Source organism: Silene latifolia, chromosome 8 (assembly GCF_048544455.1).
Source record: "Silene latifolia isolate original U9 population chromosome 8, ASM4854445v1, whole genome shotgun sequence".
Taxonomy (NCBI): domain Eukaryota; kingdom Viridiplantae; phylum Streptophyta; class Magnoliopsida; order Caryophyllales; family Caryophyllaceae; genus Silene; species Silene latifolia.
Window position 1 is genome coordinate 8863537 of NC_133533.1, and position 70995 is coordinate 8934531.

Sequence of the window (70995 nt, forward strand, 5' to 3'; positions counted from 1 at the left end):
ATTCGATTCACTAATCGCCGACGCATAATGCGGCGGAAAATGATTCCGTTGAAAACATAACGGACAGATCCAGATCTTCGCCGTATAATCAACCCTACAATACGGATTCAACGCCGCAACGCAAGTCTTACACCGTAACGGAGCATACGGTAAGGTAATCAGGTCCGGATGCGGTCGGATCGGAGAAATTGATGCCGCAATCGGGATCACGCATTTCGATGCTTCTACCTTCGATTTCGGCCAATTGTTCCAGGTCATTCGAACTCCGTCGATTCCTTCGGCGGACATATCTGCTTGTGTCGCCATTGAAATTGATTTTTTTTTTATGAATACAGATAATTAATTTATTAATTAGGTTTTGATTTGATTTTTTTGGGTATTTTTTTCTTTTTTTGGGTTTTTTTGGTGGGACCCCCGGGAGAAGATGGGAAGAAGAGGGTCGCAAGGTAGAAGAAGAAGAAAAGGAGAAAGAGGAGATGGTGAAGAAGGATGAGTTGGTTATATATATGATGAGGTGGATGTGTGGTGGGACCATGTGTGAGTCATTAACCATTGTAGCTTTTGTACATGTGTGATTAGGTGTAGTTGAGTTGTGTTATGTTTTTTTACCCTTTTTTTTTTTTTTTTTTTTTTTTTTTTGAATAGGAGTAGGATTGTAATATAGGCCGTTTGGTATACGACAGATTAATAATACTAGTAGAACTAAATATAGAAATCATATTTGATTAGCAGAATGATTTAGGCTCTGTTTGGCAAATAGTATAAGCAGATTTATGATAGCGAATACGGTTAGCAGATTCTAATAGCAGTTGACTATCAAATAAATTAGCAGAATTAGAAAATGGTGTTTGTAATTAGCAGATTTTAGGATAATTAGAATGATTTATGAATAAATTGAATATGCTAATAGCAGCATATTGAAAAATATTAGATTCCGACCAATATGTTATCAAAATACGTCGTATACCTACACACATGAAATAGTAGATTGTTTAGTCAAACTACTAATTACGCCGGAATCTACTAATTTCGCTCAATATGTTGTTTACCAAACAGGGCTAAATTCAGCAGATTGTAAATAACAGAAGCACCGTTAGGCAGATTAAAAATGACAGATTTTATTGCATGTTTGACTAGTATATTACAATTAGCAGATTTAGTAAAAGTGTTTGGTAATTAGCGGGTTTAGGTTAACATATTGTTATATACATGTGTAAATTATAAACCGATTCATTTTTTACAAACTACTAAAGTGAATATGCTGGTGGGAGCAGCATATTAGAAAACAGTAGATTGGAGCTCAATCTACTGATTTAATATGTCATTTACCAAACACGTAATTTAGTAGACTGTTGAGTCAAACATGTTAAAAGTCTTCAATATGCTGAAATTTCATCAATCTACTGTTTACCAAACACCCCCTTTAGTTTGACTAGCGAATTTAGTTAGTAGAATTGTTTAATATAGAGGTGTTTTGTAATTGACATATTTAGATTAGCGAATTGTTTAACTCCTTTATAAACTGACAATTAAGGACATGAAGAAATTATGTCTTAAATATATGAAAAGTAGGGTTAGTAACTTTTAAAGGGTAAAGTAGACAAAACAAATTTCTTCTAATTTGATAACCCCAATATGTTGTGCTGGAAAGAGTATCATATTGCAAAATAGTATATTGGCCTCAATATACTACGTATTTAAATATGTTATTAACCAAATACTCTAAATAGCATATTCGTAAATCAAACATGTTAAACCTCTCTAATATGCTAAAATTTAGCCAATATATATATCATTAACTAAACAAAGCCATAAACATGATAAAATAGGGACGGTATAACAATATAACATCACTTCGAAATTACTAATGTCACTCATGAATGTGAGATGATGAAAAGTAACATGCCCTTAAACTTAGTTTGTATTATTGTGGCATTAACAAACAGTTTAGTGACATTTACATTTCCCATAAAATAGGTAGTCGGATTTGGAGGTTAGTTCAAGTATATTGTATGTTTATTTATAGTTTAGTTAGGATCGGCTTAGATCAGGTTATATTGGATTTTGAGTATATTGTTCCGGGTCCTGGCTTTAAATCTTAAGAATTTGCTTCATAGAGTCATGCTCTACTTTGAGCTTATTCTTTAAAAAGAAATTTGTTTCTATTTTGTGCTGCTATAATTCATGGTATAATGCCATAATGGCGAGACTCACTATCCCACTTGCAAATAATAATCTCTCCAGCAAATCTCCTTGTAACGTATATATCCGTTACAAATTTGTGACGAGTTAAATACTACTCACATGAATAGATAAGACAAAAGAAAATGCTACTCCCTAAACAAATTGCTTTTGTCTCATCTCCCCATATAGGTTGTATTTAGCCTGTCACAAGCTTACGACAGATATCCCATAACAAATGAGAATTTGCGTAATCTCTTATCTTCTTTATTCCTAGTGTCAAAAGTTAATAGGGGCAACTTCTAAGGTCTTCAGTGACTACATTACTCTATTAGTTATTTTGACTAACAAAGCATGTTTTGAGGAATTTCACGCACTTATTTTTATATATATATATATATATAATATAAAGTGTGATTTTAAGTTAGCTATTTCAAGTAATTTTAGGTTAATTCATATTTATGAACGAGTCATTTTCGGGTTTTTTTTGGCCTAGTTATTGGTGAACAAAACTCGAGACAAGTTTAGGTCGGGTTAGGTTAACTTAGGTTTTAGGTTACATTTACGTTATGTAATTCATGTCAAATTTTGGCAGATCTCGAGTTAGCCATTTTGAACTAGTCATCTCGCATAGGGTTTGTTTGTCATGTCTAATTAGATCAAGACCTGTTTAGTAAATGGGAGATTGATAGTTTTTGGCACATTCAGAGAATCTAACATGTTTTACTCACACTTGTTGAAGTGTTAGGTAAAAGACCTTGAAATAATAGTTATAAGTTCAGTAACATTTTAACAATATGTGCTTTTACCACATTATATAATAAAATTATGAGATTAGGAAAAATACAATTTTATTTAATAAAAACTAATATACCATATCTTTTATAACTTGTTGCTAGGAACAAAAATATTTGTTGATTACTAATCACTTGTAGCAAATTCGCTAATTGAAGTATCCTAACCAAATCTGTCATAAAACTTGTCAACTCTAATATGATTCTGCTGATAATAGTCTCCTAAGCATCAAATATACAAGAAGATGGAATACCATCATCTTTGTTCCGATGTTCCAAAGTATATTTAATAGAAAATTTGGGGAAAAAAATTATATAGGATTGTCTAACATATGAAATACGCAATGTATGCCTGAGTTTTAATTTAGGGAAACTCACATATCACAATTATCCCTCAGGGTACTCTTTTTCATATCGTCACATAATACTTAACATCTTAATTGACGCTGCTTAGTATTATAGGCATGGTTACTATGTAACTAGGAAGTTGGAGGGTACATATGGGTCTTCCCTGAAAAGTAGTGGTACAAGCTAAGTGAGATTAGCCTTTACGTGAAGGGTATAAGTGAGAATTTTCCTTTAATTTTTACATGAGTTTTATTTTTGACTTTTTATTCAATGTTAATATGATAATATTAAAAATTGTTTCAGATTTTTTGATGCATTAAAATAAGATACATACTCTATTTTATGGAGTTTGAATATCTTTTAATTTAACATTAATGGGAGAAAATGGACAAAAATTGATAATAATGTCATGGGGAAAAACTTTACTCAGTAGGTTCAAATATTTGTTATCAATTTTAACTTTGTTTTGCACCTAATCTATAAAATTTTACAAACCAACATTTTACCATGTTACATTTGAGATGAAACTAGTTAATAACTTAATATTAAAAATTTGTGACACAAATTTAAAAATTTTGATACGATAATAATTTGTCAATGCTTTAGGAGTATCATATATAAAACTTCAAATCATTGCTTTGTTTCTCTCTATAATTTTTTCTCTCTAAAAATCCCAAAAAACACCCATCTTTCTGTCTTGTTCCACCATTAACTGCCTACCCCCTACATCCCCCTATATTTATACCGCCTCTCCATAGATGTGGTCATGCTTTGGCCCGTCTCTGGAGGTCGGACCTTCATCCCTTGCTTAAACTCCTAACATTTTGATTTCCGATGTTTTTCTTCAGGTGGGTGTCTTTCTCCGTCGTCGTCACCAATCAGATTATAATTTCGCCTTCTTCCCTTGTCCGATCTGTCGAAGTTTGTTTTTGTCTGTTTGTTTGACCTTCTCTATTGCCAGTGTCGTCCCTCTTTTCGGTTCACGATGGTCTTGTATGTCTTGGTGGTCTTGCATGTCCTCTCAGCCGTCTCCTTGTCCTGTCTCCGCCCTTTTGGATTTTATCCCAGGGGTGATCCCCCTATTCCCCTCCACTTCTGGGTCGATTTTCTTTTTTGTGTCGATGAGCATAGCTCATCCGTCTGTTTCTTTATTGTCCTATGTGATCGTGATTTGGGTCAGATATAGTGATCCTCCCACTCCCCCACCTATCGGCCCCACTTCATTTACCAATAGTGTATGTCAGTGTCGCCTCTTTGTTTGTTGTTCGTTCTGTTTGGCGGTAGTCATGGGAGGAGCCGGTTGGTGTTTTGAGTGGCTTTGTAGTGTGTTTTCCACCTTTCGGGTTTTGCATGTCCATGTGTCGGGTTTTTTTGTTTCGTCTGGGGCCTTGGGGTTTTACGGGTGTGTGTTGTCTTGTGCTTCGTGTATCGGCTTGGGACTGTGGTGCGAAATTATGGTCTGTTCTTGTTGATTTGAGGGAGACTCTTTCATCTGTTGATTGACTAGGGTTTATCCTATTATTGGTCTTTCTCAGTTTTATGTTTGGTGTGTTGGTCTGCCTTGGTGGTTTAAATATGGGGCAAGTTGTAGTGTCGGGTAGGTTGGTTGTGGTGGTCAGTTTTCTTTTTGTCATAATATTGGTTATAAGTGTCATGTTTGTTTTTGTCTTTTTAATTTGCTTTTCCTCAATAAAGATCTCCTTGAGTAAGCGTCTCCTTCAAAGGTTTAGGGTGTCCCGTCCCTTTGTCATTTGGAGTTTGCTTCCGTCTTGGAATCATGATACGGATCCTCTCAATCAAGTGTGGGTTGGTTCCGTCAGATGTTGATGCCTTTTGGAGTATGTGGAGTGGGGTTTGGCTGCGAGGTTGTCCTTGTTCTCATCTATCTACATGCCGGTTTTCGTGGTTTGTTGGTTTTACAATTCAAGGGTTCAATCTTTAAGGTGTAGAAGAGTTATCTCCACCGATGGCAGACTTTGTCGTCTTGCTTTTCACCTTATCTTTCTACATTCTTTTCGCAAGAGCGTAAGTATAACTTGTTATTGTCACCCGACGGTTTGTATGTATCAGCGGTTTCTGGAAGTCAAATGTGATGGTAAAGCTGGTTCAATCGCTCGTAATCAATATTCCGTTCTACCCCATACTATCTTAGTTTTATTAGTTTGTATTAATAATGCTGTTTTAGCTTTAGACAATGAATATATTATGGGCTTCAAGAGCCGGAACATCATGTAATACATCTTTTCCTTACTTTTAAAAAAAAAATGTATAAAACTTCGTTAAATAAATATTCTCTGCTAAAAAAACATCATGTAAGACTATGCTAAAAAAAACACCAAAAGAAAAATTTGATGATGCAAGAACCGCATAAATAGGCACAAATCAAGAAACAATACATACCGAGAGATAGGATATAGGTAACATCTTTTTCATCTCTCTTTGGAACTACCAAAAAAATATATTTTTATTTTTTTTTATGTTCCCTTAATTGGATTTAACTTTTTTCTTCTTACATTATTTTTCATATTATTAACCCAGAAAAATGACCGGAGAACGGGTGTGTTCATCTCCTGATCTTTTACCATTGTCATTTAAAAATCATGAGGATGTAAGCTTAGAAGGTATGTCATTGAACTATTATTATTTGTTACAAAATTTTAGATTTAATAGTCATTTTACAAACTTCATTAATCTCAAAATCTTTTGATTGAAACAATTTATTTGTTATAAGATTATTTTTTTCCTTTTCGCGTCATAAATAAAATGCACACGTTGTCCTTGAGGTTTGCCTTTTTGCACGAAATACCCAAAATTCTGATTCGCAAAACTTTAAAAGGTCATAACTCGTATTTATGAGATTAGATTGTGACGATTTTTTTTTAATAAATAAATCATCTTTTCAAAAACTAAGATGTGAAAAAAATAATCGGGTTTGGAACTCGTGACCAAGATATATATGATCACTCAGAGTTTGTTCGATAAAAAAACTTTGACATACAAAAATTCCTAACCACGGGATCCACATACGACATTTTTTTTTCCAAATCGTACTTCTCGAAGAGACGATCGATTTGAAAAAAAAATCGTCACATTCTGATCTCGTAAACACGAGTTATAACCTCTTACAATTTTCCGGATAAAAAAATTGAGTTATTTCGTGCAAAATGGTAAACCTCAAAGGCACCTTGGGCATTTTCCGATTTATAAAAAAAAGAACATAAAATATTATGTTATATGGATTATTTGCTTTTTGACATAGCCCGTCTGAAATAAGAATTCACGTATTATGTTATATATATTTGCTATTTCCTGCCTGAAATAAGAATTTGCGTAGGTATTGCAACTAATGTAAAATTGCTACTAAAGTTGGTACAAGATCATCAAAACATATCCGTGAAAGGGGCATTTGATGACCGAAAAACACAACGGTTTGCCGGAATGATGACAATTTTAGATGATGTCAAAACAAGGTTGCAAAAATCACAAGCCTCTGGTAACAAGAAAAAGCCAGAACTCCGACGTTGCAATACTGATCTAAGAATTCATAATCCTCCGAGAGACGTAAAAAAGGATGACGGACTAATCCTAGATGACAAAGAACGGTTAAAGAGGGATTTGAATACGAGTTTATTATCACAAAAGCGGTTAGGCGCAATGTGCGCAAGCTTAGGACGGGAAAAAGAGATAATTGTAAGAGAACTAACAAGAAAAGTTCAAGAAGTGAACGAAATGGAGCAACTTATTAACGATTTAAAAGCGCAGAATGAGAGATTATCGACTAAGTTACAAGCGTGTGCGACTCATAAAACCGAGAATAATAATACGAGTGAAAGTGTCGAAGAATTGAATGTTATGGTGTTACGAGAGAGGAATAAGGAGTTATGTGACCAACTTCTTAAGTGTTTGGAAGGATATCGGTTGATGAAGAGGAGACTTAAAGAAACACAAGAAGAGACGGAAGAAATGAAAGCGACAATGGAAGAACTAGGAGATGAAATTCAAATTGGTATTGAAAAGATTAGCAATTGTGTTGGCGGAGAAGGGAAGATTGAAGAAAATATCGTTTCAATATATCACGTTTTTAAGAAAGTCGAAGAACGGGTTTCAAAGTATAGGAAGGAAGGTAGACAATAAACATCAAAGAAAGGATTTCTTCCATCTTAGCTAAGGAACAAAATATACCAGAAATGTACTATAGATATAACATCTAGATGAGAATATGCAGCTTTTATGTACAAGATATGTAAACTATTGTGAATTTTGTACGGTAGTTTGATTATGCATTTGTGAATCCTTTCAGATTTTGAGTATGTTTCGGCTCCAAGGGATTAGCCTTGATCCTCAGACCTAGACCCGTACTCGGCCGGGCTCTCCTGGTCAGACCCGGGCCAGGCCAGGGGGAGTGAGGATATGGCCGGGCTGGCGGGCCCAACCTATTTTTTTATTTTTTCTGAAATAGACGGGCCAGGGCGGAAAATGGAACCCGGACTGGCCAGGGGCGGGTCGTGTGGAGTGTCGGGCCCGAGGTCGGGCCGTGCTGTTGGCCAGCTCTACTAAGGCCTACATCCCCTGCAACCAAACTAACTTCCGCCACCTGAGGTAGAATGGCGGAATAAGGTTTTCATTTAAAAGAAGAATACTTTGTTCATAGAACCGTAAAATTTACATAACATCGTCAGCAAATGAATGAACTCATTAGGGCATTATCTTTGACAAATGTACTGTACTGTACTATCAGTCTATGATGGATATATTCTTAATTTTGAAAAGGGAAGTATGATGACTATTTGAATAAAAAACCTTTTATTTTTCTAAAAACGGTTAAAAAGACGAGAAATAAGAATCAAAGAATGAGAATGTGCTTAGACTATGTAACAGTTCTTCAGCTAGAAAGAGTGCAGGGCTTAAAAAACCACAAGACATCCAATGTCCTTCCTTCTTTAGCGCCGATGATGGATGCATTCTTGGCATGACTCTTTTCAGCGGACGAAGGTGTGTTGTTCTGCCCAAGCTCTTCAAAGATCTCCCTTTCCTGCTAAAAACAATAAAGTTCAACTTTCGTACGAGGAAAATCCACTAATATTGCTTATCACCGCAGAATTCACAATCAGTGATGAATGCCAAGATTCTACGAGTGGTCACGATCCCAAATCAAATATGGCAGACAAATATGTGCTAAATTAAATCTACTAATCACTGACTAACATTATGCATGCTGTGCTTTTCTGATGATTCTGTTCATTGGAAAGCGGTAACTACAACAGTTCATTTTCATGGTAGTCAGGACCGTTAAATTACGATATGATGCAACTGTTTCAAGTGCAGCTTATTCGGAAAATTGGAAATGCTACAAGATATTGAATCATACCATGAGTCTGGACTTGGGGCCTTTAGAAGGCGTTGTCTTGACTGGATCACGAGTGGCTGAGAAACCTTGAGGTGTAGGAGGGTTTGTTCGTATAGACAATACTTTCTCCTCTTCCTTGCGCTTAATATTGCTCAAATTGAGAGAAATGGGGATATTTTCAGCCTCATCAGCTCGCCTAAACAGCAGTTAAACTCTCGTGAGACCCAATAACCAATGGTAATGGACACGTAAATGTAAAGTAACCAAAATTCCGCAAGTCTGAGAAGGAAGTTTAATGCAAAGCGTAGGACTTATACTTGATCTTGTTCCTCCTTGGCTTGTCCATGGCAGTACTCCTCTCTACATCTTTTGCTACATCTTTGCGGACCTCAAGCAAAGGTAGCCTCTCCTTAGCTGGCTCGCGCTGCTTCTCCAAATGAGCACCCAATACATTTATAGCAGGTTCCTCCTCTTGATGCTTGTCTTCCACTGATTTCTCTTCGTCATCTTTAGTGCGACTAGCCAGTCTCTTCAGTTCGTTACAAAACTCGGTGATCTTGCCAAAAAGCTCTTTGCTTCCTCCAAACAAATCCTTAGCAGATTGGGTGGTCTTGAGAGTAGGCTTTTTCGTATCATTGGTAAGCGAAATGCCAACATAATCTTCCTCTTCATCACCGCTACTCTTTTGGGCACTTGACTTGATCGCCGCCTTGTTTAAATAGTGGATTTGTCGATTCGGAGTGGAAAAGTTAGGGTCTTGATTTTCAGTATCCTCATTGCTAGTTGAAGATTGAATTAATCCTCCTCGCTTCTTCAAATTAGTGTCCCTGTAGAGCTTCAAATTAATCCTCCTCGCTTCTTCAATTAAATATGATAAAAATATTAAGGCAGTAATTTGTAAATGATACGGAGTAGGATGTAAGGTGCATACCCGCGAGTCCAATCAGCAAATCTGATCAGCTTAGAAACACTGGCTGATCTAAATAACTGCATTCCACACAACACCATTTTCCATCAATTAATCATGTACGGAGTGAAGTATTTTATTCGATTTGAATAAAGACGAGATAAGAAGAAACCGACCTTGGAAGAAGGGGGCGTGGAATTGATGAAGTCCTCAGCTGTTTTAGGATGCTTGCAATCTGATTAATGTATTAAATATGGAGGGGATAAGAAATTAACTCGGAGAAAAAAGTACTAACAAGCAAAAGGAGAACAGAAGGGAAGGTGGGTACCCGGACGACAGAACCAGGCGACATCGTCTGGAAGGCGAGAAGGAGAAAGAGGGGCCAAAAGATCGACCCACTGAGGCGCATTGATGTTTTCGTAAACTTGATCTTCCACGAATACAGACTCTAATCGTTCCCATTCAATTTTAGCCGGCTCCATGGGATCCAAGTACTGAACAGAAAATCTATGGAAGACTTATGTCCGTCTTGGAGATTTTAGAGGCCCGGACTGGAACTCTAAAAGTAGGCAATACTCCCTTCTGTACAATTTTATAAGCAAAACATTCAGGCTACTATAAATTTAACAATCTTTCTTTTGCAAACTATTTGTACACGTAAAGGGTATACGAAATGGATCCATTTCACATCAAAGGTGTAGAAATTACAGCATCAATACGCAACACTGCAACAGGTTTCTGAATAACTGTGCGAATGAAACAAGACCGCTTAGACAAGTAAAATGCTAAAAATGTACTCCCTCCGTCCCGGTCAATTGTTGTCCTTTGATTTTGGCACAAAGACCAAGGAAAGGGAAATGGGTCAATTATAAGATGACAAGTTGATCAAATTTAGTGTGATGGATCAAATTGCTCATCAAATGCAATTCTAAAATAAAACCGTCTCATAGCAGAATCGCTAGAGAAATTGGATTGTTCATAGACTTCCTACAATTTGACCACAATCTCAAAACCCTACCCACTTCAAACAATTACTCCCTTTGTCCCAATTTGTTTACCTTTGATTAAAATACTAAAAAAATGATCGCGACCGAGGGAGTAATATATTTAAAACCCTAAATTTTCCCCCCAATTCCATGGTAAGCATCAACCCAATTAATCTTTCCCTATCCTACACCCACGAATTCTTCTATAAAACCGTCTTACATAAACATTAAATGGATCATGATCTAATTAGCGAAAACCCGGGCTATAATTTTACAAGAAACCAAGACCCATTTACTTCTATGCATTTCAATAGCTCTTACTTTAATCCGTCACAGAGAATAAAAAAGGTAAACAAATGATTGGGACGGAGGGAATATTAGTGATCAAGTTAACTCACAAAGCAATTACATTACAGAATTAACCAATCAATCACAAAAATACAATAAACCCAAATAAAGTTGAAGTTCAGTAATCAAGTATAACTGAAAAAAGACAAGAAATTGCTGCATTAATCCAAAAACTAAGAATAACCCAGTACAATTACAATAAAAACAATAATAAAAATCAGAAATTTACCTGAATTTCTTGAAGATTAACAGAACAAATTAGTGGGAGAGGCTAAAAAAAGAAAGTGTGAGTTCACAAAATAAAATTGGAAATTAATATCTTATAAATCTAATATTCTTGGATTTTTTTTTGTGATTTTGGAATTAAATTGAGAGAAAAAAAAACGAAGAAATGATGAAATTGGAGAACAAAGAGAAGAATGTGAAAGAAGAGTAGACCGTTAAAAAGCTATAGTGTGGCAACTCGCTCCCTCATTAAATTCCCTTTTTTCGACCGTTGCATTTCTTGTTTTCTTTTCCTTTTTCTTTTTCTCTTCTATAAAGCATCTCTATGTAGACTATATATATATATATATATATATATATATATATATATATATATATATATATATATATATATATATATATATATATATATATTTTTTTAAATAATAATAAAGAGAAAAAAAACTAAGTTGACTTTGAAGAAAAAAAAAATGTGTAAGAGGTCTTTTTTAGTGTCATACGAACTTATTACGAAGTATATTGTAAATGACTTAAGGATATGAGTGAAACTCAAGGAGATTGACGAGCATGTGATTTAGATCGAGTGAAATAGAGATTTAGATGAGTCTGATCAAACTAATCTTGAGTTTGAGTTAAGAGTGACTAATATTAAGTACTAGACTATTAGTCTAACTCAAATTCAATCAATAAGGTTTGGGTTGAAAGCCATTTGGCTGATCGTTTCGGAGCTCGAGTTCTCTTAAAATCGTCGAACTCTGAGTCTAGATTGACTCGCACTATTATGTGAAGCAGTGAAGGACTTTGGTGGTTGATTTTATTGTCTGTCGATTGCATGATTATAACCTTCTTTTCGAGCTCCTTAGCAAATGTAAACAACTAGACGGGATATTCAACAAATTGTTGATTATGGTCTAAAATAATTCTTTAATTTAATGAGTGTATTTCTACAGTGAATAATCATTTTATATAATATGACCAATTTTATAAGTAGATCGTTTTATTTCCTTTGACCAAGGGTCGTTAAATAAATTTGAAAACTCAATTCTAAAAGATAATTTAAGACCCTATATAATACTCCGTCCGTACCAATTCAAATGTAACACTTGCCTAAAGTGTCCGTACCAATCCAAAGGTAACATACTATAAATGGACTGTAAATTGATAATAATATCCTTATTTTCTCCTTATATTTACATAAATACCAACTTGTGCCCACACACTAACCCAATAATACAAGCTTGCTTCCCTCTTTTGCCCCCACTTTTACCCTCTTTTCTTAATTTTCCCAATTTTTATCATGTTACCTTTAGATTACTACGAAAGGAGTAGAAAAACTTACTTTATGTAATAAATTGTACTCAAACATAACATAGAGCACTTAGCAAACCAGAATAAATGATTGACTAAGGCCCGATTCTAATAACTACTATTGAATGCCTTTTAAACTTGAGTCCATGCTTAATAGACTTCGAGTCTATTATTCTTAGGTGGCTTACTTGGTATACATGATTTGCAGGCTATTACGTACACACGAAAGTTTATTCAGTGCACACTAAAAGTAGCGGCTGCGAGTTCCCATGTCAAAAAAAAGTTTATTTTGACATAGTTTATTTTAAATTGCAAAATACACTCATTAATTAATTTACTTGGGATTAGGAGACTAGATCACATGAGAAGAAGGCAAAATTGTCACATCTGCATGCCAAAATGTTGCCACGTAGGATAGTTAACTGAAGCAAGTAAACTACTAGTACGGTGTAAATAGTAAATGCTGCAATTTCAACCTCACATTATTTTTACACTCTTCCTCAACAGTAACTAATGCACAGAGAATAACTCAGAATTGCTGTAGAAAGTAGAAACTTCACTTCATCAAGCTAAATAATCAAGGTAATTAACACATCAATTTCCCAACTCATTAATTTCCTGTTTAACTAACATATTTTTTTCTCAATCATTTGTTTACGTTTTTATTTGTTATGAGGCGTATTTTAGTTAAAGGTAAACAAATGATGGAGACAAAGAAAATACTCATAATTGATTAGTACTAATTGATTTAAACATGCATGTACACAGTAACAATGGAGAAGGGAAAGATTTTAGACAAATGTGCTTCTTTCATCAAGCTTCTTGCTCCTGATTTCTCCAACCAACTGGTATTTCTCCAATATATCTTATTTCTTTTCTTTGTATCACTCCCTCCGCTCCGTCCCGATCATTTGTTTACTTTTTTTTTTAATTTCTCTGTAAACAAATGATCTGGACGGATGGAATACTTGTGTTGCTGCATATTACTCCCCCTGTCCCGGTCAATTGTTGTCCTTTGGTTTGGCACAAAGAAAGGAAAGGGAGGGAGCCAATTACTAAAGGACAAGTGGAATAAATTAAGTGTGAATGATCAAATTACTCGTAAAATTTATTCTTAAAATAGTAAGGACAACAATTGAATGGGACCCTAATATGGAAAAGGACAACAAATGACCGGATAAATGACCGAGACAGAGGGAGTATGCATTAGTTGACATTGGGGGATGGGATTTGTTAAATTTTATTTCGGCCTCAAATGAGGCGTAAGACCAGTCACGTGACCTATTGTCATGATACCTCCGTCTTAACCACTAGGCTAAAACCTATTCGGTTATCACTATTAATCCCTCTGTCAAGTTCCCTCATATATTTATGAGAGATACCGATAATATGGTGAAATTGACTGAACGGAGGAAGTACTTATCACTATTATTCAATGGCATAACCCCCTTGGCGGTTGAGATTTTCGAAGATTTTAGTTAAATTTTTAAAATAAAATTCGAGTGTGCCTTATAATATTACCCATCCGCCGTCCCTAAATTTTTTCGCCCCCCTAAGCTTGAATCCTGGCTCCGCCACTGGGCGTAACTAGGATTTGAAGTTCACGGTTGAAATATTTCAGTTGGTTGAACTAGTAACAAGCTAAGTAGAAAAAACTAGAAAAAAGAATCGAAAAATCTAAATAAAAGTTCCTAATTTTTTTTCGGTATTTGGTGATTCTTACCCGCTAATAATGCCAGGCGGCTAGTTCCGCCACTGATGTTGTTGAGAATTAAAATGCAATTGATCATGAAGAGTATTGAAGACTAGGAATAGCTAATAAATTTGTTGTTCGGATCTTATAGCAAATACCGGCAGACTTTATCAGTACGTTTAACGGGAATGTACCACATCGATTCATCATCGAGAGTACGACTACTAAGAAATGCTGGAGGGTGGAAGTCGAAGAAGATGAGGACGGGATGTTCTATTTCCGGGATGGTTGGTCTGCTTTTGCTGAAGCAAATTGTTTGCAAGTTGGAAACTTTCTTCTGTTTGAATATGCAGAACAATCGATTTTTGAAGTAAAGATATACGATAAAAATGGGTGCAAGCAAAACATGTTTGTCAACCGGAAAGAAAGTCAACCTAGTACTCCCACTCCCACGGTTGTTATCGACGTCCAAGATGAAGAGATAAATATCGTTAATTGCGAATCCGATGAAGGCGAGCCTAAAATGTCCAGAAAAACACGACAAGATAGAACAAGGAGATTAACTATGCGAAAGCGTAAGTGAAAATGCAGTTGTAATTATGATTATGTTCCTGTCTTTTGTAATGTTAAGATTTGATTCGGAATTATTTGGTATCAATTTACAGATAACAACGGTAATCATACAAAACAGATGCATAGTAAATTATCCAAGGTTGGCGACAACAACACGTCGTTCTCAGTTCGGATGGCTAAGCAATACCAATTCTATCAGCAGGTAATTTTTTTTACAAGATGGTAATTTGCTTCGAGGTAAACTCTTGTTTAAGGCTGCCTTATTCAAGCATATTAACGAACGGATTTTTCCGATAACTGTGTTTTAAATTATATTAGGCACGATCTCATTGTAAATGGATCCGTTTATCATGTAAAATGGCTTACATGAAACTTATGTTACTCAGACTCGTCTACTCGTATCCGACAAAATACGTATTGGAGTATCTGATATCGCTATTTTGTGCGAAATTTTCAATATTTTGGTCTAAAATGAAGTATCAGAGTGTCGTATCGTATCCGACGAAATACGTATCGGATACGGAATACGGCAACTAAGTGAATATCGGAGTAACATAGCATGAAACCAATGATTACTCTTTCAATAAACAATATGATCTTACAAACATGGTTGTCATTTTTTTTTGGTAAACAAATGACGGAGACAAGTAGAGTATATTTTATTTTATTTTACGGTTTTATTTTATGGTTTCGCAAGACTAAGTGACAATACTTGACATGCAGACATTTCCGAAGGCAGTTGCCATAGAGAAAAAGCTCGCGAGCAAAGAGGAAGTCGTGCTTCAAGATACTGAAGGCAGATGTTGGCCAGTTAAACTTTCACATAAAAAGAGTGGTCAATATACACTCCTTGTTGGAAAATGGAAGCATTTTCTTGATGGAAATAACATTGTTATCGGTGATATATTAAATTTCGAATTTTTATCCGAGAATCTAGTTCAAGTTCATGTAACAAGGCGTTCACAACGTGCGGATCATTACAAAAAAACAAAATGTCGTAGCAAAGACACCAAATTGTTGGATACGGAGCGTAAGCACTCTATGCTACTTTAATTCTACATTTCTTACAGTTCTTATACCGGGTATACCATACCCTTGTCCGACAGACCGGCACTACACTCAACGATGTGGGTGTTTGATCTGTACCCGACCCTTATCACTATTACAACTTTCTTAGACGAGCCCAAAAGAGAAGGCTACATAACTACTCCTATTTATGTTCTGAAGATGCGTCCCCACACGCATATTATTTTAGGATAGTCTCATGTCTACGAGATAAGTCATGCCACATAGATATTCATATTTGAGTCTCTCCTAAATATGATATCTATGTGGCATGACTTATCTCGTAGACATGAGACTCAAATATGAAAATCAAACATAGATATGTAATTCTCCGATAACTTTCTTTGATTTCCATATTTGAGTCTAAGTAACTAAGATGACACCTATAGAAAGCTATTGGAGAATTACTTGCCATCACATCTCGAAAAAAGTTGGTACACAAAAATTAGCTTTAAACAGATGTATGGCTCTATATGTGCAGGTGAATGTGTCATGCCGCAAGATAATGTATTTAACGACGATGCTGCCAATGATCAGACAATTGAGGGGTCAATTGCTACAAAAGAAGGTGAATGTGAACTCGGGCAACGTAAATCGTTCGCATTTCCATGGAGCAAGAGCAAAGCTATAACTTACCAGCTGGTAAACAAAACTAATACTTTGTTTTATACTCCGTCCATTCTATATATATTTGTCCGCATTTCATTTTGGTTCATACTGAAATAGTTGGCTCCTTTCTACAATTCGTAAAATAAAAAATATTTTTTGTTTAACTTTTCAGTATATTCCTAAAGCAATTGCGAAGGCGCAACAGTTGAAGAGCAAAGACAGCGTAGCGCTTCGCGATACTAATGGTAAGTATTGGCCTCTTGAAGTGAAAACATGGCGGAATGGTCAGGCGGGTTTAAAAAAAGGCTGGGTTGAATTTCGGAAAGCGCTGGAAATTGAAGATGGAGACACATTGGAATTTGAGTTTGTGACCAATCGTCGAATGCAAGTTAATATCCATAAACATGAGCGGCCACATGAAACTAATGCCGAAGAACCCATTACCGACACGGAAGTGATGAATATCGAAGAGCCCACCAGTGACGTGGAAGTTATGGACATCAAAGGGCCTGCCGCTGACCTCATGGACTCGACTGCTGAAATGGAAGTGATGGACATCAAAGGGTTCGCCAATGATCTATTAGCCTCAAACCGTGATCATTCCTTTCTCCAAACTCCTCCCGGGTTCAAACCCTTGGAACACCACCTCCTTTGAACAATCAGCTAGGCTGTGACCCGTCTTCCGTGATAAAAGGACTAATTTTTTTTTTCTTTTGCTGGGTGTTGGCTTTTGTGTCGTGTAACTTAAGCTAGGTCGAGTCTCTTGGTTAACCTTTGGGGAACCTGGACTTTTCTAGCTCTCTTTTGCGTCTAAAAAAGACTTTGGACTTTCATCGCTAAAAAAGCGTATATTCAGTTAAATATGAAGGTTGATAAGCCGCTTGCATAGTTGCATGACGTGCATCAGTGCTCAACAATTTGATCCATGGGAGACCCTTTTTGCATACTAGAAACCTAAAAAATGTAGATGGTACATCTATCAAATGTATTCCGTATGAGTGTAATCGATTTATATGTAAACTAAGTGATATTATGGCAATAGTCAGCTATGGGAAGGGAGATGCTTTTGCAAACTTGGAAGTTTTATTCGCGCTTGGGACAAATTAGCTAGCTATTGTATTTCCTATTGTGGCGTATCTTTTGTCGTGTATTAATCATTTCTTTCTCTTTATATTATGCATATGTTTTATGTATAAATTGATCAACAATCTAAGTAAAAATAGACTCGTCATTAGAGAGCAATAACCATACACCAACAACAGCAATATCAGAGTCTTAATTCCAAAATGATTTGGGGTCGGTTGACATGAATTATCCTTTAGTTCTTTTGTATCTCCGTTCTTCAGGAAGCATAAAAGCACTCACTTTCGGCTAATCTACAAGGCACAGGAATAACATGTTTCTCTTTTATGATTCTGAGCTTCAAAGGTGAACCTCTACTTTGATCTTTATTGATCGTATTACCACTGTTTCAAAAGCAATGCGAGTGCAGTCGTAAGCTGGTGACTGAGATTTCACAATTGTCGCTGTTTCCGGTTCAAGATTATCCCAGTATTTGGTAATTTGATTTGAACATTAGCCACATCCTGCTTTCCTCGCAAACAATATAAGGCAGCAAACGCAGCATATGATAAAGTTTCGAGTAACATAATTTCTTTCGGGACAACTTTTTCCCAAAATAAATAAATTAAAGTGCGGACTTATCTCACATACAAATTGGCAGAATACAGGGGACAAAATACCGAATGGTTCTACATACAAGTAAAAACACGCCGAAAAAAAAAAGACTACTCATCCCACATACAATTGGGAGGAATGCCTAAGAATTACGAATAACAATGGTTGAAATTTTAACGAGTAAATACACAAAAAGGAAAAAAATCTGAGAGGAACATGGATTCTTCGAAGACATACATATGGATATAGCATCATTCTTTCATTAGCTTCAGCTCGACTGCTGAACTTGTATAATTTAGACGCTAGCTCCATCAAGTTTTGGTAATTGTATGTCCTGCAAATCTGGGTTGGAGGGGAACAGTTGACACTGGGCATATTGTGCCATCAGTTGATCAACAAGTACCAGGGCGACCATGGCTTCGACCATAGGTACAGCTGCATCAACAGTTTCACAATCATCGGTCAGTATATGTGATAGTAACATCCTAGCAAATATACAGGGGCGAAAAAGCAACATTTCGTTCCTTTGTTGGTGTTGTGCAAGTTATTACCATGAGTGATGTAAGACTCGATATGTTACGTACAGGTGAACAATAAAAAAACGTGCTTTCGAATTTCCAAATTCTATGATAAGATATGAGCCTTTAGTGTGATATCGTACTTATGCAACCCTACTCTGTTGACAGATTATTGTCAACAGTATCTTCAAGGCTCTGCCTATGACATGCTAAGGGTTGGATGAAGCCGGTTTTGCCGTTGTATTTTTAGTGAAAACGCTCCCGTCACTTGCAGTAGACCCTTCACTTGACGGAATACCGGTCATGTAAAGGAATTCAAGGCCAGTTAAATGATGCCCATGGAAAAAAACAACGGTGTATTGGTTGAATAAACCAATTTATCAAAGTACTGGCGGAATTGCAGTGTATATTATCTATAATGTCACTTGAAAAAGCAACTAAGATCATAAGAGATGAATTTAATGCATTTGGTGCGGATTTGAGAAGCATGCCAGACACTTCTAAATTAAGGATTAACAAATGGAAGTTTGACATCAGTTAAGAGTAAGTTTGGAGTGATGCACAAATGAAAAGTTTGCTCGAGGTAACTCTTAATAATTCCGAATCTGTTAAATCTTTTCTAATTTCACCATAGTAATAATCCATTTAGCTTGTTTAACCCATTTCCTATTTGGCTACAATATTAAAAAGCATGGTAGTATGACAATTTTTGTACTTTATCCCTGTAAATTACCACTAATATAATTCTTTATAGCAAGAAGAAATGGAAATATACCTCGTGGAACAACGCAGGGATCATGTCTCCCTCGGGCAATTAACTCTGTCTCCTGTTTACCTCTCGTAACAGTATTCTGCTTCTTCTGCAATGGCAAGTGACGAAGAATAAGAAAGCCTTGCTGTTAGTTTTTTCTTTTAAATTCAATAGCCCACATGCAAATGTGTCACACTGTCACTATTGGGAAGATGATTACTCATAGTCTCCTAAATTGAAATGCGGTGCAAGAGGACACTGTTCATCCTTAAGCTTAAAACACCTCACAACCACACTAAAAATATAATCTCAGAAAACACACAATTGGTTGTGGCTATGGTCTTTCATGAACAACACAACTCGGGAGTAGTGCAAGTAAAACAACTTTCATAGTCAAGGCTAGAGCCTAGAGCATTATTGAGAGAACTTACAGTAATAGTAGAAGTTGGCTTGAATCCTATTCTCATGTTGATGATTTCCCCATTAGATATGCCGCCCTATTGTAGAAAAAAGAGCTCATCAAACCCACATGCAATTTGTTACACAGTAATTATCCATTAGCAGGCAACAATGATCACATTCCGATTAGAAAAAAGGCCTTACCTGTATGCCACCAGAGCGATTAGTTTTTGTTCTAATCGTCCCTTGTTCAGTCATGTAAAACTCATCGTTGTGTTCGCTACCAGTCATGAAGGTACCTGAATATTAGCGATTTCAGCTATGATACAAGTAACAAAGGCTTCACTGTAGGAAATGAAACTTTATGGCCTGGATGAAGAAACAGTTCTAATGAACATATATAATAAAAAAATACCTGAAAATCCGCTACCAAACTCAAAACCCTTAGTTGCAGGCAGTGATAAAACAGCTTTAGCCAATTCGGCCTCAAGTTTGTCAAAAACTGGTGAACCAAGTCCCTGATACGACAAATAAAATGTTTGAGACAAAACAAGAAATTTGGACGGAAACACGGTAATAAAAACAAACTAAAATGGAAGTGGTGCCAGGGGAAATGTTTTGAAAATGACTTGTGCTCTTTAATATCAGAGTATCTTTTGAGCATATCGGTCAAGAAAGGGAATAAGATCTTACACGTGGAGCATTTCTGACTATACAAGTGACAACACCGCCAACAGAATCCCCTTTAACTCGTACTGCATCAATAGCGTCAATCATTTTCTCCGCATATTCAGGATCAGGGCATCTAACGATATTACTCTCTATCTGACAAGATAATAAACAAAGTGAAAACCTGCGGGCATACTATAAAAATACTGGTATATTGCATGTCTATATTAACTGTCATCACACTCATGCAAGGCTCAAAAGAAAACAACAAAATGAGATAAGCTTGAGGACATAAATAAGAACTAGCCAGGCATTAGTCTGTCAGCTTGGTGGCCAACAACCAGTCATTGCCAGAGTTAAGAGGCACTGAAATGTATCCTTATAATACTAAAATAAGAACTGCAGAATCTGGAATCAGTTTCTCAAAAGAGATGTCATCTGTGTTGTCACAGTTCAAACTAAAAATTGATATATATTAGACTATTAGTACAGAGTTTTGTTTGACACAGCTGAAAAGTGACCAAAGGAAAACTAGCTAATAAAAAAAAGGCAGTGACTGGGTATTGTACAATTTGTATTAGAGATGACATGAGAATAGTAAAAATCTTATGCCAGTAGCTAAAAAGCTTGCGGTGATGTTAGTATCCTAATGACCAAAGCCCCGACTTTAACAGCTATAAATAACTGAAATTTGAACAGCTAGATCAATGAGTTCATAATAATTATATTATAAATATTATTCGTAATATTTAGGAAATCGCTAGTATCACTGAAGATATTAAAATAGATGCTCCAAGAGTAGCCGAAAAAAATCACAACTTAGTGGCCACCGAAAGACGGGATTAAACACTACTTTGCAAAATCTTTCGAGGTGGTTCGAAAGACAATGGCTTCCACTATCCTCCCGCACCCACGACGTTGAAATAGGTAGCCCTTACTCTAGGACATCAATAGTTTTCTATCACCATAAGTAGGGGAATGGTCTAGTTTTCTTTAATGATTAATAAAACCAACAAAAATCAAGCCTTTGACCCGAATTTTTTTGGGTCAGCTAACAAGAACCACAGCTCAGAACTGTTAGATATTGGATCAAAATAAGAGTTGCTCAGATAATACTGAAGTACTGGTTTTCTATCCATATGGAACCGTGTTAAATACCCACTCAATTTTCCAGGTGGCAAGAATTAATGAATCCATCTAGGAATGCCAGTGAAACAAATGACTTGTGAAAAGAGAAATGTTGAGGACTTGAGGTAACTCATAGCAGCAGAACATTACCGAACAGCCACACTATATTTCATCGTGAAACAAAATAGCCTATATGAGCATGTTCCTCATAACAGAGCATGGAAAGTAAGAATACCTGTTCAAGAGTCAATGTTTCGTAATCTACCAAATCCTCTGGTAAGATAACCTTGTGTACTTGGGATACGAAGGCAAACACCTGCAAAGCACATAGTATTCAATAAATGTTATAGTGAGCCTGCAATAAGAGGAACAATCTTCTCTACTTCATGATACCTGAAATGCCACCTCATCAAATTTTTAACTAATAAATAGAAGAGTTTCCAATTCATTTGGAAGCCAGTGTTGGGATCCACTTTTAACAATTCACCGCATTCGCCTAAAATGAAACAAAAAACCCTACCCCACACAGTACCATGAGTGAATAAAATCTAAAGAACTTTCCTGACTTTCATTCAGCCCTTATACATCAGAGTACAGCTAAAACTGTACATATTCAATGCAGAATCCCTTCCCCGTCTCTATCGAAGCTTAGTGATAAAATCTTCATAACTAAAAAACCTATCAAGTTAATATTTTTTGAACAGTTAAACTACCATGGAAACATTGTAAACTTAAGATTTTGATAAAATCAAAGACAACATCAAACGTGCACAGCTGGAGCTAAAGGGCCGAAATATATGAACGCGTCTATAAATTGGACATGGTTGTGTACCATTTTTTTAAATAACAAGGAGAAGGAAATTTTAGCAAATGAAAGATTGTCAAAAACTGACCTCAGTACCAGCATACTTCTTCAGAATTTTCTTAGCTATAGCTCCAGCAGCAACTCTTCCAATAGTTTCTCTAGCAGAGGATCTTCCACCACCCTGCATTTTAATTGACATAATGATTGATAAAGCTATAACATAGAGTACTATATTGCCTATGAGCCTTTCCATGATCACATAGATCTAAGAAATTCATTCGGTTACCTGAATTGATCTAACACCATACTTGAAATCATAGGTCGCATCAGCATGAGATGGCCTATAAGCTATAGACATCTCATTATAATCCTGATAAATAAGCAACGCCAGTAAGATATATGGCAGATTGGATATTTTTATATAACTAGAACAGAGGTAGATATGAAGTGATGTATGCAAGTCAAGTAACACAGAAACTAAGGCATATTGTCATGGTAAAACAAGATATCCAAATTTCATTTTTTGACGCACTTGTTTGAAATTTCCTATACAAATCAAGCAACATAGTATTACCCCATTACCTCAAAGTCTTAATGGCGTCGAACGTACATGTCTTTATCCCTTTTAACGAAACCACAGAAACGTATTGTTTACAGATACATGATGAAAATTTCATCTAGGATTGCATCTATGATTGTTACTTACAACATAGGGAGCGTGAAAAGCTTAGTGAAACATTTTACTTTATTCAATCAGATTCCAAAGCCAAAAATAGTGAATCTTTGACTCTATATGGTCTTCCATATATGTAGCAAACCAAAATAGCTATTGTCATTCCAATAGAAATAATACTTACATAAGAAGAAAAAGTAGAGCACTTTTGGTAATATTGAAGTTTAGATCAATTAAACCAATGTCCTTCTAACTATTAATTGTCAGACCTTCAATAAATATAGTGAATCTTTGACTCTATATGGTCTTCCAAACACGTAGCAAGTTAAAGTAGCTCTTGCCATTCCAATAGAAATAATACTCACACAAGAAGAAACAGTACTGCATTTTTGGTAATATTGCAGTTTAGATCAATAAAACCAATGATTCTTCTAAGTTCTAACTATTTATAGTTAATCCATTAATAAAAGGAAAGAAAGTGAACTCAACAAAGGAGAAAAAAATTTCTCGATAAATATCTACATATCAAACTTTTGGTACTTATTACTTATTATAAATCGTAAATCAAACATATCACCAGTACATGTCATCCTCAAAAGCAATACCTAGTGAAACAGACAACTAAAATTGATGCAACAAAGATTTACATTTTTAAAACATGCAGAACCACAAATACTTACATTTCCTCTCTGATCCGTATTTGGTACATTCACTGCAATAGGTGATCCCGTAGTCACTCCTACAAATATTACATCAGTTAGGACATTCTCAAGTCACTGGAAGTAATAGCTTACAAGTTCACTCGCTGAACCAGGAGGTTTTAGAAAGAAAACTCATCCCACCTTCAGCAATGCCCGAAATTATCTTGCAAGTGTCGGTCTCTTTCCGAGGAGTGGTGATCCGACTTTGGCCAGGCCTCCTGGTATAATATCACAGATAGAATAAGTCTTTGAAGCTTGAGGGTGCTAGTCTGCTAGATAATGATAGAAGGTATGACAGAAGATTTAAGAGGTCAAGCAATAAAGGTGACAAGGTGAGTGCAAATTATTTCTGTCTCACTTAAAAATTAAGGTATCGTGGATTTCCCATACTCTTCATTCAAATAGTACGTCTGATTTATGAGAGTGCATGTGACTTGACTTTAATTCAAGCTAAACATGTTAAACAAGTGGAAAATGTTGCGTTTTGTCACATTTGGAGTGTGGAACATGTAAAATCTACTTTATTCTTCTAGTGCATTCCGCCAATATTTACCCAGGTACTTTTTTTCCCCGTTTCAGTAATCAGGGTTCAAGAAGGATTGATTCGTTCAATGTCAATTACCTTCGATCAAGATCAACTTGCAGATCTTCCTCGCTGAGGGGAAGTCGAGGTGGACAGCCATCAACCACGCAACCGACACCACCACCATGTGATTCTCCGTATGTTGTCACACGGAAATAATTTCCAAAAGAACTTCCTGCTGCTTGGATCTCTATAAATCACAATGTCACAATGAAATGCTGACAGTTAGTGGAATTTAAACAAGTAAAATACCAAGTATAAATAATACATGGAACAACAATTCTTTATCACCTCTTCTACATTTAAAAAAAAAATAGAAACATAATAAAATGCATCTTGTTGTTTATCAATTCTAGTCTAGCAAATGCACCTAAAAGGCTAGACCGAAGATGTTCAACTAAAAGAAAACTCAATTGTGAATTGATGATAACACTACCAGTCCAAGGAAGTGTATATAGAGGCATTCTACAACATATAGTAATGGAATACAATAGCAACAAAGTTTAAGTCCAGAAGTATTTGGGGGTTGACTAATATGAGCTATCACAAGTAATTGACTAACCGGTGATACAGGAAGGTAAAAGAAGTACTGAAATATAATGAAACGAGAACAGAGGAGGACCAAGAGGAAACGGAAAATATGAGAGGGGTTGGAAAACAAAGCAAAAGAAAGTCAAAGATCCATCCTTTCTTAGAGCACCCACATCCATGATTTGCTTTAGGCTTATAGATCCAAATCTTCAATCCAAAGTCCCACACCAGTGTAAGACTGTAAGTAGAAGTCATTTGCTATTGCAAAACTGATGCCATCGGAGAGCCGATGGAGGGTGATGCCTTCATGCATGTGCATATTAACACAGGGGTGAGGAGTTTTGGAAACAGAGATAGAAAGTAGAAAGATATAGGCATGGATGAGCGAAGATGAAGCCGGAATTACAGCACCCAAACCTAAACCTCGTAAACAAAGATGATTCAAATGTTTGACAGCTTTTCAAAACATGGCTTCAATAAACCACCAACACTCCAAGATGAAACAGAAACTAATGTACTATTAACAAATTCAAGACAAGCTCGCATCTGTCTCAATCATATAATGCATCTAAAGTTTAGGTTCCCTTCGTGGCCATCCCAAGTTAGGGTGCAAAAACATCACTGTTGCTTTGTTCATTCAATCAAGCAATGTTTCTACTTTAAGTCGGAATTTAGACCAATAAAAATCAATTTTTTTTTCCTGAACACCCCCTAGAAGATTCCAAAAAACCAAAGTCATGACTTGATAGACACCAAGGCGCTAAATCTTCTCATTTGATTCCGAGCCCTCTAAATCTTACTTTGCAATAAGAATTGGGAGATGAATGCTTAAAAATGTGGTTACTCAAGTAAAACCTCATTAACAAAACCTGACAGTAAGTACTAAAATGATCACATGATTTGGATCACCTTCATAACACTCACAACTACAAAATCCCTCAACAGCTGCCATCCATAGGCACTAACAGTCACAAAGTTTCAATCATGAAATATCTCTAGCCAAGCAACTACTAAAGTGGAAAATTAGATAATTTATTCCACTTGGACTTGACGTACAATTGTCAACGACCACGGCATCCATTTGATCACTGTTTAATAATCTTATCAACCCTACAACAACACAAATTACCTCAGTGCCTCAACACAAATTACCTCAGTGCCTCCCGCAGTAGCAACACAGGGAGAGGTTGTTTCTAATGACCTAAATGAAAATTACATCCTGAACTGCATACATGGAATAACCACTACTTCACCCTCAATTGCCAATTTGATCACTACTCCCTCCGTCCCGGTCATTTGTTGTCCTTTGGTTTTGGCACAAAGACCAAGGAAAGAGGAGGAGGCCAATTACTAAATGACAAGTGGAATAAATTGAGTGTGAATGATCAAATTGTTCATCAAGTTCATTCTTAAAATAGAAAGGACAACAATTCACTGAGACACCCAAAATGGAAAAGGACAACAAATGACCGAGACAGAGGGAGTATTTAATAATCAGATCAACCCTACAACACCAACAACAACAACAACATTATTTGGTGTCACAAGAGCTCCCGCGTTAGCAACACATAGAGAGGCCGTTCCTAATGTCCTAAAACGAAAATTGCGTCCAGGACTGCATTCATCCAACAACAACAATAACAACGACGACAACGACAACAACATTATCCCGAAAATTACATCCAGGACTGCATTCATCGAATGACCGCTACTTCACACTAAATTGCCAAGTTGATCACTATTTAATAATCGGATCAACAACAACAACAACAACCGGTTAGCAACAAAGTTCCATCCAGAGCTACATCGAATAACTGCTACTCTAACCGCAACTAATTTTAACGAATCATATTATTCTATCCAATCATAATTTCATAATTCAAAAAACGAAAACAATCAGCTGAGTCAAAGCGAGAAATTATACCGAATTTCCGATTCGTTCGAGGAAACGATAACTGCGACGGCGAAGAAGGAACCAAGCGGAAGCTAGAAATGGCGGATCCAAAGGAAGAACAAGTATCAGAAGTGGCGGAACCGAGAAAAGACTTACTGTATAGAGATGAAGCCATTGATTTATACCTAATTTTGATCAAATTGATTGAAATGAATGAATGAAGATGAAGAAGGTTGATATGTAAGTAGGATTTTCGTGGTCGTTGTGGAATTGGGTTGGTAGCCACCAGGGAGTAGGTGAGTACTTGCTTTTAGGGGGAGTTGTACACTTTCCGGTCCGGACCGAAAAATTAGTCCGAAACCAGAATTAAACTGATCCAAGCTTGTTTAGGATTCCGGTTTCTGGTCCATTTTGGTTCGGACGCGATTTTTTTGAACCGGACCGGAATGGACCGAATAGACTAAAATACACGTTTTTTTTAGTTATAGTGATGGAGCTAGGGGGGTTAGCTGCAGTGAGGATCCTATGTCCCACTTTTGTGTCCCGTTCCGTGTCCCACTTCATACACATCTTGACACATCAACACATTACCACATTTTTTGTGAATTTTTTATTTGCAACAAGTGATGTGTCAAGATGTGTATGAAGTGGAACACAAAATGGGACACAAAAGTGGGACAGAGGATTCTCACTGGGTTAGCGGGGGCGCTCGCCCCCGTTGGCGGTTCGGGAATTTCAGAGTTTTTAGTTAAATTTTCCAACTTTTTCCGAATTTTCCTTAGACCATTACCTTTTTTTTTTTTTTTTTTTTTTTTTTGCGGTTACCTGTCATCCTAAAGGATGTCTTACATGGCACACGTGGTTTGCAGGGTATTGCATGTACCCGGGGGGATTCAACCTCTCGTCACCAAAAAAAAAAAATAGACCATTAGCTTTTCACCCCTGCTAAGGTGAATTCCTGGCTCCGCCGTTGTTTGTATATGACTCTTTGTAAATGTTGTTCAAATATGCTTAATTTGTCGTTATAATACGACAATAAAACATATTTGTTCATTTTTATAAGTACCAGAAAAAAAAAAACACTTTATGCTGTCGTGTATTTTGGACTTATGAAGTTATGAGGCTTTATTGCAAAATTATTATGAGATTGTTTCATGTTAGACTCCGTTTGGCACGATATTTCAGGTAGCTTATTTGACCAAAGTAGCTTATATTTCAGCTACCTGATTTTTTTGCAAGTGTTTGGCAAGTAGCTTATTTGGTGAAATAAGGTACCTGAAATGAAATGCTACCTCATGTAGCATTTGAGAAATCAGGTACCTGAAATGACTTATTTTCCATTTTGTACCCCTTTATTCTATAATATTAAATAATTTTCATATCCATTTACGTCATTTTACCAAAATCAGCTACCTTTTCAGCTAGTTTGTCAAACACATTTTTATATAATCGATTACCTTATCACCTCCTAATTTTCAAATTACCTTATCGATTACCTTTTCGTGTTTTGATTATTTTTCGGTTTTTCGCCAAATACCTTTTCGTGTTTCAAATTACCTTTTCAGGTAGTTTTACCAAACAGAGCCTAAGAGGGGGTTAGACTAGTAAGAGCAGTGGTGGAGCCAGGATTTTAAGTCAGCGGGGACAAAAATTCTCAGTGGAGGCAAAAGGGTAATATTATAAGGAGGTCTCGAAAAATTCGAAAATTTTAACTATAAATTTCGAAATTTTCGAGATTCAACAGGGACGACCGCCCCTGCTAGCCCCCTCCGCTCCACCAAGTAAGAGTGCATTGGTGAGGTCTATCAAAGATTCATCTAATGTGAAAAGTAGACTGAACTGATAATACTAGAAATTTGTCACAAAGGAATTGGAATTGGCAAGCACAATAGACCATCCAACATTTCAATCAACTGTATTCATAAATCAGAGACTTTCTAAAACAGAAATCACTCACTATACACTTGAGTGACTTAACTGATTAAAGCATTACCCTATAACAGAAAAATTATCAACACAACACAATCAAATAATCCCTTTCTAAACAAGAGATAAGAAGCCATTAGCCATTACACATCTCCAATACAAACATCGTCGTCTAACTTATCAGAGCTCAAGCTCGGAGGGACAAATGATCGGTATATCTGTTCCATGTTAGGCGTTTCCTTCATTTCATGGCTAGCGACTTCAAGGGCTATGCATTGGAAGAAATGGTAGAACTTCTTGCGACAAACGAATATGAATATTAGGGTCATTATGGGGAGCGGGATAAGGAACACAGCGTAGATAAACTCCTTTGCAGAAAAATAACCCAGCATGGTGACTTGGTACAGAAGTAGAGCAGCGAGGAATCTAGTATGCAAATGCGGCCACATCCTTCCGTAACTCTCATATGATGGAACGTAGACTTTGAGGGCCTGTTACAATACAAAGGCAAGTCATATTGCTAAAAAGAAACTTTATGTCTCGACTGTTCAGAAGCAATGTTACTCAGACTCGTTTAGAAGAATCTGACACGGGTGCGTGTTCAAGTGTCGGGCTCGGCTATTTTTTGAAAAATATGCATATTTTGGTCTAAAATGAGGTGTCTAAGTGTCATACCCATGTCTAAGTGTCGGACACGGGTACACGAGGAAATTAGAAGAGTCGGAGTAACGTAGTTCAGAAGAGAATGTGCTGAAAAATACTGTAGATTTTTGCTACTCCGAATTATATTCGACAGTTTATATGCTGTATGTATTTTATTCCCCAGAAGTCCAGAACTGATCAACAATTTCATAGTATTCAACCATAATCATTCATTATTCTAATTCGCTTTTTCCCGTCAAAAGTTGTTAAGGGTTAAGATTGATAAAATGAATGTACCTGATTTCTTAAGATAAGCCATCCCAGGCCGAAGTAGAAAACACCGAATACAAGGATCAGAGGTGCAATAACTGAGTAACACAAGACTATTGTGAGGATAAGCAAATCGTTAGGAACCCTAGTAGCATATCCCAAATCCCCTGGAATCCATGCCTCCTTCACATCAGCATCGGTCTTGCATAGATACTTCTTTTTCAAGTGGAATATGATTAGTGGGACTAATCGGGACAATTCCAGGCCATATCCGACAAAGAACCTACAAGCCAGTATTCAGAAAAATTACAAAAAGAATATAATCCTGAATTCCTGATTATTTTTGGCTAGTACAGTAAAATCAAGAATCAGATATATGCCTTACTTGAGCGCAACAAAGGTCAAAAAGAAGGTCGCGTTATCTGGCAGGCTTTCCGCGAGTAACTGAGGAAAATTATTAGGGTCTTTCTCAATTTTCTTGAAAGTATTATACAGAGTTCCACCAATTGTTACTCCAAGAAAAACGTTAAAAACCGAGAAGTAGAAATATTTGCCAGAAGCAGCCCTCACTGCATGGCTCTCCGAGGGAATTCCTTCTGTTTTAGATAAAAACATAAGCAATTTTGGCAACATAGCCAAAAATACTATCAGGGCAAGTTGAGGAAGGTAAGCTTCCAATACCGTTCGAATTGTGGCTATATTCACAACGGGTTTAATAAAAGGCAGGATCTTCACCAGGTTTTCCAACGTCGTAAAAGCCGAGATAGCCGAAATAGGAATCATGTAGAAAAGTACAGTTAGTGCAACTATGAAGTACACCACGTATTGGCGTACTTCTCTTGAATAGTAACTGATGGAAAGGTTGCTCCATAGCAGTTGACGTGGTTCCGGGGCATCCATTACTGTCCAACTGTCAACCGTTCGGGCGTGTAAAGTCTGAGCAGCACTAGCAGCTGCCACTCTGGTTGAAAAAAATATTAGGGCTGAAGCTAACTGCCTATCTCTCAAGGTGACTTTTTGCTCGGCTTCTAACTTAGGGATCAGTTCATTAATCTTTTCATTGCAGTACTCTATGCTATCCACCTTCCTACCGCAAAGACCTAGGAAACCTATACGGTTGGTAGGTTTTACTCCCTCGGGATTTCCAATGGTTTTTGACTGTGCATACACTGCTTCTGCGCGAATGAGCTTCTTCTTGTATCCCTCCAGCTCTTCCCAGATCTTGTTGACCTATGCCGAGTATAAAAGATTAATGAGTCAAAAGCTTAAAACTTACAAGAATAGGCTGAAATGGCATCAGGTCTTTCCTCAGTCCTTAGTTTTCCTAATTGCTTGTTTTACGATTTGCGCATACTGTATTGTCTAATTTTAGTATCTCCTTGTTACATTTGATGCAATTCTTCCAAACCTATTCTTCTATCAGTATCGAAATTCAAAAGAATTTTGCAAACGCGAGGAAAAACAAACTAGTGGAGAACACATTAACAAATAATGCATGATACACCATAAGACTGCAAACGGAGCACAGATGCATATGAACAGCGGAATGTGAAGAGTATACCAGGGCAGGAAGCAACCTGAAGAAATTTAAATCATACTTTACCTTTGTGTTGTCTGTAACTGGCATCGCTCGGTAGAAAGTATCTGGATAAATTGCCTTAAAATAGGAGTCCACTTGTTCCTTCCTGCTCTCACCTTCCAATGTAGCGGGTATATCTCTAACAAGAACAGCATACTGTTCAACCCTTAATTCCGGAGACATCAGAGCTGTGGCCCTTAGTTCAGTTACATGTTTATAAGCCTTCCACAACAGGAAGTATGTGACTAGAGAAATCCAATAGACTGCAACCAAGTATGCCCACAATCTCGGACTGCCTTGCTGTGAAATGAATCAGCAGTTTTAGGATTATACTAAATGACAGTCATATGAACATATGGAACATCTTAATTAGTTTCGACATAAAGGAGCAATAGCATGTACCAAAGATTATGTTACTCAGACTCGGACAACGAGTGTAATGAATGTGCCAAAGTGTAGGACTCGACTAATTTTGAGTTTGATTAACATAAACCAAGGCTAGTGCGGAATTAGCCTGAATTTGTAAGCAGAAACGAAGTTTGCAGAAGAATAAAAAACTTACTCCAATATGTCCCATAGATAGAATATCAAGTTGATTGAAAGTCCCATTGCTTGTAGTATTTACAACGAGACTGTGATCCGTTATGGAAATAGGTAAAAGAGTAGGCAGTAGGAGAACGCCAGATACAAGCAATACTGTGAATGCTGGAAACAAAATAACAATTATTAGTTTCTAAAGATAAAAATGTCATTTCTCTGATAAACTACACGAGAAATTTCCAATTTCCGTCTTTCTATTCATTTGTTCGTTCATATATCCAATGTCGAGGACTTAGAACAACCACAAACGCCTCAATAGTATCACGTCTTTACATCCCTAATAAATCACCACAAAAACCATCTACATCTTTCAATAACTTTGCCACTCGTCTGAGAGAAAAATTAACATACAGTCTGAACTACGAAGTTTTCATTGGTTAGAAAACAGGAGAGCAAAGTCACTGCATCCACCATACAGTCTGAACATACAGTCTGAACTACGAAGTTTTCACTGGTTAGAGAACAGGATAACAAAGTCACTGAGTCCACCATGCTCGAAAAAATTGTCGTAATTTGATTCCCGGGTTCTCAGGAAATTGATATTCTTAAGTGACACGGCAAATGGGGAGCTCTCAGTTAATAGATGATATTGGCACATCACATCTAAAGAGTTGAGAGCTTAAATTACAGAAGCCACATACATCAAAAGAGTTGAGAGCTTAAAGTACGAAATAAAAAATAAAAAACAAAGGTGTCATGAATCTAGAAAATGAAAACAATGTCAGATGGTCCATAACAAATTCTATTATCAATTGTCAAACATCAAATATTAATGAAACACAAAAAACAAAACACAAACAACGCATCCGATTAGCTGTTCCTGGACAAGTTAGATATTTATTGTAGGACGGATTTCCTGACTAGGACTTCCACACGACATGTTCCGTCCTCATTGGCCAAAGTTCATAAGGATTGGAATTGTTTTGATTTATTCAATTATATCCCCAGAGACGTAAGAATTATCCGACTTTGGCTCCATCGGAAATTGACGGGCATTGTGCCCATAAGGACTCACCCGGTAAGATGTTGGAGTTCAAATTCGAACCCCTGGTGACACAACCATGAACTGAACTCGAAACGACCTAATGTGTTTGCCACGTCTAAACTAAACCTTTGTTTAGTTCATGGACTTCCAAAACCTTATCGGAGCATAAACTTTTCTAAACATTAATTACACGACTCGAGAATTAAGTCAAGTTTTCATGAACCAATATCTTATACTCCGTATATAATAAGTAATTTATCGCAAATCAATCAAACAATCCCAAATCATAATTAAATGATGAAAACAACATGAACTAATTGTTCACCCAATTATCACGAGAAATAATACACAATTCACCAAACTTGTGAGTGTAGCCCCACTAAAAAGAAATGTTTGAATAACAAAATATCAGCAAGTTGGTAGTTGTTGGAGCCCAAAAATGCTGTAAACTAGCTGTCTAAACTTTGTTGCATACCACTCTACTTTCAAATGAAATCAAATTGATTCTCAATTAGATTTATAATTATTCTCGATAATCGCAATCGGAAAAGATTAAGCATATATTCTGACTTGAAATTTGAAGCCTACCCTTAATAAAGTAAATAAACAAAGAATATGCTACAACAATACAACATCTATGTCAAACAAAATCATTAACTCCTTAAGAATATTTAAACACCGAGGTCCCACGCCTATCTGATATTTTTCTAACGGTATTAACCAGTGGCGGAACCAGGGGTTAGTAAGAGTCACGGCCCCTTGGACAATGAATATATATGTACCATTTGGTTTAACATTTTCAACCGTCTTAAACTACTTTACGGAAACATTAATTGGTCCCTCTTAACACTTTCAATATACATTTAGCTCTTCAATTTCAACGGCCTTTATAATATTCCATTTGGTGAATTGTCTTTAGGGGTAAGGAGGCCGGTCCTCCCGGAGGACACAGGGATTATTCCAATTTCAAACTCCAGTTCCGTTACTGTACCAAAGCAGGCTCCAACTTAAGTTTATAAACTATACAATCGTGTTCATTCTTATACGATTACTTGGATAAAAGAGACAAGTTTAAGGCCCGTTTGACCCGTTTGAAGTTTAAGACACATGACTAGTCTATGCCTAAGCGATAAAGATTAAAGAGACACATAGATAGAACACAAATTCTTGTTTGTGACGGCACATATCCGTCACTCTTGAGTGACGGATACCATTTTACCTCACAAAGTACCCACTTTTTCTCTCTCTGCAACACTATTCATGTGGTCCCCTTTCTCCACTAACTCATTTTGTTACCATTTTATCTCACAAAATATCCGCCACAAATGGTAACCCGTCACAAGGGAGACCAATTGTAGATAGAAATGATTTTAAGCTTTAGAAAACGTCAATAAATACTTTAAAAACACTTGAAAAAGCAAAAGAGACAATTGTAAGTTGGTAACAGTCTATAGATTATGTTAAAAGCAAAGTAAAACACACACTTCTATGGAGTACCCCTAATTTTCATGTCACCCTTTCCTTCAAAACGAGAAAAGTAAGTGCTACCAGATCAAAAATTTCGCAAATTATAGAATAATACCGTCTTACTGCATAAAATGACCTGAACATAATAAGTAATAATAATTTGCCACAAAATTGCTTTTGATGAGGCTTGAAATTGAAACTCTCGAAAATTTCACTCAAGTTTTAACCGCCGAACTCGACCCTCATGACCAATTAGTTTTGCTAATTAGTGGCGGAGCCAGGAATTAAACTCAGCAAGGGCGGAAAAATTCAGTTGGGACGAATGGGCAACGGTATAAGGGGAACTCGAATTTTTTTCGAAAATTTCAACTAAAACTTTCGCCATTTTCATCCGTCACTGACACTCTAGCTCCACCAACTGAATTGTTAAATGAGTATGTGTCATATAACCGGGAGCTTAAAACCCAACCTACGTGACGTGGTGACAGCACCAAAATTTATGGTAAAAGCGGTTGCGAGATTCCGGGGACGAACTATTAATGTACTTGTAAAATAAATTAGAAACAAAAATTGAAAATCTTAAATACGGAGTATAAACTTAAAATATTTCCGTGTCGGGAGACGACCGCCCCTGCCAGCTCTAATTCCACCATTAGATTTACGAAAGTTAACAACTATTATACACGTATTAAATAAAACCGTCTTACACAAATACGAGTACTTAAAAACATAACAATAATAACATACCAGTGCCGAGAAAGACGAAGTAGACAGCAGTATCAACCCCAGAAGCGGAAACGATATCGTTTTCGGTAGAAGAAAACGCCTCCTTGATCCAAGAAAACGGGTTACGGGTTCTGGATTCGGGTGCACCAATACCCTTAAGAATACGATTCGGGTAATAAACGACGTCGTTTCCGGGTTTTCTAGATAACCAAGCGAATACTAACAGAAGTATTATAAACAATATGAATGATGTTCCTAGTGAAGTTAGGAACGCACTGAATTCCATTTTTAATAGTAATTTTTGTTAATTAATTTCTGTTAATTGGGAAAGAAATCTGAGATTTTTGTTATTTTTGTTTGTTTTGGGTTGAACAGTTATAGGTAGTTGGTACGACAGTGTGTAAAGGTGTAGTATTTGATTAAAGGGAGAAAAAAAAAGGTTTTTGTAATAAAGCATTTTTAGGCGTCGGTTGCGTGTTTGGACGAGTATATTTCATTGATTGATGATCGAGTGCTACCCGGTGACGTCCTTTCATTTTCCTTGATTGAATGACAACTTTATGCTTTCCCCTATCCATTTATTATGTACGGATTTAGATAGGATAAACGGGTCAATTGAATCAAGTTTGGATCAGATTAATTCAGGACTAGGTCAATTTTGGGTCTGTAACGATAATAATCAAGATAGAACAATAAACATTTGGGTCGGGTTTTGTCGAGTTAGTCAATCTCGGGTCTTGAGTTCGGGCTTGAGGTCAGCTCATTCTGGTCGGGTTTAACGAGTCATATTTGCTCTCACTTGCATATACTCATAAGACGGTTCAGATTCTCACCATTTTCTTGAAAAAAATGGACCTCTATATTTTATATTTATAAATAAATGGTCCGAATTAGATTTTAGGACAATCTAATACTTCCTCCATACCACACCAATGGTAACATTGACTTTTTCACACTTGTCGAGACACGTTTTGCAACATAAAATATCTTTTGTTACACATTATTAAAAATTATAAAAATTTGATATTTTTATAGCATTCATGATGATAAATCAAACAAGATCTCACATGACTATATTTTGTCTTATAGATTAAGAATAATATCGAAGATTCCCTACGACCATGAATAGTGGCAAAACGGTCAATGTTACCATTGGTCTGGTATGGAGGGAGTATTAAGACGGATATTATCGTCTTGAACAATAATTTGTGTTTTAGGGTTTATGGTAACGCATAACTGGGATGAAAAATGTGTTTGGTACTCACTTTGGTCCTGGTCAAATTTGTTAGTATGTATTTTTATTAGACCATCCCTAAGCAAGGTCAATTGGTAGGTCATGACCTTGCTTGGGTCAAGATAATTACAAATTAAGAAGAGGATTAGGATGACTCAAGGTAGAGAAGGTCAATTTGTGACCTAAGGTAGAGTGAATTGACCCTTCATGTGTCACAATTTTTTTTTTTTTTTTTTTTTTTTTTTTTGACAGCCGTAAAAAAAGGTATCCTACACACTACAAACCCGACTCTCAGAGTCGGATTTTATTATTACATTATTTGAATACGAAATTAAACTACAAATGGGGTTAACCAAACAAGGTTTCTTAACGGGACGTCCAGGGGCAGCAACATGCGCGAACATTTCCTTTCTCTTCTTTTTGAACTGAGTTTCGGAGGAGTACCTGCGACAAGACACACTTACGCCACGAGAACGTAGAAGTTTATGAAAGAGATATCTACTTTTTGTGAAAGTAGATAAATTGTGTCTTAGAGATTCATCCCCTTGGCTTTGATTCTTCTTGGAAGTAGCCATTTTCCATTTCTCGCGCGCATGATGAGCAGAGGGGTACCTGCAAAAAGTAGGGGTAAACTGGGCGCATGATGGTTTTTCAGACGAGTAAATCTTACACTTCTTAGGACGAGCTGAAAAGGTGAAGGGTTCATGGTCATTTGAGTCATTCTCAGCTCGAGGGCAAAAAGAAGTAGCCTTTTCATTCACGCGACAAACAGGGACACTTGGATCATTAGCAACACCCTTAGTGTTATCATGGTGGATAAGAGTATCAGGAGGAGAAAAATTGTCACAAGTTGAAGACGCGTTTGAAGTCGAGGCCCCAGCATCGGACGCGCTCGAACATACGCTAGGATTGACAGGCTTAACATTGATATTATCGGACGGAGTCATATCTTCATTCATGGCCCCCATCGTCTTAGATTTCCACTTTTTATGACATCTCCTTTTCTTCTTCTTCATACAGCGTTCTTTGATAGTGTCACTCCCCTTAGTATCCTCACTTTTTAGGATCCGAATTGTTATAGTTGTCAAATCTCGTTTACGGTAAAAACTCATCTTTTTACCATCAAGCAACATTTTATAAGATTGCACGGGGATCCTTAAACGGGAACTACCACATCCCTTTTTGGTGAACTCAAGCGCTGGCTTTTTAGCACAAAAACTTTGAAACCCCTTCTCCTCCATAGTCACACTCTCATTATCCTTCATACTCACATCACTTTGATCTTCCCTTACCTCCATGATCCCGCTTTCACTATCTTCTATACCCACGTTAGATGCCGAGACATGGATATGCTTCTTATTGTTCCCATCCACGCAATCATTAGTAGCAGCCTCCAACACTCTTTTACCATTATCCTTGATGAGAAGGTGACCTCTGACAACCTCTAATTCCCTTAACACATCCTTATTGCTAGGTTCAACACCTAAGGCCTCAACCAAATCCAATCCAGCCTTCGAAAACCTCTTCAACTTTATAGAAGCAACCGCCCTACGAAAAAGTGCCTTAACATTCCGAGGAAAAGTGTCCAAAATCATGGAGCACATACCCGAAGCAGCTCTGTATTCCTCAAGTTTCAAGGCACAAGCAGCCATATTAGAAAGGAGGGAAACAGCGAGGTGTGGACAGCGGGCCGCCCACGGGGGCGCTTGGTGAAGGGGCTCGAAAACAAGCGTTTGCATTTTGTATGGAGTCGCCACCAATTTTTATGGGAAATTGGAACCGTTCGAATGCCTCGTGTCATGTCAAGACACAAAGTAGTGACATGAACACTAAGCAATCGTTACCCTTAGCATTCTATGTCTAGAATGACTCTCGTGGATGCCAATGAACACGGGTGCTCACGGAGATCTGGAGTAAGGGGTGAGGGTACGTATTAGGAAGCTCTTTTGATCGAACACCTAATCCCGCCCGCCTCGATAGCGGCCTCTACTAATGATTAGGGAGTTTATTCGTACTTGATATATCGTCGGTTATATGCATGCAATGCAACATCCAAGTTTTAATCCTAGCATGTGAGAATTAGACTAAGTCGGTTGACACGTAATTAGCATACAATTGGGTCGAAGTTGGGATTTAAGGTTGATTTATATGTGGAAACATACAAGAAATAGGATAAATACAATAACGATAAATTACAATAATGAAAATTATAATAATTACATTGGAGACAGGTGATTTATGTCGAAAATACCGCTAAAACGGATAATTTGATAAAAAAAGAATAAAAGAATAAAAGGATAAAACACGACAGATCAGAAGGTGATATTACGGATATTAGTTGATAAATACATAATCTAAACAAACTAGGTCAAGGCAGAAAAGGAGTTCAGGGACAGAAATCACCCTGGAACAGGCGCAGCAGACACTGCGCCCTTTGGAAGAGGCGCAGCAGTTGCTGCGTCTGTTCCAAGGGTGAGTTCTGGCTGTGAAGCCGGAACTGCAAATCGTTAATGTTAATTGGTAAATTAATGGATTGATTACGATTTTTGATTCAGGTGAAAGTGATTAATGAATTATTTACATATGAATTAGGTCATAAAACAGTAAAACATGGATGAGACGGATTTAAACGGATTAATTATGTGAAGGGTCGATGTTAATGAATGAACAAACTAACAAACGAATTACTGATTAAACTAAACATGATGAATGACGACGGATTAATGAATAAAAACAGATGAAAATATATCAACAATGAATCCCAGAAACTCAATATGAACGAATTGAACTTCTAAAACTCGGATTGAATATTAATGACGAAAACCCGCAAATATTGATTATAAGGGATTTAAGTCGGACTTGAGGACTAATTAAGCATGAATGATGAAATATATACAACATACATAGGATTTATAAATTACCGTGATGAAGAACAAAACAAAAGGAATAATTTTGGTACGAATTACAGAGGACGGAGGAAGAAGAAAAGAAGCAGGAACTGCGGCAGCCTCACGAAGAGGCGCAGCAGGTGCTGCGTTCCTTCGAAGAGGCGCAGCAGTTGCTGCGTCTTTTCTCGACGTCTGCCTACTGGAAATCCGCAAAAACAGGTTTTAAAGATGGTTTTTAGAAATCGGTTTTAACGTGGTACTTTCGACATAAACCTTACAATTGTTACACAATAATTAAAATACAATAAATAAAAGGAATATACACCCTCAGACTTACATGTTGACGGAACGAGAAGAACTAAGAAGATCGATTAGCGATGCTCGACGCGAATGCAAGGAAAGAATGCCCTCGAAAGAGGAAAACGATTTAACAAGTTGATTAATTAGATTGATTGAGTGTAGTGGTCAAATTGGTCGGTCATGCAACGGAGAGGCTGGTACCCGGAAAGATCCGAGCTTACGTGGTCGGAAGTCCAAGCACGTAGGCGCCAATTAGTAAGAACGAAGTCTAGAATGCAAAGGGAGAAGAGAAGGGCGGACACTCGCGTGAGAAATATGAGGAGCGAAGGCTCCTATTTATACTAATCACGTGAAGGAATAGGGTTTCGGAGACTCTTTGGAAGTGAATCTCGGAAAGATATAAAAAGATACGTAAATCATGCAAAGAAGGGCCTGGGAAGAGGCGCGGCGAGCCCTGCGTCTCTTGGAAGAGGCGCAGCACTGCGTCTGTTCCCAGGAGGTTTCCTCCTGTTTAAGAAAGATTTCCGTGTTTAAGTTATGGTAGGACGGATTTAATTCGATTATCTTTTGAATATTACGGGATATTGTTTGCCAAAAGATAAAATTTGATAAATATGGAATAGAAATATCCGGAACATTCCAGAACATTCTGACTCGGGATTTAACAAACTATCGAGAAAATGGAGACGGTTTTTGACCGGACTCGAATGTACTCTAATTATCGCCAAAACGACCGTATCGGCACGTAGATGACAACTAAGAGGTTGACGTTTAATATTTGAGCAATCACTTGACGATAATCTTATTTAATCGTCACTAATCGTTCCGCGAATCAAACATGCGGCCCAATCATCAACGGGTGGTTTGCGAGGGGTGCAGAAACGAGGTGTCTCTGAGCCCCCACTTTGACCGAGGCTTGGACAAGGCGAAAGTCAAAGTATAGCCATCAAGTCAATCGAAGATTACAACCTGACGACTATGGCGACGCGAGGCGGCTCAAGGGGTCTGAGCCAAGGACCTGTCGTCGGGAACATTTTAGAGTCTGTCGACTATCGGGGAGGGTCGTTTAAAGTCCATTAGACTACGTAAGGAGGCTCGCCATCCATAAGAAGAGACCATACCGAGACTTGATCGGACTTCATGGGAAACAAGAGATATTGAAAACAAGCAGGACGTCGGTAGAAAGCTGCTGGGGGAATCCGCTGCGTCGGTCTCAAGCGAACTCGGCGAAATTTGGAAGTTGAATCTGCTTGCGTCGGTCTCAAGCGAACTCTTGTTGGGGGAACATATCGACGACTAGGAACATCTTGATCGTCGTAGGGGAAACCTTGAATGAGCAGTACTGCAAAATACTACTGCGCTGGGTAAAATGATTGAGTAATACTGCGAAATACTGCTGCGCGGGATAAAATGAACTTGGACAATCTTTGCAAAATCTTTGTCGCCTTTGGATAAAACGCGGGCCGGAACGAAAGGAAATCGTTGAAACGGACCAAAGTGATAAAATGTCATCGAGGAAGAGGCGCACCAAAGATGGGCCCACGAATAACGAACTCATAACGGGTTTTTGAAAATCTATATGGAGGGAAACAAAGGAAGAGGCGCAGCAAGAGCCGCGTCTCTTGGAAGAGGCGCAGCACCTGCTGCGTCTGTTCCCCAATTCAGCAATTCTGCGTAAAAACGCGAAAGTCAGAAGGTTTATGTTCATTTTATTCGAAACATAAATCACTCCATTCTCTCTCAAATCTTCACCATTTCCGTCGAGGTTGGATTCAAAAGCTTGCTTAAAATATGACTAATCGAGGTATGTGCCTTAATCTTGCATTACTCTTCCATATTTGTCGAATTTTGAGCCGCGAACATTAGGGTTTTCGACCCTTTTTGATCGAAAATTTGGGGCTTTTCCCCCAAATGGATTTGTCATGCCAAATTGATACTAGAAATGAGTAGTAGGCAATGTTAGGAACATAACCATGTACTTACTTCGAATTTTCATCAAGTTTTGAGCCCTTGAGCGAATTTTGAGACGGTTTCACAGCTAGATCATAAATTGCTTCGAAAATGGCCTTAGGATTGCCCATTTGTGATGAAATTTGATATTTGGGACCCTTGGATGATGGGTAAACTTCCTACCATCTCGGAAGTTTGGTTTGTGACAACTTTTGCAGGACACTTTTTAGGGCATAATCACCGTTATAGCGAAATGCTGCCGAATTTTCGACTCGAACTCGGAACTAGGTCTTGACTTGGACTTGAGTTGACCCTATTCATCACATGAGTGATTGATTTGGTGGGACTATGGCCAAGGATGGCCAGAAAGGGCGATTTAGGGCCTTGAAGGCTCGAAATACTACTTAACAAAGGCTTGTCATCATGTGATGCGGCCTGGATTTGCTTTAATCGTTGCGGGTGACGATGCTTCTACTTCCGGGAGAGATCCCATGGACGTAGATGCCGCTGTTTCTTGAGGAGGCTTTGGAGCGGGCCTTTACCGCTGCGGTGATGGTGCCGCAGAGGAGGTTCCCGAGGAGGAGGCGCGATGAGGAAGAGATTCCGAGACGGGCCCATCTCGGACGAGGAGGTCGCCCGGTGAGAGGTGCTCTGCGTGGCCGAGACACGGGAGAGTAGCACCTTGTGTGGGCTGCAGAGGGTCACTTGTCCTACAGGACGGTGAAGAGCTTGGTAAATAGGAATTCCCCTCATTACCTATCCTTTTCTATTTTTGTTCAAATCTCTTTCAAATTTATTCAAAACTAAAGATAGCTTTGTTTCAAATCATAATAGGAGGCCGGGAATATCAGGTCGTTCTCGGGGTATACGACAGCGATGGAGCATTACGAGCGGCTGTCGGAGGAGGAGAGGGCCATGATTGAGCGTGGAGCGTTGGTCCTCCGGTTGGTCCGGAGGGATATCGTGAAGAGGAAGTTGCGGGCCAACCTCGGCCTGGTCCGCGCTTTCTTGGATCGATTTCGGGACACGACTTCCACGTTTCACCCGCCTTTTGGTGAGGTGGGAGTCACCTTGGAGGACTACGACATGATTTACGGGTCCGTGTGGGACCGAGGAGATGACGTGGCGGAGACCCGCATGAGGGCGGATTCGGCCGAGGCGAGGAGGTTGATCGGTGGAACCATCGTCGCCGAAGGTGTTGCGATCGGGTTTGGTACCCAGTACCTATGTTCGAGATTACTTTGCGGGGAAGACCCTGGCATCGGTGGTGATTGATGGGAGGGAGACGGCTCCTCCTCCTTATGCATGTGCGAGCAGAGGGCTCGTCGTGGCTTTGGTGGTTCTTGTCTTGATCTACCTCGGAGACAAGGGTGAGAGGTCTGTCGACGAAGCTTCTTCCCTTTCTTTCGACCGAGTTCCCTAGGCGCTGGGACTGGGTCACTGCTGGTTTTGCGGTCCTCATCCGTTTCATGAGGGCCATGGTTCGTCCGGAGGTGATGGAGAAGGGGACTTCTCCTGGCGCTGTCGGACCTGGACTACTGTTGGAGGTATGAACCTTCCTTTAGATCAACGTAAATTCCTTTCTTTTATCAAAGATCGGAAGATCGTCATTGACTATCTGTTTTATAGGCGTGGGTGTACTCTTACTTTCCGGGCCTCGCGCCCAAGAGGACGGAGCCGTTGGAGAGGGCATATCCCGTGGTGAGGGATTGGGTCATGTGCCGGACGAAGAGCAAGCGTTCTTCTCACAATGTCTACCGGCGGGATGTGAACGCCCTTCAGCTGAGCAGCGTGAGTATCCCATTTGTATTCATATTTTTGTCCTTTGCTTTAAATTGATCATAGGAATGACCTTTGTCTTCATATTGTCGCAGTGGGTGCCCAGACCTTGGGCGGAGTACGCTGGAGCGCCTCCTTTTGTTCTTGAGGTCCTTCGTCCTAGGAGCTCGAGTCGTCATTTCTTCTTTGTGGACGTCGATGGGTCTGTATGGTGGTATCCGGGCGAGCGGTTAGCTCGTCGGTGCTTTCGGCGCGTTGACGGTTCCGTCGATCCTCCTAGGACGATGTTCGGGGAGCCCTCCGAGGCCGAGAGGGAGGCGGACTTGGCGGTGTCGGTGGTGACGACCTTCTTCTCCCTGAGGAGGATTACTCGGCGTTCCTTTACGGGAGGTTGGCCTATTGGCCGGTAGTGGTAAGTATCCTTTATTTTCTTGTTGATTTGATTTTGAAAATTACGACGAAGGATCATCGATCAATGAGAGTCGTTTTGTCTTTGCAGGAGGTTGAGGCGGCGGGCATCGAGCCCCCAGTACCGAGACCTCGAGTACACCGACGCCACTTTGGGAGGACGACGATCTCCGAGCTACGTGACTTTGACGTAGCCGTGACGGATCTTGGCCTAGATATTTGCGGCAAAGATCGATTCGGAGGGTGAGTTCTATTTTGCATAGTTTTCGTGTAAGAACACATTTGATTGAATTTGTTTAATTTATTGAGAATTCTTTTGAAATGCAGGTCGCGCCATCTCGGTTCGTGGCACTATGGAGGGTGGCCAACCGGCTACGAGCTACGGCCATTGAGGCACTCGTCGGCGGTCGAGGTCGTCAGGTATGAACCTTTATACCCATTTTTCGATCTCCTTTTTGATTTCCGTTTTGATTGAGTTGATTGACAGAGCCAATTCGTTGTTGTTTGCGGGGTGACCGCGAGTCGGGACGAGAGTTGGCCCTGTGCTCGGGAGGAGGAGACGGCTCGCCCTGTCGAGGGAGCTCGAGTTTCGGGATGCCGAGATCGCCGCTCTTATGGCGAGGGTTGCCGAGCCGGAGGGCGCCCAGAGTAGCTTGTGTAGTTTTTGTACATCGATTTTGAAACATTTTTGGACTTGGTTTGGGGCGCGAGCCCCCAGTTTACTTGGTCTTTTTGGCTTGTTTTAGGGCGAAGCCCCCAGTTTGCTTGTACATTTGCTTTTTTGTTGCATATACGACGCCCGAGTGCCTTTTTCTTTGGGTTGTGTTGTTTGTACCGCAGTTAGTTCTTGAACAGGTTTGGTAGACAACGGTTTACGCCGTCATGCCGCCGGAATTTACATAGAAAAATCACGCAACACATACATTTTATATACACGTAAGGCCTTTAATTAGTGCAAAATGAGACTCAAAAGGACCAAAATGCAAAAATTTTTTTCGGAAATGACCGGACGGTAGGGAGGGTTACCCCCTAAAAAAAAAAAAAAAGAGAAATCTATAAGTTAGAAAATGGAGAAATGTAAATATTGAATTTGTTAAAATGAAAATAAAATTATGTCAAAAAGAAATGATTTAAAGTGTGCTGAAATGGCGGAAGTGTCGATGTCGCCTCGAAATGCGTGCCCGCGAATTTAGGAAACCTGAAGCATGGTAAATTTCTCGGATTTACCAAAATAAAATCCCGTAGGAATAGGAAATTATTCGTTATAGGATTAGGAAAGATCCAAACACGGAAATCACGTAGTGAGTCTGGGAAGAGGGCGCGAGCATGAGTGCGTCCCTTTGAAGAGGCGCGGCAGTGCCGCGCCTGTTCCCAAGCAGGTCGGCCCGACGGATTTTTGGAAACAAAGAATTGGTATAAATAGAAGCGTCGACGAAGCTTTAAATTATATAATTCTTCCGTCTCTTCTTCGTCGCCTCACACAAAATTCTCAAAACAAATTCTCAAGAGAAAATTATCATCATGAATACTTTGGAGATCCGCTTGAAGGAATGGACCAATGAATTTTCGAACACGGAGAAGCATGATATGGGTGCTTATAACCTTGGGTCTTTGTTGAGCTTGAAACTCATTAAGGTTGTAAAACCGTTCTTGGATGCTTGCCTTGATTATTGGGATCCAAATTATCATGTTTTCGCGTTCCCAGGAGGTGATATTTGTCCTTTTCCGGAGGAAATTGCTGCTATTGGCGGGTGGGACCCCGAACATTTACCCGCCATCCCTTCTACTGCTCAAGGGTATAAGAGCAAGTTTAGAGATTTGCTTGACCGACCCGACTCGAGGTGGATCGTCTTGTTACTTCGAAAGGCGTGCGGATGTTGGATTTTATAGACCGATTCATCAACAGGGCCGACCCTACTGTCTCTTATGTTGCTAGAAGGAGAGCATTTGGCTTCTGTTTGCTTCATGTATATGTCTTTCAGGGACATGTTGACGAAGAACTGCGAGGTGATCCCCGTCTATTGGGTCTTATTGAGCAAATGGAGAGCGCGCAGAGCCCACTGCCTATGCTTAGGGAGATTATCTTGGGCTTGGATAATAGGAAATTCAACCGCGATCTTCCATTTTTGGGGAGTCCCGTCATCCTACAGGTAAAAGACACCTTCTTTTTTTTTTTTTTTTTTTTTTTTTTTTTTTTTTTTTTTTTTCGAGTGTCTAATACCTGTTTTGGTAGGTTTGGCTTATGGAACGGCTCCGATTGCTCGAGCCCCCTGTTCATGCACTTTCCTATCATTCCCGTATGATTTCGATGAGGACGAGGTTGTACATGGTGGATTTCACTCGGTGTCCGTGACTATTGGAAGAACAAGTCAAGATCGATGATGGCCCTTTGATCAGGTGGGTTGTACCGTGGTGGCACCTCAAGTCTGTCACCGGAGTGTCTTCTTTGGATCCTACTAGGTCCGTACGCATTCCTGGATTGGAGTTTATGGTATGCATCTTTCCTGAGAGGTTGATGAGGCAAGTCGGGTTGAAGCAGATGATCCCTAGGCTTGACACTGTCCCGCAGACTGCTATGGCGTTGACTACCGAGAGCCGAAGGGAGTGGGCTATGAAATGGGCCCAAAGAAACATGTGGTTCCTGAGTTTCTCCGCCAATGCTTTGTGGGTGTCGGATTCCTATCTGAGGTGGAGAAAGGCTGCAACTTCGGAAGAGCGCGAAAGACTGAGGAAGCGCGAGCCCATTGATTACAAAGTGCGCGAGGGAGAGAAAGAGAAAGAGAAGCATCTGACCGAAGGAGAAGAAGAAGCCGGCTTTCAAGTCATTCATCCTTCAAAGAAATCGAAGACTACTTCATCGCAGAGATGGTGGTTGGCAAGAACGGAAGAGTCGAGGCCTCGAGAAAGACCGTTGGTGATTAGGTCGAAGTGGTGCAAGAGCGCCGGCTCGAGGTCGTGACAAGAAATATGACAAGAACGACAAGGGCAAGGGAAAGATGGAGGAATAGCCCAAGTCTTATTATTATTATTTGATTATTATTATTATTATTGTTGTAATAAAAAGGAGGGATTTTTAGAATCCTAGCCTATCTATTTTTATTATTTGTCGTACTATTTTTATTAGAAAATGGATGAATGAAATAAAAAGGTTAAATGGTTATGAAACCGTTGGTATTTTCTATTATTATCCTTGTCGAATTTCAAATGCAATGCAAATGTCCTTCTATTTACATTTTAAATATGACGGTGGGTTGAATCCCGTGAAGAATTGCCTACGTATTCACTTAAAAAAAGCGAAATCAAACCCTTGCGCGTAGTTCGAGTAAATGTAAAAGAATAATTGTTCGAAGCAAGAGCTTGTAATGAACATAGAAAATAAGCATGAGCTTTTGCTTACTCTGGAGGTGCGAATTTAGTTTGTTTGATGATATGAGGATGACAAGCTTGCCAAGATGCAAGAGCATAGTGACATTCAAATAGGCCAGGAGCCGTTTATTTAGTGCCACAAGAGCGACACGTGGGTTTACGCGAGGCGCGTTTCTGTTCTATCCTAGGCATAGTATCGTTTCAGTTGGTCGAGATTTGTGGGGTTTGAGAACTCATTCCCATCTAGGTCTGTGATTCTAACCGCACCCCCTGGGAGTATTGATTTGACTAGATATGGTCCGGCCCAATTAGGTTTGAATTTTCCCCTCGGGTCGACAGGTAAAAGAGCTCTAACCGATTTGAGTACTAAGTCTCCTTCTTTGATGTTTCTTGGCCTAACTCTTTTGTTGAAAGCTCGTTTGATACGTGCTTGATATGTTTGGACATTATGTAAGGCACGTAGCCTACGTTCATCCAGGAGGATGAGTTCTTCGTATCTGTCTTTCTTCCAATCGGCTTCCGGGATTTGACTCTCTAGTAGAATACGCAGGGATGGTATTTCTAGCTCAACTGGTTGTACGGCTTCCATGCCGTAGGTCAAATAGAAAGGAGTAGCCCCAGTGGGCGTCCTGACGGATGTTCGATACCCCCACAAAGCGAAGGGTATTTTGCTTGGCCAATCTCTGTAATTGTCAGTCATTTTCTTGAGGATCGTGACGACATTCTTGTTAGCCGCCTCTACCGCACCGTTAGTCTGTGGTCTATAGGGCGATGAGTGATGATGCTTGATCTTGTACTTGGCTAGCAATTGTTCGGTTTCGGCTTGGAAGTGTGACCCATTATCGCTAATGATTTCATGTGGGCAACCATATCGACAGATGATGTTGTTTTGTATGAACTTTGCCACATTTTTGGCCGTAAGAGCGGTGTAGGAAGCCGCTTCTACCCATTTGGTGAAATAGTCGATCGCCACTAGAATGAAACAGTGACCTCCTGTTCCGGCTGGGGTTATTTTCCCGATTATGTCAATTCCCCATGCAGAGAATGGCCAAGGAGATGTCATCGTATAGAGCAACGAAGGAGGGACGTGTTATGCGTTCGAAGATTTGTGATTGTGGCGTGTCTCACGTATTTGATGCAATCGGATTCATTGTGGTCCAATAGTACCCTAGACGTGTGATTTTCTTTGCCATCATAGGTCCGCTCATGTGAGGACCGCATTCTCCATCGTGGACTTCTTCCATCACCTTTCGTGCCTGTGAATGATCAAGGCAACGTAGGACTACACCAAGAGGTGTTCTTTTGTACAATTCTCCTTGCATTAGGATGTATTGGGAAGCTAGTAGGCGTATAGCTCGTTGTCCCCTTTTGTCCATATCTGGTGGATAGGTACCATTAAGCTTGAAATTCAGGATTGCTTGGAACCAGGGTTCTTGTGCGATTTCTTCTTCATCGGTAATTTGATGGACATATGCTGGCTCCGACCGTCGTTCGATACACAAAGGCATTTCCATCATGTAATCTGGCATATTTATCAAAGATGCAAGCTTCGCAAGAGCGTCCGCAAATTGATTTTCTTCTCGAGGTAGGTGTAAGTAGGTTACATGATCGAAGAATTGAGCCACTTGGTCTATCCTAGCCTGATAGGGTGCTAGGCTTTCACTTCGGATTTTCCAGGATCCCGTAACTTGGTTGATGATCAGTGACGAATCCCCGTGTACTCGTAGGTTTTTAATGCCTAAGCTACGCCGCTTGTAGTCCAATGAGACAAGCTTCATACTCTGCGGCGTTGTTTGTCACCTCGAAGTCGAGTTTGACAAAGAATTGGTGTATGCTCACCTTCGGAGAAATGAGCAACGCTCCTATCCCAAATCCTCTTAGGTTTGATGCTCCATCAAAGTATAGATCCCAAGAGTCTACATCGGTTTGAAGTATATCCTCGTCGGGAAATGACCAAGTATCTATGGTTTGTGCGTCGTTGATGGGATTTTATGCGAAGAATTCGGCGACGGCGCGACCCTTTATAACTTTCAAAGTGGCACATATTTGAGGTCGAATTTCGAGAGCATCATGGTCCATCTTGCGTACGTCCGTTGAGAACGGGTTTCTCGAAGAGGTATTTGATTGGATCCATTTTGGAGAATATTTGTGAGTAGCTAAGCATGTAGTGACGTAGCTTCTTTGTTGCCCACACAAGAGCGAGGCATGTCTTTTCGAGTTGTGAGTATTTGCACTCGTATTCCAAGAACTTCTTACTTAGATAGTAAATAGCTCTTTCTTCGCTTCCTACGGTTTGAGCTAGCATGGCTCCCATGGCGATTTCGATTCTTGTGAGATATAAACCAAGAGGTTGATCTCGTTGTGGTGGCATGAGCACCGGTGGTTTAGCCAATATCTCCTTGATTCTCGTCGAACGCCTTTTGATATCGTCGTCCCCACATGGTGTGGTCTGTTTTCTTGAGTTTCTTGAAGATAGGCTCGCAAATCATCGTAAGTTTCGATATGAATCGACTTATGTATTGCACTTTTCCCAGGAATCCCTCGACTTCCTTTTCTGTTTGGGGTTGTGGCATTTCGATCAGAGCTTTGATTTTGGAAGGATCTATTTCTATGCCTCGTTGGCTAACGACGTATCCTAGGAGTTTGACAGATGTTACCCCAAATGTGCATTTTTGAGGGTTGAGTCTCATGTTGTACTTCCGTAACCTTGCGAAGAACTTGCGAAGGTTCGCAATATGTCCCTCTCTTTCCTTGGATTTGACGATCATGTCATCCACATATACCTCGACTTCTTTATGCATCATGTCATGTAGGAGTGTAGTCGCGGTGCGTTGGTATGTAGCTCCGGCGTTGATCAATCCGAACGGCATTCTTTGTATAGCAATAGGTTCCCCATTGGGTGACGAACGCGGTCTTATGCATGTCTTCCATGGCCATTTTGATTTGGTTGTAACCTGCATATCCATCCATGAAGGATAGTAATGCGTGGTCCGCAGTATTGTCTACCAATATGTCAATGTGAGGTAGAGGGAAGTCGTCTTTTGGGCTTGCTTTGTTCAAATCCCTAAAGTCAACACAAACTCGGATTCTCCCATCCTTTTTGGGTACGGGTACTATGTTAGCTACCCAGTCAGAATACTCGGAAACTTTGATGAACCCGGCTTTGAATTGCTTGTCAACTTCTTCCTTAATCTTTAGAGCCCACTCTGTTCTCATTCGTCGAAGCTTTTGTTTCACAGGTTTGAAACCTGGCTTAATCGGAATCCTATGTTCGGCGATATCCCTGTCGATCCCTGGCATGTCTTTGTAGGACCAAGCGAAAACGTCTTTGAATTCATTTAGGAGGTCTATGAAGTCGGCCCGTTCGGTAGAGCTCAAGGTAGTCCCTATCCTAAGTTCTTTGGGTTCTAGTTCAGTTCCTACATTGATGGGTTCGGTGTCCTCATTACAGTCCCCCTTCCCCTTCCGTAGTATTTCTTTGGCTACGTAGGGAGGTATTTCGGTCAAGTCTGGGTTTTGGTCATCCTCAATATCATCATAAACAGAATTGCACTCAAAATAACGCAAAGAGTAAGCGTAAACCGATTTATTCATATTAAGATTTGAGTAAAGTTGAAACAAATGAGCCAACTGATCGATGGATAGTGGCGGCAAAGGGACGATGGTGGGGCATTTCCCGAACTATCGTGACTTCTTGAAAATAAGCTAGGAGAAACGAGGGGAGTGGGGAGGACGACAGGAGTAGACTCTCTAATGACTCCTCTAGACTCGACTCGACTCCGACTCCGACTCTGATTCGAACTCGTCGTCTTCTGGTTCTTCTTTGAACATCTCTCCTTCTCCAGTGGTGAGCTTGAAGAGTCTTCCTTGATTGTTGGTCCATTTGATTGATTTCCTCCACCCTTTCTGCTGCTTTGTGTCGATTTCTGTGATCAAGGCGGTGGGGTTGAAGCGATCGTCTTGAAGTATCGTAGTAATGATCTCATCCTGCGCGGCCCTAACAAATCGGTCCTCTCCAAATAGGAGGCTAACAGCTTGTTCGTCTAAGCAAGGTGCTTGACGGGTTTTGACGGTAGGAACCGTTTCTGGAGGGATGAAGTAGCAATCGTGAAAGATCTCGATTCCGGCTAACTTCTTCTCGAGGTAATGCCAAGGTTCGGGAAATCCATGAAAGAGTTCTGAACTTCCTTCTTGAACGAAGTATCCATTCAAGGTAGGGAGATATGGCCTCATTTGGACTCCTACATACTTGCGATTTTGGACTTGGGCGAGCATTTCGAGAACTTCTTCTGTTGTGGGTTTGTACCCTAGTCCAAGTGGTATTCTTGACGAGTTGCCTTTCTTGTATGGCGCGAAGGTGTTCTTCCGAACTGGGTTCAAAGGCATTCCAGGGAAGTATCCCTGGTTTTTGAGTATGTGGTTGACCACCAAGTTAGAGTAGGGATTATAGTATAAGGGTGCCAACTCACTTTCTATGACATTTACACTTTGGAAGCCCCCAAGTTCGTATATGGGATCCGCAAGGACTTGATTGTTTGATTGCTTCTCGATTATGGCCTTGATGGGTGACGAAGTGATCGTCACAACCTTGCCATTTAGTGGGATCTTGATCTTTTGATGAAGGGTGGATGTTACCGCTTTGGAAGCATGAATCCAAGGCCTTCCCAGAAGTATGTTGAATGAAGCTTCGATGTCCACTATTTGGAAGTTGACCTTTCGTTCGATTGGTCCTGTTGCTATGGTTAGGTTAGCAAGTCCTACCACTTTTCGTCGTGTACCGTCATATGCACGTACACCTTGATTTGTAGGAGTCCAGTCCGACTCTTTCATGCCTAGTTTGTGTGCCGTTTTGAGGGGTATGACGTTGATCATGAGCCATCATCTACCAAGGTCATTGGCACATTCTTCTTTAGACAGATGACGGTGATGTATAGAGCAAGGTTGTGATTGGCGCCAAAAGGTGGCAAGTCTTCATCTGAAAAAGTAATAGGATTACTTAGCTTCGGTGATTCTTGGAAGACCAAGTTGACTACATCTTCGGGAGTAGAGTTATGTGCCACATTCAATTTGGCCAAAGCTTGCGATAAAGCTTGGCGGTGTGGAAATGAGCTTGCCACTAGTTGCAAGACCGAAAGATCAGCCTTGGTTCTTTGTAATTGCTTGAGCAAATGATCAGTGGGGTCATCTTCGTTGTCATTTGGTGTGATGACGTTGGTTGGACCGTTTTGAGTAGTGCTTTGGTATGGACGACCCGAGCGAGTTAGGTGATCCACATCTTGGTCTTCGCCATTTTGGACTATTTCCTTTACCAAGGAATTTTCAATGAGATATTCGTCTTCATCGTCATCGGCCCAAACTCCATTGATTGCGGCTAGTTCCCTCATTCTCATGATGTCACTTTCTAGTTGTATGATTTGATCGACTAGCTTGTCGACCACGGTGACAACTTCTTGAATAGTGGCATTTTGAGGGAAGGTCAATGGTACGCGCTCTTTAGGTGTTGCATTGGGATTGCGCAAGGTTGTTACCATGTTTTCTAGCTCCCATACTTGTCTATCTACACTCTTTGCCCATGCGATGAAGTCGGAAATGGTAGGGGAGATGGTAGAGTAGAGTCTTTCTTTTTCAATTGTATGAATTTCATTTTCGGTAGGAGAAATAAGGTGTGAGCAATCTAAGGTAGATTCGTCACTTGTAATCACTAGAACTCCAAGAGGATTCTGAGTGTTGTTGGGCTTACCTCCTGGTGGAATTGGAAGTCGACCGTCTTCAATCATATCCTGAAGCACGTGTTTCAACTTGTAGCATTTTTCTGTGTCGTGCCCCTTGCCCCTATGGTATTCACAGTAGGAATTTTCGTCCCAGAATTTGGATTTCCTTTCGGGTTCGGGAGTAGGTCCAATGGGTTGGAGTTTGCCTTGCTTCACTAGCCTTTTTAGAGCATTGGAGTATGTATCCCCAAGGTTTGTGAATTTCCTTGGTGGGCTAGTTTTCTTGGATGGCTCGAGAAGGTTAACTTCGTCGGTCTTGCTAGTAGAGCCGTATGAACGACTTGTGGACCCTTGGTATCCTCGACCTACCGTTTTGGACAAGAGTCCTTTGCGGATGTCATCTTCAATTCGTGTCCCTAATACGGTTAAGTCCTTGAAAGTCTTGATATTTTGATATCTCAAATGGTTGGCATATATGGGCTTGAGATTGTCCACGAACTTCTCTACAAGAGTAGCCTCATCCGGGCGTTCAACTAATTGAGTACTAGTCTTCCTCCACCTACTTAGGAAGTCGGTGAATCCTTCCTTGTCATTCTGGGTAAGAACCTCTAGAGTGCGCATATTAACTTGGATCTCGGCATTATCCGCGTATTGCTTTGAGAATTCGATCGTGGCGTCTTCCCAAGTAGCGACCTTTTTGTGGTCTAAAGTGTAGAACCATTGCTTTGGGATGGTGTCGAGAGATGAAGGAAAGATCCTTAAGAACATCTCGGGTTTGATGCCTTTGATAGACATGTAATCCTTGAAGGCACGGATGTGGTTCAAAGGGTTCTCATGTCCTTTAAACTTAGGGATATCCGTCATGCTGAAGTTAGTGGGCAATTTGGAATTGACGGCTTCATACTTACGATTATTCTCCCTGTAAATGTCATCCCCCTTAAGGTACATCAATTGCTCCTCTAGGTATTGGAGTCTTTTCTCAGCTGCGGTTGTCCCTATGATTGGATTCTCATCTTTAGACTCGTCGTCGGAAAATTGTAGTACTTCACCTTTAATGGGAGGCAACCTTCCCTCTACGTCAAAGATACGGCCTTCGATGAGCTCGAGGCGGTCATAGGTTTGGTTTTGGGTAACTTGCATTTGGGCTAGCGCGGCTAGGATTCGATCATTACTTTCTTGAATTTGCTGGAGGTTCGTATCATCACTTGATCCGGGCATCTTGGAAACTGGATAAGAGATCGGCGACGAATCAAAACACGATCGACCTTTCTATCACACTTGCTAAAAGAGGAAAAATTTTGACTCGTGAAGTGGGTGTGTGCCACTTGTGTTGAGTGAGTTTTGAAGAAAGACAAGGTCTTTGAAAATGTGCGTCCTAGTCAACTGTAGTGTAGTTGTAGGAGTGGACTCGAAGTGAGGTTTGAAATGGGCTTGTGGCCCGAATTTTGACACGACAAACGGACAGAGTTTTGACCGGATTTTGTACTAATTAAAGGCCCTATTTCGAAATTCTTGATTGAAATTTGGGTTTTGATTTTTTGAAAATTCGTCATGATTTTGTTTTGAAATGGTGATCACGTAAGGTTTACATATTTATACAAGCATTATAACGGGATCTTTGAGTGCATTTAGAAGGGTTTTGGTTTAAAGGGTAGGTTGCCATACCGAACCATCAAACCCGAAGTCAGTGGAGAGGCTCGTGCCAAACAAGAGTAAGGCCGATTCCTAGTCCATTTCCTCAAGTAGTGAAGGCCCTTGATACAAACAAGAGTAAGCATCATGGTATGGATGACGTCAATCGCTATCCATCCTTAGGCCCAAATAAGAATTAGGACCGTTTAGACGGGACGATTGGTCGAATGGGTTGGGTTGGGCCTAGGAAGGCCGAATTAAACGGTCTAGGAAGACCGGGTTATGAAAACCGACAATTGTCTTGTACAAACTTATTCCCTAACCTTGTTCAAGTTTCACCCTTGGCTACACGTAAGTGTATTTATCCCAGTGAGTCGCCAAAGCGTGGACAGCGGGCCGCCCACGGGGCGCTTGGTGAAGGGGCTCGAAAACAAGCGTTTGCATTTTGTATGGAGTCGCCACCAATTTTTATGGGAAATTGGAACCGTTCGAATACCTCGTGTCATGTCAAGACACAAAGTAGTGACATGAACACTAAGCAATCGTTACCCTTAGCATTCTATGTCTAGAATGACTCTCGTGGATGCCAATGAACACGGGTGCTCACGGAGATCTGGAGTAAGGGGTGAGGGTACGTATTAGGAAGCTCTTTTGATCGAACACCTAATCCCGCCCGCCTCGATAGCGGCCTCTACTAATGATTAGGGAGTTTATTCGTACTTGATATATCGTCGGTTATATGCATGCAATGCAACATCCAAGTTTTAATCCTAGCATGTGAGAATTAGACTAAGTCGGTTGACACGTAATTAGCATACAATTGGGTCGAAGTTGGGATTTAAGGTTGATTTATATGTGGAAACATACAAGAAATAGGATAAATACAATAACGATAAATTACAATAATGAAAATTATAATAATTACATTGGAGACAGGTGATTTATGTCGAAAATACCGCTAAAACGGATAATTTGATAAAAAAAGAATAAAAGAATAAAAGGATAAAACACGACAGATCAGAAGGTGATATTACGGATATTAGTTGATAAATACATAATCTAAACAAACTAGGTCAAGGCAGAAAAGGAGTTCAGGGACAGAAATCACCCTGGAACAGGCGCAGCAGACACTGCGCCCTTTGGAAGAGGCGCGGCCCGATTCTTTGCGTCTGTTCAAGGGTGAGTTCTGGTCGTGAAGTTTTAATCGCAAATCGTTAATGTTAATTGGTAAATTAATGGATTGATTACGATTTTTGATTCAGGTGAAAGTGATTAATGAATTATTTACATATGAATTAGGTCATAAAACAGTAAAACATGGATGAGACGGATTTAAACGGATTAATTATGTGAAGGGTCGATGTTAATGAATGAACAAACTAACAAACGAATTCTCGATTAAACTAAACATGATGAATGACGACGGATTAATGAATAAAAACAGATGAAAATATATCAACAATGAATTTAAACTCAATATGAACGAATTGAACTTCTAAAACTCGGATTGAATATTAATGACGAAAACCCGCAAATATTGATTATAAGGGATTTAAGTCGGACTTGAGGACTAATTAAGCATGAATGATGAAATATATACAACATACATAGGATTTATAAATTACCGTGATGAAGAACAAAACAAAAGGAATAATTTTGGTACGAATTACAGAGGACGGAGGAAGAAGAAAAGAAGCAGGAACTGCGGCAGCCTCACGAAGAGGCGCAGCAGGTGCTGCGTTCCTTCGAAGAGGCGCAGCAGTTGCTGCGTCTTTTCTCGACGCCCCGCCACCGGAAATCCGCAAAAACAGGTTTTAAAGATGGTTTTTAGAAATCGGTTTTAACGTGGTACTTTCGACATAAACCTTACAATTGTTACACAATAATTAAAATACAATAAATAAAAGGAATATACACCCTCAGACTTACATGTTGACGGAACGAGAAGAACTAAGAAGATCGATTAGCGATGCTCGACGCGAATGCAAGGAAAGAATGCCCTCGAAAGAGGAAAACGATTTAACAAGTTGATTAATTAGATTGATTGAGTGTAGTGGTCAAATTGGTCGGTCATGCAACGGAGAGGCTGGTACCCGGAAAGATCCGAGCTTACGTGGTCGGAAGTCCAAGCACGTAGGCGCCAATTAGTAAGAACGAAGTCTAGAATGCAAAGGGAGAAGAGAAGGGCGGACACTCGCGTGAGAAATATGAGGAGCGAAGGCTCCTATTTATACTAATCACGTGAAGGAATAGGGTTTCGGAGACTCTTTGGAAGTGAATCTCGGAAAGATATAAAAAAGATACGTAAATCATGCAAAGAAGGGCCTGGGAAGAGGCGCAGCAGCCACTGCGTCTCTTGGAAGAGGCGCAAAGACTTTGCGTCTGTTCCCGAGGAGGTTTCCTCTGTTTAAGAAAGATTTCCGTGTTTAAGTTATGGTAGGACGGATTTAATTCGATTATCTTTTGAATATTACGGGATATTGTTTGCCAAAAGATAAAATTTGATAAATATGGAATAGAAATATCCGGAACATTCCAGAACATTCGACTCGGGATTTAACAAAGCTATCGAGAAAATGGAGACGGTTTTTGACCCGGACTCCGAATGTACTCTAATTACTGCCAAAACGACCGTATCGGCACGTAGATGACAACTAAGAGGTTGACGTTTAATATTTGAGCAATCACTTGACGATAATCTTACGAACTGTCACTAATCGTTCCGCGAATCAAACATGCGGCCCAATCATCACCGGGTGGTTTGCGAGGGGTGCAGAAACGAGGTGTCTACACGAGGTCAGATAGTGATTGAATATTTTCGCCTCCAATATTTCCCAAGCCCAAACTAAGTTGTTTACAAACTTCATCATAGCAAGCTGCGGCCATATCAAACTCATTTTGTCTAAAAAAATTGTTCCCCGTAACTTTAAGCTCCCTCACCTCCGTAAGGAGGCTCCGAGTTGACCCCTGCATTTTCATAAAAGAGCCTAACATCCTATTCTCATCATTCTCCATAAACCAATTACTTACATGGGCACAAGCAAAAGCTTCCAGGAATTTATGATGAACACTAGTAGGAGACATAATAAAAGTACCGAAGTAGTGGGTACAAACACACTTAATCCCAATTTAAAAGAAATCAAAGATATAAGAGGTAAAAGACCTCAACACCAACAAATTCCCAGCAAAAAGACGATACAAGAAAGGCTATCACCATGAAACAGAGAGTCCAGACAACCCACCACAAAACCTTTGGAAGAAATAAAAGAACACAAAAACTTGATCAAAGCCAAGAGCAAATACGAAGTCACGGACAGTCCAACAAGCAAGAAACGGATGATGAAATCCCAGAAAAAACGAAAAATGTAAGTGGGAAGCCAACCTGGACTGATGATGGTGAAAACCGATGGAAACCCTAGAACCCTTTACAGATGGAGACGAGAAGAGTAAATGGGTTGGGGGAACAAAAGCACAACCACTACCGTATGGATTACTTGAGACGCCAAAACCGAACACCGTCAATCAATGGCAAACAGCTGAAGCGATTTTAAGGACTTAAACGAAAAACGAGTAATACCACAACCCAGGTAGTAGATGGTGAAACGAAACAAAGGAGAAAGAGAAAGAGTGAAAAGAATACCTCGCCGGCGACCAGAAGAGTTTGAAACGGAGCCGTCGCCGGCGAGAAGGCGATTTGATTGATTTTTTGGGGTTTTGGGGTTTTTTTGGGGATTTTCTCTCTCCTCGCTTTAGTTTTCGAATTGTGTCACAATTTTATTGGTTACAACATTTAAAAAAAAAAAAAAAAACTAAATAAAGTTGAAGTAAGATAAAGGTTTTGGTAGGGTAGTGAATATGGTAAATGATTGGAAATGTTGAAAAGTGGAAAAATGATTGGGTTGGTGACCTAGGTCGTGATTTTCTGCTTGGAGGGTGAAAGTGGATCAAGATTAATAAGATGTGATTAAGAGAAAAATTCTGATTGACCCGATTAAGTCGACTTTTTGCTTGAGGATGGTCTTAACATTAAGTTTTCCTTAAGATGACATTATCCGTCTTAAGTTTAAAAAGAGTCGAGTAAATATCACTTGAGTATATCAGAATGCATAAAAATAAGTAATATATTTGTCTTATATATATATCAAATAATATAATACTTAATCTGTTTTAAGTTTAATATGAATATTGTCGTCTTAAATAAAAATTTGCGTTTTATAATGGATATATATGTCGATTTACAAGATCTTATGTCGATTGTTTATGTAAATATAATAAGGTAGCATCAGCGTAGGAAACGTAGCTATTATTGAAACAATGATTAAACAAAACGGAGCTAAAATGTGTAGGAAAGTGGACCGTAAGATATTTGATTATGTGGAATGTAAGTATGTAACCGTTGGAAAACAATGGGTCCCATACGTAAGAGTAGTGGATGCCATGTAAAAGGCACACGTAGTTCACACAGGGTGTCCGATGATCACAAATTGGTAGTTTGGCGGCTAATCTTGTTATAGACGGATATTAAGGGTGATCAATAGTGTGGATCGGTCGGGTCCGGGACGGGTCAGTGTTTGGGAGATCCGGAGCCGGCCGGGTCAGAAGTGACCCGTGAGGCGGGTCTAGGGCGGGTCCGGGTTTGGACGGGTCAGGTGACATTTGGGGACCCGGAACCGACCCGGATATAGGGGCGGGTCGGCACGGGTCCGGATCTGGCGGGCCGGTTTCATCAACGGGTCACAGGCGGGCCGGGTCCGGATTAGTAAGGCCGACCCGCACTGTCGACCACCCCTAACGGATATAACCGTCTATAGCTAAAGACAGGTCAAATAGTTTGAAAGTGATAATTTTTTTTTGGCCCCACCATCCTATTTGTTGCTTGTCCTATTAGGAATGTGATATTATATTTGCCTCGTCTTAGTTATAGACGGATATGTACCGTCTATAATAAGATTTTGTGGTAGTTTGGTGATTTCTTAGTCCTTTGTCCTATTTTCATGTTTTGTTCTCCCTCCTAGTCTGATTGTTGGTTCCCTTTTTTTTGGACATCAAAATTAAGGAAATGAATTTGGACCATACAAACCACCCTATCCCACATGGAATTGAATTTGGACCACACAAAACTTACCAAAAAAGGAAAGAGGAACCAACACCCGACTAGCATGGAAAAGGAAAGATGAACCAACAATCAGACTAGGAGGGAGTATTATTTATTAGTTAATCTTAATTGTTTTTTTTTTCTTTTTTTACGAGGGAACATGCGACCCCTACTTTCAGTGCGTACTGGGTAAACCCTCGGGTGTACGTGATAGCATGCAAACCACGTAGACCAGGTAAGCCACCCGAGGATGACATGCTCGAATCTTAATTGTTTGATTATGATAATGCGTTACAAAAAGTTAGCGGCACATAAAAATGAGATAATCAGATATTATAAATTTTTGCTTAAGACAGAAATATTTATTTCTAATTAAACGCATTAACTAGTTTTGGGACCCGTGGAAATCACGGGTTTTGTTATTTTTAGTTTCTATGTTTAGTTATTTCCGTATGCCTTTGTTGCGGTTTTGTGTTTGTTCTGTTTTGGGCCAATTTTGAAGCCCAACTCGGGTTTGTTTTTTTTTTTTGTATTATTTTTTGCCGCCTTCTCCTTTGTGTTTACTTAACCCAATTATAATCTACTGCACAAAACATCTTTAAAATAAATTTTCCTGTACAGCACAAATTCTTGTCCCAATTATATCAAATCAGATCCAATTATAGTTTACCATCATTATTCATGGAAGAGAGTAAATTCTTGTCCCGAATTCAAATGATAAACCCAAAACTGTTAGGAAATAACAAATCAACACAATTAACATCCGGAAGAAGGAAAAAAAGGAAATTGGAGAGGCATTTGGTGAAAGTCCTTAGTGAGTTTAATCTTATCTTGTAGCTCTTGAAATCGATTGTTTAGTTTACTAAACTTATTGATAATTTTGTTGCTCTAGGTTTGAAAGACACGATTACCGTTGTTATATTTGATCCTTTTGGTTTTATTCATGTTTTCTAAGTAGTTGCATTGCTCATTTGATACTTGTTTATCTGTTTCATGGTTCGGCTATCAAGTAGTTTTGTTCCTTGAATCCTTCTTGTTGTTAAGCATGTCTTGGTTCGGTTCTTTGCCATGCTCTGCGTGTGCTTCCTTTTCACTACGTTGCCGCTTGTTTGCTTCCCATCTGTTTTCCACTGGTTGCTTTGTTGTGTTCTCCACTACTAAATGCATCTCTTCAGATGCGGTTTTTACAAAAGGCTGCAAAAAATAAAGTATGGCGTATCTGTTGCCTTATTCATGGTAGATACGTTAGGCGGTTCCTGAATTGTAGGCACGGAGGCTGAGTCTGCGGCACTTGCTTTGTTATGGTTCAAGTTTAATGTTAAAACGGTTTGTGAGCATCCTGCGCGGGTAGTCATATAAATTTTTAACTTATCTGATTTGTTTCATTTACGTGGGCGCTGGGACCGTCGTTATCTCAGTAGCACAGGTAACATTACTGGTAGCAGTTGGAGTTGTTCCAATGCATGGACGTCCTCTTTTACGGGGCCTGCAGTCCGTCTCATCACTTCCTATATTTGAAATGTTTGCGATGCTAGTTGCATTTGCAGCATCTATTTGTGAGTTGCCGCCAATGGTTTGGCTGGGCGGCGGGCGGTTTAAGGTTGGAGCTGAATGTCCGGCTACAAAGGTGAATCTTGGTTCAGTAGACATGGTAACGGTGTCACCTGGGGTACCTGTTTGGTAGGGTATGCTAAGTATATGCGCAAATTGGTACAAGTACCTAGGGCTGAGCATCGGTCCAAGACCGGATCAGACCAAACCGGACCGGACCGAAGACCGAAAATAATGTTTTTGTGGACCGAAGACCGGACCTAAAACTTTCGGTCTTGGACCGGACCAAACCCGAAATATTCGGTCCGGTCCGGTCCGGTCTTAGACCGAAATGGACCTAGAACTAATTCTTTTACTATTTCATGTATGATAATTACATTTAAGTTTCACTAAATTAAATGTCGATGAATAATTAGACGATTGTTTTTGAAAAAAAAATACTCAATATTAATTTATAATGTCTTGTGAAGATAAAATGGTAATTTAGTTTATAATATTCTAATGATAGTCTTTAGAAACAGAAAATTCGGTCCATTTGGTCCGGACCTAAAATATCCGGGTTTGGTCCGGACCGGACCGAAGACCGAAAACTCAAAAAATGAGGACCAAGGACTGGACCTAAAAAATTCGGTCCGGGTTTGGTCCAGACCAAATGGTCCGGTCCGGTCCATTTTTCCGGCCCGGACCTAAACTTGTTCACCCCTACAAGTACCTGTGAGTGGAGGAAACTATAAAGTTGCGGAAGAAGCCTACTTGGAATGTTTTGGCACATGAATGTTGGTGGGGTTGGCCTGCTTGGGCTGGAGGAATTTAGGCCGTCTGTCGTCCTAGTCTTGTGTGGACGGCCTCTTTTACGATAACTATGTTCCATTGCAGTTATTGTTGTTACATTCCATGCCAAGCAACCACTTCTACACAGTAGACCTATACAAATGTGAGGGATTTTAAAAGGTAAACTCATGCCGCCTAACGATAAAGTTCATTCATTCTTTTCAAAGGTAAATAACATAATGGAAATACTATACGAGTGAATCAAATATGACTCAACTGTTTCATTAGTCATACAATATGTCACCGTAATAGCAAACTTAACAAAGATGGTTTCCTCGCAAACATAGAAGGACAAAAGGAAAAACGCAGAAGAAAATTGAGTGTTTAATCACTACTTACAAATAATAATAATAATAAAAAGATAAACAAATAATCGGGAGAATGGGGTAAACAATAATTGAAAGATAAAATAAAATAAAAAAAATTACTCCACATTATCTAATATCTTCTTTATTCTGATTTTTTATTTCTAGAATCGATTTTTTATATGTCGTATTATAAAAACTGTACATTAAACACCTCGAAGCCGAAGTTGGAAGGAGATATTGTACACCAGCTTTCATTTTATCATTGAAATTTGATTTCGGGTCGTCAAACCAAGACTATAATTTTAGTCAATCATTTGAAACGTCAACATCATGTAAAGTAACAAAAATAGGAAATATGAAAGGAAAATAGAATGAATATTCAATATGCAGATAAAAAACCGAAAGGAGGATATGCGAAAATCAACAACAAAGATGCATCTATGTTTCAACTCGAAACTTTAAAAATTTCTCAAGAAAATAAAGACGCAAGTGAAATGAGATTACATGGCAGTGAAGGGATTCTTTCCATCTGCAGCAGATCCCGGTGGATTAACTTTCAAGACATTAAACCTGACTGTCTTCGACAATAGCCTGTGTAGAAATGAACATGACAAAAATCAGTGCGTATACCATAAGACAAAAACAACAAAAACAATAAAGCCTTAATCCCAAATTATTTTGTCCTATAATATCAGGTGATAGACTGACAGAAGTAACCTAATAGATAAGTGGGTTGATTTAGACATGTCATAGCTGAGTGATCATATTACATTAACATAGTGTAAATATGGGCAGTGACATACTGACATGCTTGGCAACCGAGTTACAAACAGGCGTTGCATGGCTATAATTATAGGTGCAATTGTCAGCAGGTGTTTACATTTGCTCACTAAGACCCAAGCACCCTATATACGGGTTCAAACTTGGAGAGGACCACAAAAGAAGCGATATAGAGATTTGTACGAAGAGTAATACCATCACCTGAAAGATATATGGGGACAATTTCCTCTACCTATATAATCTGAAAGATGTGATTTCTAATCTCACACTACATATTACCTCACAGGTGGTTAGGGAAACACTTATACGCAAGGGACTAAATTTGTGAAAACCGCAACAAAGAAATTCAATGACGGGTTAGCAATATATCAACGTAATACCATCTGAATAAACAAATCAAGGTACGATATAAGAACGCAGTAGTTAAATTATTAACCACAAAAAAAATTTCAAGAAACGGGTCTACGGAAGTGTACGAAGTGAATACCTTAAAGGGGAATAACGCAGCTAGTTTCCGCGTAATACCGTTTGAAAACCTGCAACAACCGCATTCAAGGCAGTGTCAAATTGAGACGTTGAACGCGGGTGAAAATAAAACAAAAGGAAAACATGTATTCCATCTAAATTTCTCCTACAAAACATTACAAAAGTACAGCGGTCGCTCTAAGAAGGTTAGCCGACCTAGAGTTAACTAAAAAATACTTGCAGAAATTGGGGAATGCAGTAAACCATGGAATTTAATCATAAAAGTAGAGCAATAGCTAAAAGAAGGGAAGGCAACCGAGAATGAATTGGGGGAATGCAATAAAGCCACAAATTTAATCATATAGTAGGATGTAACCGGTTTAGGAAGACAAACGGGTGACAGCCATACGTAATCAATGTTTCATTTAGTGAAGAAATTAAAAAGAGAAATGAAAAGATAGAACAATAAAAGCAGTACCTGACCGCCGGATAGAAACCGTAGCCACCAGACTCCATTTCAGGCCCGATGACAATCGGAGATGAACCGTGGCAAGTGGGTTGGCGAAATGGGGATTTCCGGCAGCCGTATGAGAGGGTGGCAGTCGATCGACGGTTGACGTTATGATTGAACAGAGTAATATGGGTACACCATGGTGCGAAGGTGGAGTGTCTAGGTGGTTGAAGAGGGATGACCATCGGCGGTGGCCGGAATGAGCGTTTGTAAGTTGTTTTACGGTCATATTAGTGTCGGGAAGAAGGGTCATAAACTCATACGAGGTACGGGGTTTGATGGGATGTTTGATTGTTGACGGGTTAATGGGATTGATGATTATAGATGGTGCTGCCAATTTTTATGAGTATGTGTCATTTTTTAATCAAAAGTGGCATTTCATAAGCCTACGTGGACTTTATGAGTCATTTTAGTCTAGGCTTTTAATAGTATTTTATAGATTATATTACCTACTCACATAGATGGAGACAAAAAGATAATCTTTAGGTAATATGGAAAACTAACAAAACTTTGCTCCATCTATATATACCCTAAAATGAATACCTCAGTCTTAAGAAAGATTAACTATGATGACACATAGAGTACAAGTGGTATGGATATGATCCATAGACCATTATGATAATGATTGATCGTCTTCCTACTATTCCAACTCTTATGTCGCAGTCAGTTGATGATGATTGATTGAGCTCTTATGTCCCTGTATCACCTTTCAATATTGGGCCTTTATACCAAGCTTACTGGTAAATAATGGGCTGGGCTTCGCAACCATTTCCTCAGCAACAAAGTAGTGTGGTTGTGATATGTGTAAGAGTTCATTGCAAGATAACTTGGCACTATTTTGGACATGGGTTATGAATTATGATGATTGCCTTCAACATGGTCGGAATCTCTTGGTGTGTTCTCTTATTTTGGACGTTTATGGTGGTGCCATGGTTAAACGTCTCCCTAATTTGGTGATAAAACCGTGGGTTTTATTAGTTTGTAACGGTTTATAAGATGATTTGACTTTCATAAATTTTTATTTTCACATGAATCGGTCCAAGCCAGCTCAAATGGATCATCCGATTACAAACAGCGCGAATGCCACGACATCAATACAATTCTTTCATTTTCTCACTTAATAATTATCGTTTATACTTTATAATTACAAATAATCATTTAAATAAGACAAAATGTGCAATTTTCTGTATACAATTAGCCTCCTAATTAAACCCAGTTGCAAGAACCAATATGTGATTTAACAAGCAATTTAATCAATTCAGTTTTGTCATTATATTTTGTAATTTGCAATGAAATCAACGGTGTATACAACGATAACCTAGCATATATAAACCATATATATTTGTCATTAAAACCTTGAATTGACTACATAAACTATAATCAAACAAATCATCAAACACAACTATAAACTCATCTACTTATGCATACAACGTTATACTTAGTAATACTATGAGTAATACCAAAAACGATTGTCATAGTTACCTTAACAACGCTAGTGCTGAATTGGATCTAACTACGATGTAAGAATCTGCCTCATAATCGTTCAAATATATATTTGATGCCAGTGACTGATGAGACGGTTTTAGTATGTATTAAGAGGGTCGAATTAATGAAGTTCAAGTGACAAATGCGGTCCTTAATGAATTATAATGGTACAATGCCTGAAGTTGTAATGTTGGCGGAACTTGGATCCAAATATTGAAGATGAAGCTGGAAAACGATGAAGAAGAGCTTGTGGGTCGGTTTTGTGTGACAAAGACGGAAGCTAAGCTTGAGGATAAGTAGGCCCGGAGACCTATGAAGATATCTGAGACGTGTGCGCTTAAGGTGCACTAATTGAGCGCGCATAAATCAAAAAGAGAAGGGGCGGCAGCAGCTAGGCGCGACCTAAGCGCGACCGATGTGCGACTGAGGCGCGACCTACATTTGACACCTGTTTGTGCTTTGGTCACGCAATTCAGCATAGTTAAACTCGTGCTTGTTTATTTATTTTACTCGGTTTGTTCCAATTATTATTATTATTAGTAGTAATACTTTATTTCCTAATCTAGTTATCTTACCTAATTACTATATAACTTATTATTTCAGTTTTAGAAAAGACTTACACAATTTTTAGAGACAAAAACCCAATTATTGTTATTGGCAGACGATGTGTAACTAATATTTCATCTTGGATTCAAGCGATTGAAGCACTCTAATCCGGTTGTGAGTTTGAATGTTTTAATTTCTCTTCTTGATTATTGTGAATTGCTAAGCTCTTAATTATATGAATGTTGATTGATAATTGCTAGATGCGCAACTAGTAGTCGATTTCTTCATTCTATTGTTAGTATTGTTAATTGAATAGAATTTATTGATTAACTTTACACTAGTAACATCTAAGAATTAGTATTGAATGGGTTACGCTGATATTAGTACTTAGAAGCGATTCACATAAATATCTAAAGTGCAACTGGATTGTATGCGCTATTTATTCTATATCGAATTCTCTAAATTATATTGCTGCTATTGAATTGAACCTTGAACTGGATTGTTAGGGCTGTTTAATAGTTAGGGTTGATTAAGAACGGGATTCGTTTTAACCGACTTTTCGTAAGGAGAATTGGAATTTTACATTCACGATAGAGTAATCAAGATTAGTAATTGAAACTGTCTTACAATGATCAATTGTTATTGAGTGTGGATATATGCTTGGGTCTAAGACCTTTTAAACCATTTGAATTCATCTATTTCATTATTTGTTTAATCTTAATTATTTAGTTAATCAAACAAATCAAATCCCCCCCCCCCCCTAAACTGGTTATTTTACTCTGCATTGTTACACACATTAGTTAACTTAGTCCTTCTCTGTGGGTTCGACCCTTACTTTCTCTATATTACTGTTTTAGTAGTTTAGTAAGTAAGTGATTATAAATTTACATTTGATAGGCATACGACTTTCAGCCCGTCAAATTTGGCGCCGTTGCCGGGGAAGGCAATAGTTAATTTTTGTGTATTAGTGTAGAGAGTTTTAGTTCGTTAGTTTTATCTTAGTTTACTTGATAGATAGATGACTACTAAATATTTTCCCCAATATGAGCATGAACTGTTTTATAAATATTTTAACAGGCTACATGAATATGTTATACGTTGTCGTCATCCTTATCAAACTTGGGAGCTTTGTCATGTAATTTATAATGGCTTGAATAAGGAGACTATTTGTCATGTTAATTCGTTGAGTAGGGGAGAATTTATTAATGGGTTGAGTTATGAGGAAAAGTGGGAACTTTTTCAATATTTGGCTCATGACACGGAAGAATAGGAGGCGATACAATTCACTCTCTATACAACCCCAACCCCATTCTGATACTTTGAATTGTCATGATAACTCATATATGTCTACTGAAGACATGATACGTGCTTATATGGCTGATGTGAATTCCTCTTGTGCTAATGTTAATCCCTCCCCATGTGAGACTAACCTAGTTAGTCAATATTTAGAGGACTGTGTTGAACAAGTGACTAACTACTTTGATATGCCTGTGACACAAGAAGAACTTGATTCTTATTATATTAAGTGGCAAACTGAGCATGTTGATAAGTTTCATGACCCCATTCCTCTTGAACCTGAAGTGAATCACTCTTATAAAGAGTATGATGTTGACAGTGATGATGATGGTTTTTGGGATGATGAGGAGGATGAATATGGTATGATACATTTTCCACCCCCTTCCCCTGTTTCTATGCTTGTTGACTCATCTTGCACTAATATAGAGATGACACATGTTGATAATTTATTGATGCAAAGTGATTTGAGTAATGTTTCGATCGTTGATGATTTTTCAAATGTGATTGTTGAGCATGAGAAAGAGGGGGTGTTTGTGTCATATGATGAGACTATAGTGAGCGGGGTGGAAGAAGAGGAGATACTTGTTTTTAATAATATGAAAGATGACCTTCCTCCACTTGTTGAATTCATTAGCATGGAGTTTGATAAAAAGGTGGGGGAAGGAGAGGATAAGGTAGTTAATGAGTCTTATATTCACAAGAAGGAATCACCATTCCACCTTTTGAGACTCAATCTGTGTTAGTCCCTCAAAAATTTTATATTATCCTCATTCCTTACTTGACTATCCCTATATCAACCTCATCATATAAGGAGCCATATCGTGACATGACAGCTAATTTTGAACAATATAGAGGTAAAGAAAATTATTTGTTAAATGTTTATACCTCTTTTGTACATGTATGGCTTCGACTGCTCTTAAACTATTATTGTCACTTCTCGTTTTTTTGGGCTAACATGTTTGATAGGTTACTAAGGGCATTAAATTGTTCTGCACGTGACTTGACATTTCACTCATTCTCCATGGTCAATTGGTGAGTTACGGTAAGCTTTCTATCTCAGCTTAAGTCGTGTGGTTTTACCATTCCGCGAGATGTCGAGCCAACGACGTTAAATAAAAGCGCTCCCGAGAGGCAACCCGTAGATTGTTATTTTTGCAAAAAAAAAAAAAAAAAAAAAAAAAAAATTGGAAAAAAAACGAAAATCCAAAAAGAAAAAATTGAGAGAAAAAAAAAGGATCGGACAATACCTCAAGATTCATTGCATATTTATGGTGTTGGCGTCATAAGAAGAGCGACAAAGAAGGATGGCTGGGTAAGTTAGTGGTTCAGGTGAGGAGAAATGGCGGTGTGATGTTGCGGGCACCTTCTTATTGCGATTGGATGGACTTGTGAGTTGGAGTAGAGGAGACTAGGACATACCAATTGAGCTTGTTTTGTATTACTTCATTTGGTCTTTGGTTAGGTTTGGAGTAATAAGGGGCGTTAGTGTTCTTTGATTACTCTTGTTTTCTTGGCCATGTTGTTCCTGTGCTTTATAGTGGATGCTAATGGCCAAGTGTGGGGAGGAGGTGTGGTGAGTGGTTGACATGTTTATGTGGTTTGAGGATTGGAGGATGATTCTACTTGTGAAGTCGTCTGATGCTATTTTCCATGAGGTATTTCTCCTTCTCATTTTATTGTGTCCTATGCAACATTGAGGACAATCTTTAATTCAAGTGTGGGGAGGAGAATCGTTCCGATTGTAATTCATTGTACTTGTGTGGTGTGCTTTATTTCAGTTATTTCTATTTCAAAAAAAATAAGAAAAAGAAAAAACAATGAAAAAAGAAAAAAAATGGTGAAAAAAAAAGAATGAAAAAGAATAAATCCCGGCTAGGTGAAAATCCGAAAGGGCGCCTAGGCAAGATTGGGATGTGACCGAGGACGGAGTAAAAACCCGAAAGGACGCTCCGGGTAAAATGAAGAATCGAGTTGCGTGCCACAGAGAGTAGTGTGAGATGAAAAAGAATGATAAGCTAGAGTGAAAACCCGCAAGGGCGGGCGCTCTAGGCAAAATGAGAGATCTAGGAAAAATGAAAAAATTGATGTCCCTTTACAATATTGGAGACCCATCTTTATAAGTTTAATTGTGATTCTTCTTGATTTTTCCCATACTTCTGTGGATTGGTGTTGGTTTAACTTTATTGGGTCCTTTGAGTTTAGTCGAGGACGAGTAAAGATCTAAGTGCGGGGAAGTTGATGAGACGGTTTTAGTATGTATTAAGAGGGTCAAATTAATGAAGTTCAAGTGACAAATGCGGTCCTTAATGAATTATAATGGTACAATGCTTGAAGTTGTAATGTTGGCGGAACTTGGATCCAAATATTAAAGATGAAGCTGGGAAACGATGAAGAAGAGCTTATGGGTCGGTTTTGTGTGACAAAGACGGAAGCTAAGCTTGAGGATAAGTAGGGCCGGAGACCTATGAAGATATATGAGACGTGTGCGCTTAAGGTACACTAATTGAGCGCGCATAAATCAAAAAGAGAAAGGGCGGCAGCAGCTAGGCACGACCTACGCGCGACCGATGTGCGACTGAGGCGCGACCTACATTTGACACCTGTTTGTGCTTTGGTCGCGCAATTCAGCATAGTTAAACTCGTGCTTGTTTATTTATTTTACTCGGTTTGTTCCGATTATTATTATTAGTAGTAATACTTTATTTCCTAATCTAGTTATCTTACCTAATTACTATATAACTTATTATTTCAGTTTTAGAAAGGACTTATACAACTTTTAGAGACAAAAACCCTATTATTGTTATTGGCAGACGATGTGTAACTAATCTTTCATCTTGGATTCAAGCGATTGAAGCACTCTAATCCGGTTGTGAGTTTGAATGTTTTAATTTCTCTTCTTGATTATTGTGAGTTGCTTAGCTCTTAATTATATGAATGTTGATTGATAATTGCTAGATGCGCAACTAGTAGTCGATTTCTTCATTCTATTGTTAGTATTGTTAATTGAATATGATTTATTAATTAACTTTACACTAGTAACATCTAATAATTAGTATTGAACGAGATACGTTGATATTAGTACTTAGAAGCGATTCACATAAATATCTAAAGTACAACTGGATTGTATGCGCTATTTATTCTCTATCGAATTCTCTAAATTATATTGCTGCTATTGAATTAAACCTTGAGCTGGATTGTTAGGGTTGTTTAATAGTTAGGGTTGATTAAGAACGGAATTCATTTTAACCGACTTTTCGTAAGGAGAATTGGAATTTTACATTCACGATAGAGTAATCAAGATTAGTAATTGAAACCGTCTTACAATGATCAATTGTTATTGAGTGTGGATATATGCTTGGGTCTAAGACCTTTTAAACCATTTGAATTCATCTATTTTATTATTTGTTTAATCTTAGTTCTTTAGTTAATCAAACAAATCAAATCCCCCCCCCCCCCTAAACTGGTTACTTTACTCTGCATTGTTACACAATACACACATTAGTTAACTTAGTCCTTCCCTGTGGGTTCGGCCCTTACTTTCTCTATATTACTGTTTTAGTAGTTTATTAAGTAAGTGATTAAAAATTTACATTTGATAGGCATACGACTTTCAGCCCGTCAGTGACGTTTCTAGGATCCCCGTAATGGGGGTTCAAAATTCCTAACATACTAAATTTTAATGACAAATATTTAATTATCAGTGAATTTTACAATTCATTGATAATTTTCATTTTTGTTTTGAAACTCATTTAAATCTCCAATTTTCTTTTCAAAATATTCTAATTTTATTTTTCATTTTAAAAAATATTTTGGTATTTGTTTTAAAATTCATAACATTCTGAATTAAATATTTCTACAACCCATATCTTAAAAAGACAATACACTATAATTTTCTAATAGTCTAATCCAAAAAGAAAAGATAAATACTTTAAAAAAAAATCATAATTCAAA

The 70995-nt window shown here is 38.8% G+C and overlaps 6 protein-coding genes across 8 annotated transcripts in view; 2 read left to right on the forward strand and 4 right to left on the reverse strand.

The window, feature by feature from the left end:
* Nucleotides 1–468, reverse strand: part of LOC141596288 (protein transport protein SEC23 E-like) — an 8398-nt gene extending 7930 nt beyond the window's left edge. Inside the window, exon 1 of the mRNA XM_074416398.1 lies at nucleotides 1–468. This exon is cut by the window's left edge and continues 447 nt beyond it. Coding sequence (XP_074272499.1) covers nucleotides 1–306 — 306 coding nt within the window. The 5' untranslated portion in view covers nucleotides 307–468.
* A 5254-nt stretch (nucleotides 469–5722) lies between these two features.
* Nucleotides 5723–7622, forward strand: LOC141596291 (uncharacterized). Its single transcript, XM_074416401.1, has 2 exons — nucleotides 5723–5944; nucleotides 6658–7622. The coding sequence occupies exons 1-2, from the start codon at nucleotides 5866–5868 to the stop codon at nucleotides 7455–7457; spliced, it is 879 nt and encodes a 292-aa protein (XP_074272502.1). The 5' UTR covers nucleotides 5723–5865; the 3' UTR covers nucleotides 7458–7622.
* Nucleotides 7623–7908: 286 nt separating this feature from the next.
* Nucleotides 7909–11384, reverse strand: LOC141596289 (uncharacterized). Of its 2 annotated transcripts, none has more exons than XM_074416400.1 (7): nucleotides 11141–11384; nucleotides 9906–10159; nucleotides 9754–9812; nucleotides 9602–9657; nucleotides 8988–9497; nucleotides 8692–8866; nucleotides 7909–8355 (listed from the first exon to the last, which is right to left on the reverse strand). In XM_074416400.1, exons 2-7 carry the CDS (start codon nucleotides 10057–10059, stop codon nucleotides 8206–8208), a joined length of 1104 nt encoding a protein of 367 aa, XP_074272501.1. In that variant the 5' UTR covers nucleotides 10060–10159; nucleotides 11141–11384; the 3' UTR covers nucleotides 7909–8205. The 2 variants fall into 2 exon arrangements, with proteins under 2 accessions (XP_074272501.1, XP_074272500.1); XM_074416399.1 differs by having other exon boundaries at nucleotides 7909–8358; nucleotides 11141–11327.
* A 1553-nt stretch (nucleotides 11385–12937) lies between these two features.
* LOC141596292 (B3 domain-containing protein REM17-like) lies at nucleotides 12938–17468 on the forward strand. Its single transcript, XM_074416402.1, has 7 exons — nucleotides 12938–13026; nucleotides 13213–13292; nucleotides 14289–14712; nucleotides 14803–14912; nucleotides 15434–15740; nucleotides 16257–16417; nucleotides 16557–17468. Exons 2-7 carry the CDS (start codon nucleotides 13218–13220, stop codon nucleotides 17037–17039), a joined length of 1560 nt encoding a protein of 519 aa, XP_074272503.1. The 5' UTR covers nucleotides 12938–13026; nucleotides 13213–13217; the 3' UTR covers nucleotides 17040–17468.
* A 543-nt stretch (nucleotides 17469–18011) lies between these two features.
* On the reverse strand, nucleotides 18012–27180 carry LOC141596293 (chorismate synthase 1, chloroplastic). The gene is made up of 13 exons (XM_074416403.1): nucleotides 26744–27180; nucleotides 24328–24478; nucleotides 23847–23923; nucleotides 23685–23743; nucleotides 22618–22701; nucleotides 22420–22512; nucleotides 21762–21842; nucleotides 20423–20554; nucleotides 20145–20247; nucleotides 19934–20028; nucleotides 19762–19827; nucleotides 19355–19439; nucleotides 18012–18496 (listed from the first exon to the last, which is right to left on the reverse strand). Exons 1-13 carry the CDS (start codon nucleotides 26886–26888, stop codon nucleotides 18357–18359), a joined length of 1311 nt encoding a protein of 436 aa, XP_074272504.1. The 5' UTR covers nucleotides 26889–27180; the 3' UTR covers nucleotides 18012–18356.
* Nucleotides 27181–28589: 1409 nt separating this feature from the next.
* On the reverse strand, nucleotides 28590–35413 carry LOC141596294 (CSC1-like protein ERD4). 2 transcript variants are annotated; one of them, XR_012522445.1, is made up of 6 exons: nucleotides 34930–35413; nucleotides 31693–31835; nucleotides 31155–31430; nucleotides 29937–30781; nucleotides 29370–29834; nucleotides 28590–29183 (listed from the first exon to the last, which is right to left on the reverse strand). XR_012522445.1 is itself a non-coding variant. In XM_074416405.1 (6 exons), the coding sequence occupies exons 1-6, from the start codon at nucleotides 35192–35194 to the stop codon at nucleotides 28783–28785; spliced, it is 2133 nt and encodes a 710-aa protein (XP_074272506.1). In that variant the 5' UTR covers nucleotides 35195–35413; the 3' UTR covers nucleotides 28590–28782. The 2 variants fall into 2 exon arrangements, 1 of the variants encoding a protein (XP_074272506.1); XM_074416405.1 differs by having other exon boundaries at nucleotides 28590–29130; nucleotides 29579–29834.
* Nucleotides 35414–70995: the final 35582 nt, after the last annotated feature.

What these genes read in the sequence shown, in the direction of transcription:
- LOC141596289 (XM_074416399.1), bottom strand. Translation starts at nt 10,059, where the DNA reads ATGGAGCCGGCTAAAATTGAATGGGAACGATTAGAGTCTGTATTCGTG. An exon ending in CGCCTGGTTCTGTCGTCCGG is followed by an intron (nt 9,813 to 9,905) that starts GTACCCACCTTC and finishes TACATTAATCAG; the next exon opens with ATTGCAAGCATCCTAAAACA. An exon ending in CCAAGGAGGAACAAGATCAA is followed by an intron (nt 8,867 to 8,987) that starts GTATAAGTCCTA and finishes ACTGCTGTTTAG; the next exon opens with GCGAGCTGATGAGGCTGAAA.
- LOC141596291 (XM_074416401.1), top strand. Translation starts at nt 5,866, where the DNA reads ATGACCGGAGAACGGGTGTGTTCATCTCCTGATCTTTTACCATTGTCA. An exon ending in TGAGGATGTAAGCTTAGAAG is followed by an intron (nt 5,945 to 6,657) that starts GTATGTCATTGA and finishes GAATTTGCGTAG; the next exon opens with GTATTGCAACTAATGTAAAA.
- LOC141596292 (XM_074416402.1), top strand. Translation starts at nt 13,218, where the DNA reads ATGGAGAAGGGAAAGATTTTAGACAAATGTGCTTCTTTCATCAAGCTT. An exon ending in AATACCAATTCTATCAGCAG is followed by an intron (nt 14,913 to 15,433) that starts GTAATTTTTTTT and finishes CTTGACATGCAG; the next exon opens with ACATTTCCGAAGGCAGTTGC. An exon ending in CAAATTGTTGGATACGGAGC is followed by an intron (nt 15,741 to 16,256) that starts GTAAGCACTCTA and finishes CTATATGTGCAG; the next exon opens with GTGAATGTGTCATGCCGCAA.
- LOC141596294 (XM_074416405.1), bottom strand. Translation starts at nt 35,194, where the DNA reads ATGGAATTCAGTGCGTTCCTAACTTCACTAGGAACATCATTCATATTG. An exon ending in TTGACCTTTGTTGCGCTCAA is followed by an intron (nt 29,835 to 29,936) that starts GTAAGGCATATA and finishes ACTGGCTTGTAG; the next exon opens with GTTCTTTGTCGGATATGGCC. An exon ending in GGCTTATCTTAAGAAATCAG is followed by an intron (nt 29,131 to 29,578) that starts GTACATTCATTT and finishes GTATTGTAACAG; the next exon opens with GCCCTCAAAGTCTACGTTCC.
- LOC141596293 (XM_074416403.1), bottom strand. Translation starts at nt 26,888, where the DNA reads ATGGCTTCATCTCTATACAGTAAGTCTTTTCTCGGTTCCGCCACTTCT. An exon ending in AGAAGTATGCTGGTACTGAG is followed by an intron (nt 21,843 to 22,419) that starts GTCAGTTTTTGA and finishes TGTGCTTTGCAG; the next exon opens with GTGTTTGCCTTCGTATCCCA. An exon ending in AAACATTGACTCTTGAACAG is followed by an intron (nt 20,555 to 21,761) that starts GTATTCTTACTT and finishes TTATCTTGTCAG; the next exon opens with ATAGAGAGTAATATCGTTAG.